This window comes from Trachurus japonicus, unplaced genomic scaffold (assembly GCF_045865225.1).
Source record: "Trachurus japonicus isolate A0001 unplaced genomic scaffold, Traja_1.0 AP030204.1".
NCBI classification, from domain to species: Eukaryota; Metazoa; Chordata; class Actinopteri; order Carangiformes; family Carangidae; genus Trachurus; species Trachurus japonicus.
Window position 1 is genome coordinate 1 of NW_028220337.1, and position 54,118 is coordinate 54,118.

A 54,118-nucleotide genomic window follows, 5' to 3' on the forward strand; every position below is an offset into this window, starting at 1 on the left:
AATTATCAAAAATCTATATTTTCATAAATGTGTCCTCAATCATGTATAGTGACCTCCACTAATGAACCGACAAGTAGGGATGCAAATTATCGATAAATTCATTAACTGTTAGTTGATAGACCTTAACAATAGACACAAGCAGTAACTTGTTCTTGACCAACACAATATTTGATACATACAGATTAAATGGTCTTTCCTGCCACTACACTATGATGATTACTGTATTTAACTACTTAAATCACAGTAGCATAAACTGATTGGTTGAACTCAGCCTGATGTAAACATCAATAAAACTCAGTAACATATCACACAGGCAGCCCCATGTTGTCCCTGTGTGATGTTCAGGGACAGGTCAGGACAGTCTGAGGACAGATCTTTGAGGTTGAAATTTAATGAAATACACCGTGAGACAGTGACAGGTCTGTATGTCTTGACAACATGTCAGCTGCTGTAGTAGTGGAAACTCTGCTGATCTCAGCGTGTTTTTGGGAGGACACGTGCAGAGCCTGTGTGTTTATCAAAGCTTTTTTTTTCTAGTCAAGTTTTAGTTGATAAATCAATAAATGGGGTTACGGCGTGTGCGTTTGTGTAGTCTTAACCGTCGTGGCCGTTAGCCAGTAAAATTCTATAAATTAGCCGCATCATTGTATAGGCTGCAGGGTTCAAAGCGTGTGAAAAAAGTAGCGGCTTATAGTCCGGAATTTACGGTACATTCCAAGAAGCAGTAAGTGCTGTTGCTTTGTATGTTTGTATACAGGTGCTGTATGCAAAAACCATGTGGCAAAGGGAGCAACAGACATCGACATTGACAAACATATCATGAAGTGGTTCCATCTGGGCTCAGACAACACCCGCAGGGGAAGTCGCCAGAGTCGCGCACAGGTAACATACTGGAAGCAGCTGATGTTTAAATGAACATTTTCTGCGAGGGCTGCAACGATTAATCGACTATTGAATTGATCGCCAACTATTTTGATAATCGGCTATTCGCTTTGAGCCTTTTTTTTTTTTTTTTGAAGAATAAAAAGTCTTAATTCTCTGGTTATTTTCTGGTTTCTCTAGTCTATGACAGTTAAGTGAATATCTTTGGGTTGTGGACTGTTAGTTTGTACAAAATAACGTTAGGGAACAGTGAGTAACATTTTTCACCATTTTATCATTTTATAGACCAAAAGCCGAACACATTAATCCTTTTTATTTACTGAAGTCAATGTAAAGAAAGATGGGGTGGGGTGAGTGCTTTTTAACTTAATTTTGTATTTACTTTTTGTATCAGTAGCAGCCAAATCAGCATTCTCAATAAAATGTCATGAATGAGTCTATTTTTCACCACAGAATAATATCCCTCACCCAGCGGCTGACCTGACACGTCTAGGAGTAGGTGACGGCTCTCTTTTTTTTTTTTTTTCACTTTTAGAGGCCGTCCATACGAACGCGGGTATTTTTTAAATCGTGTGTTTCTCTGCACGGTTTCGTGTTTCATCCACACATAACCGCAGTTGGGGGCTCCTGAAACCGGAGTTTTTTGTAACCGGAGTCCAGGGTGAACTTTTTCGAAAAGTCTGGTTTCAGCAGTCATGTGTGGACAGGAAAACTGTGAAACCGTGCTTTGGGACGGGTCCGGGGCTCACGGCAGCACCCGCTAATCTTTGAAAACAGCAGTGATACGTGCTTTCACGTCGTGGATGGGAATTTTTTGTCTCATAATCAGCTTTCATACAACATCATAATGTACTACACACTACAGTAATCACTAATCAGTAATTCACTGCCGTAGAATTTTACTATTTACACCAAACACGCAGGGAAGGATTAAGGGTATAAAATGATTTCAGCACAAACCATGAAAACTGGAAAACGTGTTTTGAAACAATCAAGTTTAGAAAAGTGACAAGATTTTTCTTTTCCAGGTCCAAGACTCCGAACGAGAGGCTGAGGATGACTGATGATGACCGATGATGATGATGATGACGACGACGACGATGATGGTGACGACGGCGACGACGACGACGACGACGACGACGACTTTTTTTTACTTTAAATGTGCATACTGTTGAAAATGTTTAACTATCCCTTAAGTACTCTGGCTTTAATCCTGTAAAAAATACAGTTTGTAACTTTGACTTTAAATGCGTTGTGCATACTGTTCTGGAAATGCATAAAATAGTAAGAGAAATATTTCCTTTAAAAAAAATACAGTTTGTAACTTTGACTTTAAATGCGTTGTGCATACTGTTCTGGAAATGCATAAAATAGTAAATCAAATCAAATCAAATCAATTTATTTATAAAGCACATTTAAAAACAACCAAAGTTGACCAAAGTGCTGTACAGTTCAGTGAACACAAAATTACAAACAAGGTACAAAATACAGAATAGCCATGGCTGGGACAGCCAGAATGAAAAATGACACACACTTGAGACCATCAGGGACATTTAAAGGCCTGGGAAAACAAAAAGGTTTTTAGATTTGCCTTAAAGGCAGCTGCAGAGGAGGAACATCTGATTGAAATGGGTAGGCTGTTCCATAGCCTTGGGGCTGCAACGGCAAAGGCACGATCACCCTTTCCTCGTAGCCTAGACCGGGGAACGGTCAGGAGCAGTTGGTTCGAGGATCTAAGAGTCCTTGGGTTGGAAAGGGGGGAGAGTAGGTCACAGATGTATTGGGGGGCCAGGCCATGTAGTGCTTGAAAAACAAATAAAAGAACTTTAAACTCTGTCCTGTACTTGATGGGGAGCCAATGAAGGGATGCTAGTATGGGTGTTATGTGTTCTTGCCTCCTAGTTCCTGTTAGCAATCTGGCAGCAGAATTCTGAACCAATTGTAAGCGGGATAGAGATGACTGGCTAATACCTAAATAAAGTGAGTTGCAATAATCTAGCCTAGAGGTAATCAAGGCATTGGTAACTGTATTAAGGTCAGAGAGGGAGAGAATTGATTTAAGTTTTGCAATGTTTCGTAGTTGGAAAAAACAACTTTTCACCACAGAGTTTATTTGTTTATCAAATTTTAAATCTTGATCGAAGATCACCCCGAGATTTCTGGCATGGGTATGAAGATTGGGCGCCAGGGGACCTAAGTGATTTATTATACCTATGGAGGAGTTTGGGGGGCCAAAAAGGACCACTTCTGTCTTCCCATCATTTAATTGGAGATAGTTATTCGCCAACCATAGTTTGACGTCTTGGAGGCAGTCAAGAATGGACTCCAAGGTGGAGTTGTTGCTATGACCAGGTTCGAGTGGAAGATATAACTGTGTATCATCGGCGTAACAATGATATGAGATATTATGCTTTTGGAAAATGGAGCCTAAAGGGAGCAGGTATAGGGCGAATAGGATGGGGCCTAAGATGGAACCCTGGGGTACGCCGCATGTGATTGGAGCAGATGAAGAGTAGAGATTACCGATGTTAACAGAAAAGGATCTGTTAGAAAGGTAGGAGGCAAACCACTGGAGAGCGCTGCCTTGGATACCGACCTGGTGCTCAAGCCGGGTTAGCAAGAGGGAGTGGTCAACAGTGTCGAAGGCAGAATTGAGATCTAAGAGTATTAATAAGGCGGGTTTACCAGAGTCGAGGGAGAGCAGCAGGTCGTTCGTGACTTTTAGCAGTGCTGACTCTGTACTATGCCGTGCCCTGAAACCTGACTGAAATTTGTCCATGATGTTATTTTTATCTAAGAAGGACAGAAGCTGGGAGTAAACAATTTTTTCCATGACCTTGGATAGAAACGGGAGTTTTGAGATTGGTCGAAAATTATTTAGAACAGCAGGATCTAGGTTTGGTTTTTTGATAATTGGCTGAACAACTGCGTGTTTAAAGCATGATGGAACAGAACCATTTGCCAGGCTACTATTGAGGAGGAGTGACACTGTGGGACCTAGAGTGTTAAAAGTTTCCCTCAGCAGTTGGGTGGGAACAATGTCTGTAGTGCAGGTAGTCGGCCTAGTATGGGAGACAAAGTCGACAATCTGAGAGAGGGACACAGGCTCAAACCTGGTGAGAACAGCAGGGCAAGGCAGGAAGGAGGAAGGGTCAAAAGTTGAGGTTGCGATTGCAGATCGGATGTTCTCAATTTTATTTATGAAGAAATGTAGAAAGTCTTCACAACTAACAGTGGGAGGGGCAGGGCAGGGGCTAGCGACAGGATTTAGAATAGTGTTAATTGCTTTGAATAATGATTTAGAGGAGTGGGAGTTTCTGGAGATGATGTTGGCAAAATATGTTGCCCTTGCTGCCTTAACAGCTTGCTGGTATGTGTCAAGACAGCCCCTCATGATGTCGTATGAGATTTGTAACCTGTCACTTTTCCACTTTCTTTCAGCTTTCCTACATGACTGTCTCAGTGCGCGGGTGTTGGCATTAAGCCAGGGCTGGGTTTTAGTTTTAGGTTTCCTAGGCTTGAGGGGAGCAACAGAGTCTAGAATAAGAGCACAAGTAGAGTTGAACTGGGTTAAAAGCTCTTCAGTATTGGTGTAAGGGGAACAAGCCTGGACACTCTGGGGTAAGGATGAGGCTGCAAAGGCCTCAGAAAATTTCCTAGCTGAAGAGGTGTTTATTGTGCGAGAGTATGAGACAGATGACTGAGGCTTGGGAATAGAATGAAGCAGGGTGGAAAATCTAATGCACAGGTGGTCTGAGATCCCCATGTTTTCCACAGTCAGAGAGGGAATATTCAGACCAAGCGTGAACACTAGGTCTAGCGTGTGACCGTGATTATGGGTTGGGCCAGAGACAAACTGTACAAAATTGAGGGAATCCATAATGGCGAGGAATTCAGTGGCTTTACTATTAGATTTAACATCGATGTGAAAGTTAAAATCACCGGAGATCAGAATTTTGTCATAGTTCATCACAAGAGAGGTCAGAAACTCAGGAAACTCAGTGAGAAAAGTAGCCTCCGGCCTGGGGGGTCGATACACCACTACAAAGAGGGCCGGGGTTGGACCATCATATTTAAACATTAGGACCTCAAAACTGGAATAATTATCAGTGCTAATAAGAGTACACTTGTGGGACTTTCTATAGACAACAGCTAGACCTCCCCCACGGCCGCAAAGCCGAGGGGAGCTATAAAAATTATATTGAGGGGGACACATTTCTAGAAGCTGACTGTGTTCACCAGGCTTCAACCAGGTCTCTGTCAGAAACAGGAAGTCTAGCTGGGAGGATGAAATGAAATCATTAAGAATGAAGGTCTTGTTTGAAAGAGACCTTATGTTTAGCAGGGCCAGATTACACAGGATACCAAGTGGTGAAGGAGCAGTGGCACTATATTTAATATAGGAGATGTTATTAATATTTGCAGCTTTAAGAACACCATATGGGTGATAGCGTCTGGCTGTGATAATTGTTTGAATTGGTACTGCAGCAGTGGGAGAGGTTAATGACGGCTGGGGCCAGCAGGGGGCGGTGTTACCCATAGAGGTGCCGGGGGGAACTGTCGTAGTGGTGGTAGAGGAAGAGGCTACGGAGGTGTGTCGCGTACACAGTCAATCAGTGAATGTGGTGGGCTGGACGGTTTGTAGCAACCAATAACGTAATAACAGCCAATAACGTAATAACAGCCAATAATGTAATAACGTTCCAATAATGTAATAAAACTTTTGAGCTAATAACGTAATAACTTTTTGCCAATAATGTAATAAGTTATTACATTATTGGCTGGTAATAACTGGTGCCGATAATGTTTTTTTTTTATTTAACCTTTATTTAACCAGATAAAAGCCCATTGAGATCAGGATCTCTTTCGCAAGGGTGACCTTGTAATAATACATAATTATGTTGATAGCCTACAATGCTTCTTCCATTTGCAAACATATCATTAAGCATGGTAGAAGTGAGAGAGAGAGAGAGAGGTGAAGGATAGTACATATCTTGGATGACACGACTATGTCATCTGCTATACCTATTTATGATTGGAAAACTGCATAAAAGCCTTTAATTTTCAAGAACTGCAGTCATATTTATGTATTACATTATCGGCACCAGTTATTACATTTTCAAAGGTTTTTTTAATACTAGGCCAATAATGTAATAACTTATTACATTATTGGCAAAAAAGTTATTACAATATTGGCTCAAAAATGTAATTACATTATTGGCTTTATTACATTTAAAATGGCCAAAATTATTACGTTATTGGCTGTTATTACGTTATTGGCCGTTATTGCGTTTTTGGTTGCTACAGGGTTCAAAAGAGAAATATTTTAATTTAATTTAAAAATACAATTTGTAACTTTGACTTTAAATGTGCATACTGTTAAACAGTAAGGTTCAAAAGAGGAATCATTTCTTGATATTTATCTTGAGGTAAATACAGAGACTGCTTGTTGAAAAACTGTCCTTGAAGGCAACGTGCATCAGCGGTTTTACATGAATTTCCCTCTAAAACAACTCTGTGTGGTAACGTTGTGTTATTATCTCATAGCATGGTGAATGTGCAGCTCGCGGCTCTGCTCCGCCGTTCTAAGAATAGCTTGCACCGACAATTAAAGGTAACGAACCTACTGCTATGACTATAGGGATTATGGCAATGGGCCAATTTACCAAAATGTTGAACTATCCCTTTAAGTACTACTGTGGCTTTAATCCTGTAAAAAACAGTACAGTTTGTAACTTTGACTTTGTGCATACTGTGCATACTGTTGTGGAAATGCATAAAACATTAAGGTTCAAACGTCCTTCAAATATAATATTGTTAATAAAGCCTGCTTGTTGAAAGCAAAACATTGTGATTGTTTTATTACTCATAGACTTTTTAACCTAGATTTTTAACCTTACAAGAGCTTTTGTTCAAATATGGATCACATCCGCCCTGGATCCGGACCACATCTGTCCCAGATCCGTGCCAGATACGGGCTGTAAACGGTTGGCCACTTGCGGATCCGGTCCAGATCTGGTCCGGACCTGTTCCAGATACTGTAAAGCGGATCCGTGCCAGATCTGCGCCAGGTTGCAAATATTATCTGGAGCGGATCCATTTTCAGGATTAGAACCGGATGTTGGACTACATCTGGCGCGGATCCGGCCCAGATCCATTTGCTGTCTGGGAGAGATCTTGTCCTCAATGTCGAGTGTAGTCTGAGAAAGCTTATTAATTCCACTCTTATGTCTGCACATATCGCTCTGCGAGACCATTAGAAGCCGGATGGCCTGGGGTGCTTGTAGAGTGCAGAATTCCATTTTGATGCATGAAGTTCTTGAACTCTGCAGACGTGAACTGCGTTCCGTTGTCAGTTGCAACATGCTCCGGATGACCGTATGCTGCAAACAGTCTCTTTAGTCTTGTGATGGGGTGCTGGGCATTCTGAATACTTCTAGCCACTTGGAGTAGGCATCTACGACAATCATTAAGGTGTGACCTACAGTAAGAAGGGGCCTGCAAAGTCCACGTGTAATCTTTTCCAGCTCTGGCCTGGAAACTCCCAAGGATGTAAAGGCACCTGCAGAGGCATCCGTTGTTCCATCTGGCAAGATTCACAGGCCTTGCAGACCTGCTCTACATCCGTGTCAATCTTAGGCCACCATACATATTTGCGTGCCAGAGCTTTTCACAACCCCTTGATGACCAGAATGCAACTCTTTCAACACAACTTTTCTGAGCTTCTCAGACAAAACCACCCTGGTGCACCAGAGTACACATCCATGTTCAGCTGACAGTTCATATCTGCGTGTGTGGAAGGGTTTCAGACTATTGTCCACATCATCAGGCCAACCATTCGTAATGTGTTTCAGAACCTTGGCTAGCACACTGTCTGTGCATGTGGCACGTGCAACTTGATCAGCATCCACTGGCACTTGCATCAAATGTTCAGTTCATAGAACATGCATGAATGTTCTGCGCTATGGCTTCAGTCCCTACATCGCTTGTGTCAGGTAAAGGAACCCTTTACAGTCCGTGTGCATTGCTGTGTTTTCCTGAAGCACAGTACTCAATGCAATAGTCATAAGCAGAGAGGATGATTGCCCATCTTTGAATCCAGGCAGCAGCCATGGTGGGCAGGCTTTTGTGTTCTCCAAAAAGAGTCAGCAAAAGCTTATGATCAGTGGCAAGCTTGAATTTCCTTCCCCATAAATGTTGATGGAACTTTTTCAGACTGTCCTCCTTCACCAAACGACCACAGTTGTCGTGTGGCATGCACACGAATTACGACTCATTGTTACGTTTATCCGACAGCCAGCGACCTCTAGTGGCAACGGCAGCCCACAATCCACGCCTTCGGTCTAGGTTGATTCCACGTTTCGTTTTACGGCCGTTAATATGTCACTTTATCAAGTTTTGAAAACATTTCATGCGCAAAAGTAACAACGTAGATCCCATATATGTGGTCAATTTGTCCAAATATAGCCTTTTTAAAAATTTGTTTACGACGTTGCTATACAATTTGCAAGCTAGCGATGGTCCGAAGTAAAGTAATTGCCGGTTTTTTACAAAATAAAAGCTCAGCGACAGTGACAATGTGACAATGCTTTTGTTTTGAAGACAGGATATGAAAACCTCTACTTCTAGCTAACTTTACCATCATTTAACCTTTGACCTTAATGACCAATGAAATTACGATGCACGGGCGTGTTCTTGGCATATCGCTGAACGTCGTGGCTCTGGTAGGTCACTCACTCTGTGTATGGTTTTATTTGTTTATTATCTTCCTTTTTAACAAATAGCCACGTTTATCGGCAATTAATATGTACCCTACTTAATTCAGTTTACACTTAGGTACGCTTTAGTTAGTCACCCATGCTTCTGAAAGTATGCGATTTTACCTGAAAGGTGCGGCTGTTTACAAACAGTTCAGCTACAGTAAGTTAGCTTATTAGCTCTAGGACAACATGGCACTCTGCATCTGAAACCTAATTCTATTCTTATACTGCAGAGACTTTCATAATTGGTTATGCTAGTTTCAGAAGCAGGCTAACAAATAACGACACACAAATGATCAGGGACCATACTGTAAACACTAGCCTAGTGATATACATTCTTGGTAGTTTTGATTAGTGTAGCCTATTGTCAGAGATATAATAAGAAGACACAGCTAATTCCTTTTGAACTTTATCATAACTTACTTGTTATGTAAATAAATATTTATTTTAGTTGTAACAAGAAAATGATTTAATCCCAGGTCCTTTTGGTCTGTTTGTTTGCTTGCAGGTCTTTGAACGTCATTCCAACATCACCATCATTGCTTGCAGCATTTTTAAAACCAACTGTTCTTTTAAGAACTAATATCTCATTCCTTTACCTTTCTACCACTTATTTCTTCTTACTTTTTCCTTTGTCTCTCGTTGTTTCACTTTATCCCTCTCTGTCTTTACTTTGACTTCCTTCCTTCCTTCCTTCCTTCCTTCCTTCCGTACTCCCTCCCTCCCTCTCTCTCCCACCCTCCCTCCCTCCCTCTCTCTCTCCCTCCCTCTCTCTCTCCCACCCTCCCTCTCTCTCCCCCACCTTCACTTGTCATGGAGGCATTGAAAGAGGCATTGGAGGAGGGGAAAGCCTTGGCGGACGAGTTAGAAGCAATTGCCCCAACAGTAAAGTTTTCCTACATTGTTTCTCTTTTATTATAAGAGTCACATGTGTGTTGCTGTGTTTCAATTCAAATACTTCCTTAATCAAAGTAAGTTTTTTTTTTTTCTTTTTTTGAGTCTGCAGTGCATCTCAATTTTCAAGTAGGTCAAAATGCTGTGTACTTTAAGAACCCAGATGATGTACTCAAAATGTATTTGATTTGAGACACAGCATGTGTGTGTGCGCATGTAGGTTAGGGCTGAACATGTGAGAGTGCATGGGGGTGTGTGCCACAATAAAGGCAAATTTATTAACACAGTTTTTTAAACTTTTAGCCCCCAAAGAAAAGGAGGCGTAAGAAGGGTGAAGGCTCCAATTTTACTTGGAGGAGGTGGGACCAAGATGGTAAAATAATACCACAACGTGTGAGGCAGAATCGATCTCGATCGGGTGAGTAAAGTAACATAGTAATGCTATTATGCACAGTTTTTAATGCTCTTACATTGCACATTACATTTTGTGTTTACAGTTCAACCTTCCAGCTCTCGGGAGGTCCCAAGAGTTGAGGAACTTGAAATTCCTCAAGAGGTCCCAAATCTTGGTATGCATATTGAATTATGACATCTTACAACATTACTCTTTTAGTTTTAAAAATGTAAAATGTAGTCATCGGAATATTGTATTACTACTGTACTGTAGTGCCCATACGTCTGATGCCTATGCAGTGACCAAGCAATGCAGAAAATCACTTTTTTATTTTATTGATCATGTATGTTTTGTTCATTTAGACCAACGTATTGAGATGTTGAGAGACTTACTCTCATCCGGCACTCTACCCACCTCAACTGAAGCAGAAGCAGAGGCACCCACCACGTCTGCATGGGCCCAGAGACAGGCCAATGCACAAAAAAGGTTCAGAGCTGCAATGCCAGAGCTCTTGAACTGCAGAATGGCAGCAGAGACTGTTGAAGTGCACTCCTGTCAACAATGTAAAAGTGCAGACGCTGTGGTCCGTTGCCTGGACTGTGTTCCCTCGGGAACTCAGTTTCTTTGTCCTGGTTGTGATGTCAATGTCCACCAAAGTCATGTTTTACATGACAGGGAGGTCATGATTCATGGTTTTTACAAACCCATTCCTCCCACATCCTCAGTGGTAATGGACCAGAGTGGCAACTTTGAACTTGCTGAACAAGGTATGTTAAAATATTTTAGTAGATAAGATAATAAGCCACATCTAATGTTTGCTTAAACTTTTTTTTTTTTTGCTTTTTCATTTGACTGTGTTGACTATATTTGACTAATACAGACATTATTTTTAATTCCGGTCATTTTCTTTACTGCAGTTTGCATGCTTCCAATGCCTCCACCACTGCAAGTCTGCTCCTGTGGCACAGACTTCACCATTGCCCCTGGCAAACAGACAGTCCTGGTGACTATCAATGGTGCGTCGTCACTTCCTCTACATATCTTACTATTATCCGTTTGTCCTGTGTTGTACAGATACTGTTCAAATAGTAAGTATAATTTTGTTTTCAGGCCCATACAACTTGTGCCTGCCAGTTGTGTGTTGCCCTGTTTGCCACAAAAACTGGACCCCAGGTTTAAACGACCTGCTTCGATGTCGATACTGGCCGGCAACAACCAGCTGCCAACTCCTCTTTAAGTTCGATGTCTTCACGTCGTTTGAAGAGATTAAGTTGGCGAGCCCAGCACTGTCGCAACAGGCATTCCTTCGAATGCTTGAACATAGAGCCCAAAGCACAGGACGGGTAAGACCTCTGTTTTTTTTAAAGTATTTTTGGGGTGGCTTTTGCCTTAAATGTACAGGATAGTTGAGAGAGAGACATGAAATGGGAGGCAGAGCAGGGGGAATGACAGGATAGGGCCGCTCTGCGCTGGATTCAAAACGCACAGATCTGCAGTGTGCTGTTGATCCTTGAATCTTATTGTTCTACACTGACTATGTAATCGTCTGTGTTGTTGCTCAGGTGTCAGTGCATCTGTTTTTCTTTCCAATATTTCTTTACATTCCAAATATCAAAGTCTTGTATTGTATCCTTCTCTCCAGATGGGTAGTATTTCTTGCGATTCCTTCCACCGAGCCTTCAAGGAATTTTCATTCTGTGACTTCAAGAAAGACGACTTGTGCCAGGTGGAGCCATTCGTCTGCCCAGCGTGCACACCAGATATGCTGGCAATATCAGTGGATGGGAATAGGAAGCATTATCGGTACAAGAAGTCCAAAGGGTTAGTAGAATCACTTTCTCATTTCAGTAATTGATCTATACTGGACCTCACTGCCAATACATTTAACTCATGATAGGCATTTTCACAAATTCTAGAGACAATATTTAATGTTTGTGGATGTGTGACTATGTTGTCAAACACTTTGTTTTTTTAATGTACCAGAACAGATGAACCATCCCTATTTGATGGAGTCTTCATTGCAGAGGATTGTAAGGTGTCAGCATTTGTTGACACAATCCGGAGCATGATGACAGTTGTAAGGATGTTTTTAACCATCTAATTCTTCTTTACTTTTTGCCCCAGTATTACGTGTAACACATTGTATATAATTTCAGAGCACCGGTCGTGATGTTTGTGGGCCGGCAACTTTCACAGCAGCCAGAGCTGAGTCCCACAAATCACTAGCAAAGGTGGATGAGGAGGGGCTCCAAATTGCTGTCTGTCGCCATGGAACACTGCTTCAAGGCCTCAACCACTACCGGGGAGAAATATATGCCTATCCGCTATTCTTGCAGAAAGAATTGTGTGAAAAGGCAAACGCGACGTTCTTTTGTATGGACATCACATGCAGGTAGTCACAACCGTTTACTCATCATAAATCTGTATTTTCCGCAGGTGTGGCCGTTAGTACTGAGTTCTTGCATGAGTTATCAGAGCTTTGTTACACTGGTCAGACCACACTCATTTTGTGGTGGAAAAAAAAAAACATCAGACGTATGAACACACAGACTCAACACTACCAATACCAACCTTTTCACTCCAAGTCCTCCTTTGTGTCCTTACCATTATGAACCTCAAATGCTGTGGTGTTTTTTCTATTACAGATATTGGCCATACCTGAAAAAAATGGCAGAGAAGTTGCCAGAGCTGGAGCCTCTTGTAGACATGAAGCCATTTCTCTCAGTTATGCATGCTAAAGTTCACACCGGAAAATGTGAGGTACAGTGGCAAGTTAAATGTTTGTATCACACTGATTTCAAGTCTCTTACCTCTTCTCTTCCACTATAAATATACTGTAGCTTTATTTTTTATCTCTTCAAGCTCAGATATGTTAGTTCACATCCATGAAATGATTTTGATTATTATATGTAATTGTGCTATGCATTTATTATGTTTCCTGTAGGATCAGAGATGTACATTACATGCTTTTAAAGTGCTGTTCTGTGTGCACATCATGCCCGTGTGTAGGTCAGGTGTGTCCAGGAGCAAGAAAGTAAACACAGGAACAAGGCCTTGTCTTCACGACTAGTGTATACATCTCTGACAAAGACGTAACCTATGTCAAAAGCACAGTTTTCATTTTCTCATAACCATCATGATTATCTGAACAGTATAGCATCATAATGCTGAATGTACAGGAAACAGCTTGGAAATCCTACACTGTTTTATGCCTTGTAAAGGAAGGCATGCTGCCCCCAAATGACTGAGCAAAAGAAATGTTAAGCATGTACAATAGCACTAACATGCTCACATGTTCTTGGAAGTCTGAAGAGGTGCGTTTGCAATGTGAACCAGATAAGAGTCAAATTGGTATAGGACCAAGATAACCATCTCATATCGATGTGGGTCGTTTAATCTGTACTAGAGCTCAGTCGGCATCTCCAATGAACCACATTAACCAAGCAAACATACAAGGAGCTTAACCAAATAGGTTGGATGTGAAAGCATGACTCTAATTCAAATGTCTTAATCTTATTGTCTGTTTTTGGAATAGGTGACTTGGGGGGGGAGAAACCAGGAGGGTGCAGGAAACACAATTGGTGAGGAGGTCGAACAAGTTAACAGCTTCCTGTCAAGAGCTGCTCTCACAACAAAATATATGACCAAGTCAGGTTGGTAAAAGCAAAATATGTGCTTGGAAATGGCATCAAATGATAAATTGTATTTTAGTTTTGTGTTTGCATAATTTCTGTGAGGTTTCTTGTTTGTTGGTTTATTGCAGGCAGAGCTGACATGATTACGGTCCTTGCCATGGCATGGAACAATCGGAAACAGGAGAGTCTCCACAAGACACTGACAAAGAGATTTGTCAAAGTAAGAAGTCTGTGGGTCTATGCTGTATGTTGAAATCGAGCACCATTTATGCAGAGTGTGAAACCCAATTACTGAGACTGAATCCTCAGAAACAGCCCTTGGTCTGATTTCCACCTGTGGCTCTTTGTTGCATTCTAATTTTCCTCTCTTTCCCTTTATTCCTGATGCCGCTAATGTGTTCCCTTAGGTGATAGGCCTGTTTAATTGATTTTAAATCATAATCACAATTATTTTGTTAGGACCATGTTAGAAAAGTAATCAAAAATTATTATTTTTTAAAAAATCTAACTAGGGTATACAGTACAGCCCCCATTCATCTATCTGGGCTGCGCTTGGGTAGTGACTTCCGCCTCCTTCTGCCCATAATGCTCTCACCACACATTCTAAACAAACATGTCAACATTTGCTAAGGCACCGTGAGGACTTTGTTGCCACAAAGACTAGTGACCCTTTTCCACTACACAGTTACAGCTCTGTTCTGCTCGACTTGGTTTAGGTCTTTTCCCATTACAGCTGAGATCTTCAGCTTGGGTGGGTGGGTTCGTCATATCAAAAGACACAGCACACATAAATTAGTTTGTCATTTCCCCAAAAAATCGTTATCAGAAATCGTTTTTTGAGAGAAGAAAATTGAGATTTTATTTTTGGGAAAAATCTAACAGCCCTGATATATCTAACCAAAAATAATAAAGGAGGCGGTGGGTAGATCACCAATGACCATATGGGAATAAGTTATTTTTTTCAAGGAACCTTTATTTATTTGATGTATTGTCAATTAATTGTTAACAGCTGTATATTGAGAGATTACACCCTGGGCTCTTGTATTCATCTCTCTTTTTCAAACCTTCAAAATAGGCCACACAGAGAGCAGATGTGGAAGGTGCCAACCTCCAACATCTCAAACAGGAGCTGAACATATCTCTGGAGGACACAGAGCAGTGGGTGGAGGATGTGAAGCAGTGGGCGGCCTCTGGTGTGTAATGGGGTTGGTGTTTGTGTGTGTCAACATAATAGGTCTTGTTATATGTGACTGCATGACGTTTTACATTTTGCCTTGTTTCTGTTTTTCAAGAGAGACCTACATGTAGTGCTGACAGTAGCCAGGAGGAGCTCCAGAGGGAGATAGAGGACATGATTTATTCCATAAGAAAGAAGAAAAATGATCTCTATCGACAAAATGGTATGAAGTATTACATCACTCAACAGCCTATGCTTTTTAGTTCTTTTCCTAATATTTCTTTTAATTAAACAGACAGCAACAAAACGAGGCAGCGAAAAAGGAGGAGACTAGCTGAGGTCAAGAAAAAACTGAAAGACGCAATCATGCACTACAATGCTGAACCTGCATTTGAGCCAAAAATTGACACTGAAGCAGTGTGCAGTCTCTCTGACAATGTCATTCTGCCTTGGGATGCACAAGGAGATGGTAAGCAAGTGTTTTTTGTGATTTTGAAATTCATAGAATTCAAATAATGTGAAGCTAGTTCAGGCAGACGAGTCAAGCTGCGCCCATCCTGATCAGCTGATCAGTCACCTGCTCTCCTCATCCAAATGGAAGTGGGTTATTTAAACCCCCCAGCTTACCTGCTCATCCCTGGCTATGCTCTGCAGCTACTGCTTACATCTGGCTGCTGCCTAGCATCCACCAGTGGGCTCTGTCTCTTGATCCCCGGTGGGGGTCTGCTTCATTACCTGTAATGTCTGGCAAACCAGGTCATTCAGGTAACGAATTACTGACCCACAAATTCCACTGGATCCCTCTCCGCACCATTCCGAGTAGTTCTCCTGTGATCTCGCGACTCCAGCTCTTCTGGTCTCCGCTAAGCATTGCAATGGATCAGAGACGGACCAGGAACGGATCCGGTGGACGAGGATTTGCTGCGTCTGTCGGAGCTAAAACGTACCGGAGCTGGAACGGAGCTGACTCGGATCCAGTGGAACTCAGGCGTGAGACAGAGCCTGACACCAAACCTGCTGCAGCCATGCTCAAGGATACCTATGCTGTGCTTACACTCAATAAATGATTTGTTCTCATTACAGAGTTGTCTGACTGAACTGCTGTATGTAGTAAAATGCTTTGATGGTTTCATATCTGTTCTCTTTTCCAAAACAGTGGTGAGTCTACGCTTGAAGAGGCGACTGTTTGACCAGGTCATGCTGGTTAGGCGAATGGAAGAGGAGAGGCTCATCGTTGTGAAAGAGATGACCCAGCATTGTCAATATTTGAGAAAGGCTTTGGGCAAACTTGATAACCTCCTTCGCCAGGTTGACCAGGACATCAAGAACCACGGTAGGTTCCACACAATCTCCCCTTACTGAAAGGAGGATGCATTCTCAGTGACTTTGACATCTCTCTAAAACCAATGACCAGGTTTAAATTGCACTTAAGTCGCACACACAGTGACTTCAGACTTGAGTTGGACTTGTGTTTTTGGACTCGTGAGCAATCATTATTTTCTTGGCTTGTTTGTCGTTATAAAATACACTGCTACAGCTGAGCAGCGCCACATGATCTGATGATTCAGATTGAGGTTAGATCTTCATATATTGAACTCCTTTTATACAAAGTACAGCCAAACACAGGCTATAGAGAGAGGAACAGCGGAGTGACAGCTCTGTCAGTGACAGGTGTGATAGGTGAACTGTCTTTTTGTTTTTTCCCCAGAGCATTGTGTGCTTTCATTATATTTACTTTCCATTTACTACTTTGCAATACCCTGTTGAAGTGATCATATGCAAAACAACTAATCTATACTGTATGCTAATGAATAAAGGGGTGGTGATAATAATGATGATGATGATGATGATGATGATGATGATGATGATGATGATGATAATACAGTAAATGCTTTGAATTTTTTACATGTTGCTGTACAGTATTCTTACCAAATCGGATAGCAGCAGATGATAGAAGGGTCATTACAACCAGAACAGACAGGAGACTTTTATTTTTTAGAGACTTGAGGACTTCGGACTTCCCAAATGCCAATGACACAATACTATGTAATGATAAATCAGTGCCACTGAGCAGTAAAATGGCATGTAGTGACATGTAATGAAAGTACCACACTAGTGTCATGTAATTACTGCAGTTTCATCAAATCTAGACACCCTTTTTTGTCACAAATCGATTAACATGTTCAAAATGCATGATCCAGACTTCATTATCAATATAAGCTGCCTTAGTTATCAAAATTTTCTTTTCATTTTAGTGTCATCTCCAGATATGACTGAAGAGGGATACAGGGGACTACACTGCTGTCTACTTCACAAGCGGCACCTTCTTAACTCTTTCACTGCCAAAGACGAGTTATCTCGTCTTAGCGAATCCAAGCGTAGTCTGCCAAAGACGAGATAACTCGTCTTAGCGTTTTTTTTAATGGCAACGCCATGTTGAATGTCTTGCCCTACTCCTCTGTGAAGATCAGACTTGTATCATCAAAATAAAGTGCAGAAAAACACATTTGGATTGAGAGATGTAAAAAATATAGCGTATTCCCCCCCCCCTCACGGAGCGGTGCGGGTGTCTGACTGCAGCGGCGCCGCTCCGTGACACTCTGGCCGCCGGTGAGAGCTTAGGGGGCGGCGGCGGGGCTCATGGCGGCTCGGCAGCTCGTCGAAGCTCCGTGCAACTCCGTGATACAAAGCACAAACGTTAGTAACAACAACCCCGTCGATCGCTCGTCGTTAGTCGTCAAGAGCGTTTGGAAAGTCGCCAGATTTTGCGAGAAATCACTCGGATAGCAGCTTGAAAACCCCGCGATCTACAGTAGTGTGGATGAGGAACGGACGGCGCCGGCGAACGTGACGAGAGGTAAACGTGGTGGGAGTGTCTGTACTCTGTTGTGAGCGCACATGTCTGTGGCTGTGAGTTCAGGGGGCGTCAGCTAGAGCTGTCGGCTGTGTGTGTGTAGATGTGTGTGAGACAGAGAGAGTGAGTGACCGCTGCCTGCTGACCAGAGGAAGCTGGATCTGATCTAAAGCGCCGTGTTTCGGCTACAAAAACCTGTCGAACTGATCCGCGCGCGCGCGCGCGCACACACACACACACACACACACACAGACACACACGCAGACACACACGCACGCACACACACACACACACACACGTATGCACACGCACACGTCACGTACGCACACACACTAAAAAAAAGGAAAGAAAAAGTTGTAACTCAAAGAAAAGAAGGAAAAAAGGCTGCAGTAGTGTGTGTCAGTAGCTAAATATTTTGTCTTTTGTCATCAAAAGTCATTTGTCAGTGTTGATTTAGTTGTTGTTTACAAGAGAACAACTGTACAGATGTTGAGGCGTCACTAAAGCAAAATATAAAGGAGCCAATTGTACTGGTACACCTGAAAATGACAGCCGACACAAAAACCTCTTTTTCTCAAGATTTTGGTGCCAAAATGGCATTTTGGGCTAAACTAACCTATATTCAACCGTCAATTTCACAAGACTGGAACAAGATAGAAACAAACAGGTTTTTTTGCTGGAAACTAGAGACCCTCTTCTTTCCTTTGATGGGTTGAATGTGTATGTAGTAACAGTACATAATATTATGGTGGGTCTACGGAAATCAGTCAAAAAGCTGGAAAATGCCTGGCAAGCTGGAGGAAGCTGCTGTGAGAATGGCTGGCAGTCAAAGAGTTAATGAGAAACTGAACAGTGTCACCAGCACATATGCCCTTGTGGATGCAAGCTCCTCTTTCAGTCCATTTGAGGAAGACAAAGAGGACACAGAAGAAGAAGAAGACGAAGAAGAAGAAGAAGAAGAAGAAGAGGGAGAGGGAGAAGAACATAGATATATATAAGAACTAGATGACTCACCCGCAGCTGTTTCCCAATGACAAAGCGTAGCCAGTACGGCGGCCATCTTGGGAAGGGCAACTCTCTCCCTCAGAGCATTAAGCCTATGGTGCATGTTCTGCTATAATGACCATAACTTGCTCAGTTTTTGTCCGATTTCAAAACGGTTTGATTTTTATGAACGTTTATGCAGTTATGGTGCAGCATATTTAGAATCACAGATAATTTTAATAATGTATTTTTTTTGGTAAAAGTAACATTATAGTGACATTATGCAAATAGTTAAAGAAATAGCTACATACTGATTTATTTTTCACAGAGTTATGAATCGTTTTTTTAGTGCAGATGACTGGATCACCTATCTACTGCACTGTAACTGCAGCCAGAGTCAGAGCAAGTTGCCCGTCCTCATATGGCCGACTGTGAGCTACGCCTGCGTGTAGTCAGATCCACCCCCTTGGAGAAGAAGATCGGGAAGAAGAAGAGGAAGAGGAGAGTGAACAGCACAATAGCAGTTCAGAAGAAGAATTGTAGACAGATGACAATGGATTAAAACAGACAGGATTCTGTAGGAGACATTACTGCATAAAGCCCTTGCCTGTCATGACAGTTCATCACTGCATCCACTAATGTCAGCTGAAAAAAATAGTAATGGTTAACTCCACTTTTAGTATAGTGAAATGTACACATTTGTCCATGTTGGGGAAAGTGAAAGTATAGGTTTCATGGAAGTAACTCTAAATTGTTGTAAGTGAATGTAGTTTACTTCATCAATATCTGTGTCTGGAGATCTGAGAGTAGTTTGGGGGTGAGGTTCTGCTGACATGCATTTTTCATCTACACTATGTAAACATAAACCATGACATCAAGATTTCAGCTTCATAAAAAAAATTGGCTAACCCACTGCTACTGTGTCTGTTGTGTCTTAAGTCCACTTGTGGTAATGATAGATGATAGAATATAGTGTAGATTTTATTATTGTGGTTGTATTATTGTTATTGATAATAATAATTACAATAATAACAAGATGATGATGATGATGATAATAATAAAAACAATGGTGATACTTGTATTAAATTATTATTCGTGATAATGATAATAATAATCATCATCATCATCCCCGCCGGGAGATCCCGGGGAAGACCTAGGACATGCCCCTTGGGATCCTCCCGGAAGCGCCAGGGGAAGTTTGGGTGTCCCTGTGCAGACTGGATGGATGGATTAGTGTGAAAATAAAACTCCCATCATCAAATCATTTAAATCAAAGAATGCTACTAATGCCATATTATTAAATGCATTCGTTAAACCTCGTACACACGTGCATTTTGAGCTGTATTAATAAAAGAAATCTTATGAGATCGGCAGAAAGGCTAGTGACGCAGTTGTTGGACGCATTCGATTATTGCTATGACCTGTCCCCCGTAGATTGGCTGCGTTCGGTTTCGGTCAACCAAGCTGCAGCGAAACTAGCCAGACATATTTTCAAATAAATGACTCAAATGCAGTGCTGTGTGTCATTTCTTAACTTAACCCAACTACAATCACTGCCATTACAAGTTCGGCTAAAGTAAATATTTAATGTATTCATTATATAAAGCAATCCTAACCCTAGATGTTCGGTTCTACATAGCGGAAGAACCAGCCTCCATTGCTATTTGGCGTAAATCTGCATTGAGCGGTTCTAAACACATCTTAAATTAAGGCTATTCACCTTTTTCTTAACATATATCAACTTAATGCACTGTCGTCGCTAGTTCGGCTTTACTTTAGATATTTGATGCCATCAATATGTGTATTTTCACAACCCTAGTTTTACATACGTCTGAAAACCGGATAAAACTACAAATATCAGGTGACTTTGTATCAAGCCACACGTCGCAGCTCATGGGATCTGTAGTTTCTACAACGATTACTGATTTCCTAAAATAGGTGCTTATAAATAATAAAATAAATCCATTAGGGGGTTTTAGGGGAGTGGAAAACACATTTTTTGTGACCAGAATAGCCTATGTGTAGGCCTATATAATAAAAATGGGTGAAAATATATGTTTCCCATTTTGGGCAATACTTCCACTTGCTGACTATATCCACTACACAGTCACACAGCTGAGTTCATAAGCTTTCTAGAACACTTTGTCCCATTTCTGTACCCCCTTTTGTTGCTGAATTACATCCCTTCAAAAATTCTCAGAAGTCAGGGTTAAAGATCAATAGTTCAAAGAAGGAGCCATTTACAACCCCTAAACCCACATATTTTATTCTCCAGGTGGAGACCTTTCCAATTATGTCTTTATTGTAGTCCTATGACAAAGTATGTGTGTGGAGATTTCCTATTTTCAGACATGTTATTTGTCTCCTGCTATTTTACGTTGTTAGGAGTTAATAGAGCCCTCTAGCGGCGGCATTACACCTAGTGTTTCTTCTTCGGTGGTTATCATTACTGTGACTCGGTTTGACCGGTGAAGCTGAGCTGGTGAGTTGATGTGTATAAAGTAATGTAACTTGTGTTAAATATCCTAAATATGGCCATTAAGGTAGTAATGTTTATATATTTGTGTTTTCCAGTTGATTACCTGCTGCTACTGCTGCTGATACAGTTGCTACTGACGGCATGATCACTGTTTAAGTGCAAAAAGAAAAGCATGTGTGGAGTTGCTAATGAAGAAATAAACAAGTGAAAAGACAGAGATTGTGTCGGAGCTGAGTGTGACACTGTTTCGCCGGTCAAGCACACCCCGTGCGGTGGGATTTATTAGGTTAACACAGTTAGGTTAATAAAAAACCGTACAGTAATCAACACTAAGCCAACCCCGTGACGGAGAAGCGGAGGTCGGACAGTGTCAACAACAGCAAGCTACAGGAGGCTAGCGTGCGGACGAGACCCGGCGGAGCTTCGCGGCCGATCGACGGAGCTTCGGACCCGGTCCCGGCCCTCAGGAGAGGAGTTCGTATGTTCTGTGACTGTGCTTGAGTGACTTTCATTGTGACTGTTTAGCGCGACGGCATAGGATAAGCCGATCGCCGCGAATTAGCTGTTAGCACGCTAGTTAGCCGCTACGCTAACGGCTAAGCTAACGGAAGTGGATCGGCGCCATCTTGGTCCAGGTACGGCCGGCCGGAAGTGCGTCATCAAAACAAACAAAGAGTGAAAGAGAGAGGGACAATTAAAGCATGGCGGACTGTGGGGAATTAAAGAAGAAGCGTTCCTATGCACAAGGGGCTTTTACTAGGAAGGCAAATGCCATTGAGTTTAACATGGAACTTTTGAATGAGCATGACCTCAAACTTGAACTGAAAGCGCTCAAGGGAAGTTATGAAGAGATCTGTAATAGCAGTTTTGATTACATTGCTGTTATGGAAGAAGAGGATGCAAGTGGATTCGACATGGATGTAGCTGATGTGAAGAAAAGGCTGCATGAATGCCGCGCAAAGTATCAAGACACAGAGATGAAGGTAAAAAGGACATTGTGGTCCCGCTGTGCATCGGGTCAATTTGGCAGTTTAAAGGCGGACCTCAAAGAAGTGTTTGGCCAAGCCGAAGCGCTCCTTTCAGGCCACTTGACCCATGACCAGTATGAGCTGATGCACACAGCATTAGAGAGCAGAGTCGAAGCACTGGAGGAGTTTGTGCGAGAATGGGACCGCTTCGTCCCAAACAAGGAGGTAGATGACATGCGGGTCTGCCTCAAAGACTATAAGGAGAGGAGAAAAATGACTATAGTTGCACTGATTAACTACATGCACCAAGGCAAAAGGTCAGCGCATGGCGACCTTGGTGTCCTGGCAAGCGGTCAAGAGGACGTGGGGGACGTTGACGTCGGAGACGATGGTCAAGACGGTGTGGACAGCGGAGGAACGTCCACCGCTGACAAACCGAGTGCGCCTCCGGACGGTGGCGGAGACAGCGGCACAGCGCAGGATGATGGAGTGCAAAGTGCACGTGCAGGCCCAGCCACCAATCCAACCGCTGCTGTGACTGGCAGTGCACTAGATGGTAATGTGGATCTTCTTGATGGGGCACAAGGCACGGGCCCCCCGTCGGGGTCTCCCCAAGCGCCACCACAGAGACATCCACCACAGTGGTCCTTGAACCCAACATTTAACCCCGGCTTCTCTAGCACACCGCGACAGCAGCGAGGAGCGCATGCTGTGCTACCGGACAGTGTTGGGACAGGACGGAGCACGTCTGCTACCTCTCAGGGGTTAATCGGGCCCAGGATTGCGCTCGCACCCCTAAGCCTACCGAAGTTCTCTGGAGATAGGAGAAGCTATTGGAGATGGAAGAGTAACTGGGGGACTCTTCAGGCGTTAGCTGAACCCACAGGTTCCCCTGAGTGTAGGCTCTTCCACCTGCTGGACAGTATTGCTGATGCAGTAAAGCGCGAACTCAGGCTGTCTCATTGCCGTACCGCGGAGGAGGTCTTCCGGGTTTTGGAGGACTGTTACGGGGACATGTCGCAAATAGCGGACGACATCGTACTGGAGCTGCAGGACTTACCAGCTGTGCGCAACAACCAACCAAGGGAGGCATTGCAGTTGATCCAAGCGGTGGAAAGAGCGCTGTTGGACCTTATAGACTTGGGTTGTGAGGACGCCATAAAAAACCAGTTGGTGATCCGGTCACTTGAAAGTAAGCTGCCGGAAAGTATGAAGGAAAGGTGGCTTTTGTACCGATGCGACGCGGCCAGCAACGTCAACCCACGTAACCGGTTCGACAAACTATGGCAGTTCCTGAGAGATCAGAAGACAGTTCTGGTGCAACTGGAGCAGTTACAGATCACCAGACGACCAAACTCTGCCAGAGCAGGTGAACCAAGCCCCCGTGAGAAGCCAAAGGAAAGACCGGGGGACCGAAGGCAGGAAAGGCGTTCATTTACCAAGGCCACGGCAAGCGAGGCGAGAGAAGAATCATCGCGAGATCCTTGTGGTATGTGTGGCGAAGAGGGGCATACTGGACGTCTATACCGCTGTAAGACATTTAAGAAAGCTAATCCAGCAGAGCGCAGGGCTCAAGTAAAAAAGATCAAAGCCTGCCCCAAATGCCTGGATCTTCATGGGAGGGACAGTCCCTGCAATAAAAACTTTCTGTGTCGCAATGACGAATGTAAAAGAGGCGACGCCCCTCCAGATCACCACTTCTTCCTTTGCCTCAAATCACCAGCCAGAAAGGACACTGCTAGGGCGGAGACCAAGGGGGAAAGGAGGAGAGAACCCCGTGGTCCGACCGAAGAACAAGAGACTTTGTTTGCTAGCCTAGGTCTGACTCCGGAGCAGCTGGAGGCTGTTCGTAAGGCCTGCACAAATAAAGTGTCCTCAACAATATGTGCTGGCAAAGATTTCGTGGACGAGAGGGGACCCAAAGAACACCCAGTCCTCATGATGTTGGTGGAGGTCACGACCAAGAGAGGAGACTGGGTCGGAGCCCTCATCGACCTGGCCTCCGATACTAACTATATCACTCACCAAGCAGCGGAGAGGCTTGGATTGGCAGGTGAGCCAATCACACTGGTCGTGTATGGTGTGGGTGGTATGGAGGCTAGGGTTGAGACAAAGAGGTACTGTGTGAGCATAAAAGTAGCCTCAAAGAAGGGGACATGGCGGCTCCATGAGATGCTCTGCTATGGTCTAGAGGAGATCGCCAGAGTGGACCATGCAATGGACTCGGAGCGCTTGGAGAAATTCTTCCCTGGTGTCATCAAACCAGGGGAGCTAACCCGCCCCGAGAAAGTTGAGTTACTTATCAGTACCCGGGAAGGTCGCCTTGCCCCCCAGCGGATGATGAGGTGCGGCGATCTGGTGTTGTGGGACGGCCCTCTTGGAAAGACCGTCAGTGGCGTGCACCCGGACCTTTTTGAGGACATTGAGGTGACTGCGCACCACTCATCGACTCACTTTGCATGTTCCATGAGAGCGGAGTCCAGGAGAGTCGAGGTTCACCATGACTACCACCCCGATCTAAAGAGCAGCGTGGAAGTCGGAACCACGGCTGCGTCCAACGCTGAGATCGTTAAGTGGCTGCAGTGGGACAGCATTGGGGCCGCCTGTGACCCTATGTGCGGTGGTTGTCGGTGTGGAAAGTGCGCCCCTGGGGGGAAGGAGATGTCTCTCGCTGACGAGCGCGAGTTAGAGATCATCAGGGGAGGTCTGACCTTCAAGTTATGCGACAACCACAGCGACAAGCCCCACTGGGACGCCAGGTACCCCTGGAAAGAGAACCCTGCTACCCTGCCGAACAACCGCGAAGCTGTCAAGGCGGCTTTCCTGAAGTCGGAGAAGCGCCTCGAGAGGGATCCAAAGTGGAAGGAGGCTTACGCGAGGCAGGTGCACGACATGGTAGCCAGGGGGGCTGCAATCAAACTTTCCAGGGCTGAGATTGACAGTTGGAACGGAGCTGTGTGGTGGGTGAACCACCTGACAGCACCCAACCCACACTCCGTCTCCACTCCGGTAAGACTAGTCTGGGACAGCAGCCGGGAGTTCAGGGGTGTTAGTCTGAATAGCATCCTGCTGAAGGGTCCAGACGTCTTGAACCCCATCCGCGCGGTTCTGCTCCGTTTCCGGGAGGGGGAGCACGCGGCGGTTGGAGATGTATCCAAGATGTACAACTCGGTGTGGTTGGAGGATCAGGAGGTGCATGTCCATCGCTTCCTGTGGAGGGACTCTCCGGCGTATGACATTGAGGACTACGCCGTGGTACGGGTGAACATGGGCGATAAGCCGGCTGGCTGTATTGCCCAAGTGGCCATGAGGGAGACCGCCCATCTGCCCCAGTTTGCCGACAAAGTGGATGAGAGACATGTCATTGTGGACAACGCCTACGTGGATGACATTCTGGTGTCCCACAATGACCCCCAGAGACTGAGCGAGATCCTTCAGGGGGTTGAGGCCATCCTTGCAACCGGGGGATTTTACCTGAAGCCATGGGTGCGGTCTGGCCACAGTGGGAGGAAAGGTGGTGTTCCCACCAAGACTGAAACTATCGTGTTGCCCAACCAGTTGCGCGACGAGGACAACAAGGCCCTGGGAGTGGGTTACCACGTGGGGGAGGACAAACTTTTCCTCATGGTGGCCGTCAATTTCTCCACAAGGAAGAAAAAGATGCGCACCGAGCTCGACCTCACCGTGGAGGACATAGAGGAGAAGACACCGGATCCTCTTACCCGTCGTATGTTGCTGAGCCAGGTAGCCGGGCTTTACGACCCCCTTGGTCTGGCGACGCCCCTGAAACAGAAGGGCGTCATTCTCGTCAGGAGGGCCTTTCAAGAGGCCGGGACATTGACTAAGGATACGTGGGATAAGCCACTGTCAGATGAGCTACGCGGGAAGGCGATCGAGCTCTTCAAAGAGTTTGCCCAGCTGAGCACCATCACATTCCCCAGGAGTATTACCCCTACCGGCTGGCTGGGTAAACCCTGGGGGATTACATTCTCCGATGGGAGCTGTGACTCTTATGGGGCGGTTCTCTACCTGCGCTGGGAGACTTCAGGAGGTGTTGTGACTCGGCTCGTGGAGTCAAAGGCTAAATTGACCCCCCTCGACCAGAAGGGCGACGCTGTGAAAGCGGAGATCTGCGGAGCCGTCTTTGCCGCCCGCCTGAAAGGTTACATACTGAAGCACGGGCGGTTGGAAGTGAGCAGGTGGTACCACTTCGTCGACAGCCAGACTGTATTGGGGGCCATCCAGCGGGAAAGTTATGGGTTCCAAACTTTCTTCGCTAACCGTGTTGGTGAAATCCAAAAGGCCGGACCTGTGACAGATTGGTGGTGGGTCCCTGGTCAGTACAACGTGGCTGATCTTGTCACGAGAGGGTGTTCCCCTGAGCAGCTTGATGGTGACTCCCTGTGGCAGAGAGGTCCCGAGTTCCTGACCAGAGCAGTGGAGAAGTGGCCCATGAAGTCTGCTGCAGAGGTGGCCTCCGGTACCAGGGAGGTTGTGAGTAAGCTCCAAAGGAAAGCTTTCTCTGCCATCATTACAAGGGCTCAGGCAAAGAAGTTGTCTGCTTCAGACGGTCCTACCGGTGTGGACGCCGTGGTCGAGGACGGGGCGATCACATGGCCTCCTTCGGTTGATGATAAGGGATCCTCGCCAGGTGCTGCCACAGGATCTTCTTCAACAGCGTCTAGAGCCTGCGATATGAAGAGGTTCTGGGGTTTGGCTCTTGTAGGACAGATGGATCTCTCAAGGTTTGATACACTAAACAAGCTCTGTGGTGCTGTCGGATACATCCGCAGAGCTATTCACTCCTGGTTACTCAGCAGGAATCGAACCGGCGAGCGAGAACAGTGGGAGGCAGTCCTCTCAGTCCAGGAGCGAGAAGAGGCATTCAAGGACTTATGTCTCGCTGCCCAGACAGGTGTGACCTTCCCCACGACTACACTCAACCGTCTGGTTGTGAACAAGGACTGTGCAACAGGCCTCTTGCTGTGCCACGGCCGGATTCAGTCCGTTGATAAGGAGGGACCTGGGGTCCCACTGATCCCCTACAAGGAGCGGATCAGCACCCTCCTTGCTGAAGAAACCCACCGTGTCAACCATGAAGGCGTTGCCGGTACCCTCCTTCGGATGAGGAAAAGAGCCTGGGTGGTGCAAGGCCCTAGAGTTGCTCGCAAAGTAATTGACTCGTGTCTTCATTGTCGGAAGTGCAGAGCCAAGTTATGCTCTCAAGTAATGAGTGATCTTCCTTCTGTACGCACCGGGCCAGCAGCTCCTTTCGAGTACACAACGCTGGACCTGTTCGGTCCATACACAGTCAGGGATGGTGTGAGGCGGCGCACGAAGAAGAAGGTCTGGGGCGTTGTCTTCAGTTGTATGGCCTCAAGAGCGATCCATGCGGATTTGGTTGAAGACCTATCAACTGTAGGCTTTCTCAAGACTTATCAGCGTTTCACCGCCCTAAGAGGTCATCCCCGAAAGCTCTGGTCCGACCAGGGCACCAACTTCGTGGGGGCCAAACCTGCGCTGGAGGACCTCTACAGCTTCCTGGCAGGTATCGACAAGGAGGAAGTCCAAAGGAGAGCAGTTGTGGCTGGAACTGATTGGGTGTGGGAGTTTAGCCCAGCGGACTCACCGCATCGGAACGGGGCAGCGGAGGCAGCTGTCCGCGTGTTGAAGAGGTCGTTGAGCAGTGTTGGTGAGGAGGGCGATTTAACCATCCTGGAGTTCCAAACCCTCCTCTACCTGGCTGCCAACCTTTCCAATGAGAGGCCGATCGGAGCCAGAGCACAGGTTCAGGAAGAGACTGTGGACGTTGTGACACCAAACTCGTTGCTGTTGGGTCGAGCGGGGCCCAGAGGTGACACTCAGGGTTTTGAATTCCCTACCTACCCGTTCAGTCGTCTGCGAGCAGTCCAGGTGGAGGTGGACAAGTTTTGGAGACGTTGGAGCCAGTTGGCAGGACCTCACCTGTTCGTACGACAAAAGTGGCATGCCCCAGCCAGGAACGTCACCGTTGGAGACCTGGTATGGGTTGCAGACCAAAACGCCCTCCGGGGTCGATTCAGGCTGGGTCGTGTTGAGGAGGCACGTCCAGATGATAAAGGTGTGGTCCGAGATGTCAAAGTGAGGATTTGTCATAGTCTCCCCATCAGCCTGTCCCAAGCCAGGAAGGACAAGGAGCCGTGTCCTTCCACGATACTACACAGGGATGTCAGAAGACTGGTGGTGTTGCTACCAGTCGAGGAGCAAGGGGAGACTTAACATACTCCTAAGTACTTGAAATTGTGGACACTTGAATCAGGGCTCAGACCAAATCTGTGTCATTGGACAGTTATGTTTCTTTATTTGTCAATTGAAAGGTTTCACATATTCTGTGTAATTACATTGTTGTATTGATAATAGTTATTGTGGCCTACTTGGTCAGAGACAAGTAGCCCAAGTGGGAGGTGTGTGGAGATTTCCTATTTTCAGACATGTTATTTGTCTCCTGCTATTTTACGTTGTTAGGAGTTAATAGAGCCCTCTAGCGGCGGCATTACACCTAGTGTTTCTTCTTCGGTGGTTATCATTACTGTGACTCGGTTTGACCGGTGAAGCTGAGCTGGTGAGTTGATGTGTATAAAGTAATGTAACTTGTGTTAAATATCATAAATATGGCCATTAAGGTAGTAATGTTTATATATTTGTGTTTTCCAGTTGATTACCTGCTGCTACTGCTGCTGATACAGTTGCTACTGACGGCATGATCACTGTTTAAGTGCAAAAAGAAAAGCATGTGTGGAGTTGCTAATGAAGAAATAAACAAGTGAAAAGACAGAGATTGTGTCGGAGCTGAGTGTGACACTGTTTCGCCGGTCAAGCACACCCCGTGCGGTGGGATTTATTAGGTTAACACAGTTAGGTTAATAAAAAACCGTACAGTATGTATTTTCATATTTCATGGACACAGCTGTGCCTGGGCTTAGATTCAGAGAGCCTTTTGAGGGCTCAGCCCATGAAATAAAAAGAAGAAGAAGAAGAAGAAAAAACATGTAAGATAATCATATCTGACAGATTTACAACTGAATTAGTAATTTATATTGTATCTGACACCCTGCTGAGCTCTTCTGGAGCAAAGGGGGAAGGGAGGTGTCTCACTCTTCCCCCAGGAGGTTTGCTGAGTTTGGGAGGAAATCTAGACTGCATGCACAAGGACCCGAATGTGATAGAAGTCTGCCCTGCATGATGTTTGACCAGGTGACTTTGCGCTGCAATGTGCTCTCCCATCTTGTCCATGCTGCCTTCTGCCTGAGTCCCACTGCCCTTCTCACTCTGTCTTCCTCCAGGCCTTCTTGAACCTGTTCCTGGAGTAGTTGGTGTCTCTCCTTGCTGACCTGGGTCTTTGAGAGTTAGCCCAAGCCCGCTCTTACTGATGCCAAGGCCTCCACCAGAGCCTTTTGCCTTGGATGTGACTCTGCCTCCTCCACTGCCTTCCATTTACTTCCTGTCCTCACCACCAGACATCTTGAACCAAACATAATGCAAAAACTAAAATCACAACAGCTATTTGTCAGTGGATTTAGAGTAGGCCTAAATCAAACCCCATTTTTATTTTGTCTGATAATGTTCACTGTCACTGGACAACACTAGTTTGTGTGAATCCTTATCTTCATGTTAATGCACTATAGCCAATGTTGACACATCTCCCCTTTGATGTCTTAGTGCACCTTAGTGTAAGAATCTGAGCTTTACTGTTTGACCCTTAAGGTGGCCTCACTCACGCAAAGTCTTGTAGCCCACAATCATGTTCAAACTGGCTGGACAAGTTTGTTTGTTTTATTCTTGCTCTATGAACAAACTAATTTACAAGTGAGTACAATCCAGCTATGTTAGCTTTCCTCCCAAGACATCCCATTCAAAACACATACAGGTTTTACGCCAGTTAGTTTGCACACCATCTGTAGTCGAAAAAAACAGAGCCGTGGAAGGAGAAAAAATAACATTTATTAAATGGATTCACATTCATCAATAGAACAGGGAAAATAGGTCTACTAATATAAGTTGACATTATGAAAATTAATGAAGAGGTTAGACAACACATTCATGAACATAAAAAGCGTAGGACAACTGGGGAAAAGGTATGAAAAGATCCAATGTTATTTTCCACATACCCCATCAAATTTCCTTGTTTGGCAAACAAAGCAACACAGGAATTGAGTAGTAAACAAAGTAAAAACTCTTCTCTCCCTGGATCCACTTCAAAGTTCCCTTCAGTCCTATAACCTCTGCGGTTCTACTTGGAACAAATACAAAGCCTTTCTCTCTTTCCCTACAACAGGAACATACGACAAACTGAATGAAGATTTTTTAAAATATAGTGGCAACCTCAACACAGCCACCAATCTTCCCACAAACGCAAACAATGGAGATGAACAACAGCCTCAGGCCACCGTGGTTCCATGGGTGAGCGAGGGCCGATCACAGCTGCTTGTAGCTTTAATTTTGAATGTTGTCTTTTGGTTCCCAGGAGTTTTTCCACTTTGTCCCACTGTAAGACAGATAGAGAGACAGCATTACATTAGATTGCAAATATTACAAAGGCTTGGGCAATGAGTCAAAGAGCGATATATAGGGGTGGTGCGTGGCGTAGTAGTGAAAGCGGCTGCCCCATATAGAGGCTACAGTCCCCAACGCAGGCGTCTCCGGTTCGAGTCCCGTGCCGGTCAGACCTTTCCTGCATGTCATTCCCCCTATCTCTGCCTCCCGCTTGCTATCTATCTCCCTATGAGATGTCAAATAAAGGAGAAAAAGTGTGAAAGTAATCTTACATTATTTATTTGTCACACCTGTGTGGCAGGTAACACTAACAGGAAGGACTGTCCAGTCTTTTTTTTTGTATTTGTCTGAAATGCGTCTTGTAATCCCTTATGGGATGGACCACAGTGGTGACATTACACGAAAGTAAAAAAAATCATTAATTAATTCATTCATTATTACTGTTATATTGTTTGAAATTGACCGGAAAATGTACTATCCTGACACTAAAATATCAAATGACACATTGAGTCCTCTGATGTGTAGGCATTTGTAATCAGAGTACCTGGTAAAAAGAGCCACATTCTTATGTATACAACAGCCTAAAATTGAAGATGACACGAAAAATTTGTGTAGCCAGGTTAGATAAAATAGTCCATTATGTAACACAGTATGCATGTAGGACACAATGTACATAGTATGTACTATGTAGCGAGGCACCTACAAGGTGTAGACATTAAAGCAGATATCAGTGGCACGGCCGTTTCGGCTAATGCTGTGTTCAAGGCAGGCTTTTGAAACCGTAAGTTACAGCTTCAAGTCACAACTACGACTTGGTAGCGTTCCAGGTAACCCGTAGCTCGTGTTTTTACCGTCCTGTTGTCTGTGAAAGTTCCCTATAACGGCCACTCGTAACTTCCGACCCGTGAACTCGTACCAGATCGAACTGGTATGACTTCACAGGAAGGAAAAACACAAAGTACGAGTTTCCTTGAACGCACCATGAGTTAGCAGCCCCCGCCCTTGTCAGGCATCAATTGGTCCTCGTGCTACGTCACCACATTCACACGCATCCCTTGGCTGCACACACAGCCCTTCATGCCGTTCTCTCCCCTCATTGGATAACACTTGTATCCCACAAGGAAAATTTTCTCCTCGGGTTACAGCAGAGCAGAGTGACGGAGAGACTCGTGTTTAGGCTGAAATACTTCATGTAAGTGATTGCTGACGGAAAATAGGACTATTTAGGACTTATATTAACAAAAACATTCCACTGATATCTGCTTTAAGTGCTAATGAAACTTAAATAAATCACTACAGTGGTTTGCTAACCCCAACAGTCACAATGTCAAGCACACCAGATTGCTTATTAAATATTACATAGCACTTAAGACCAACTGCAGCGTTGCTAGTTATTTGGTGTAAGGGCTACTCAGTTAATCTGCTGTCATGTAAAGAACCTTATTGAGTGTAGTGAGGTTTTAATGGTAAACATCTCCACTGTCTTCAGAGCGTTGAGCCAGAAAGAACTGAAGCTCAATGCTCTGAGGATGGTGGGGATGGATCTGGACATTAGAGAGAGTGCAGAGAGTGCACCCACCCATGCCCCCATCACCCTGTGACTCCCCAAGTCTGCACTGAGTCTTTCTGTTTCCTGTGCACCATCATCACCCAGGACCTCCAGTGGGATCTTAACATCAGGTCCTTTACATAAAAGGCCCATCAGAGGATGTACTTCCTGAGGCATCTGAGGAAGCTCAACCTGCCAAAGGCAATGATGATGATCCCCTATACCGCCATCAATGAGTCCATCCTCTGCTGCTCCATCACCATCAGATGTTTCTTGTCTCTCTCTCCACTTAACTATATGGGCAGTGATGCCAAATAAATATACTTAAAAGAACAAAAATAAACAATAGTCAACTTTGAATAAGATACATACCATCCAGAGCAAGGATGCCACTGCACCAACACCTCCACACGGCCCTTAAAATATAAAGAAAAAGAGAATTTTTCTTTACGATGTCAAAGCACATTGGCTAATATAGGCTACATGCTGTTGTAAATGCAAACCTATGTCTAAGTGAAATCAGATAGTAAAGTGTAATAGTAGTCAGTGAGAATAACAGAGGAGTGTTGTGATTTGATATTTGTTTGTGCAGTCTGCTGTCCAGGGACACACAGGAGACAAGAGCTGCAGTGAAGCACAATAGGACAGCTCACACAAGCAGCAGCCTGGCTGTCCACCTCTGAAACTTATTTCTCTACACCGACCAGTCTTTCCAATCACACATAATTCATATAATATCATTATGTTCTTGCAGTTTCTATGTGTACATATTCCCCATATCTTCTGCAGCACTTAAGTCATAATAACTTTCCTCTGTATGATCGTTTTGTTTATTGTTTATTGTTTATTCAGGATCCCCCAAGTAAAATAATAATACACAGATCCAATTTCAATAAAAGAAAAAGAAAAAGTGAAAGAAAAAGAAAGTTCTCGTGTGTAGGGAGATGCCCTGTCTAAAGCAACTAGTCTGAGTGGTTATTTGCTATCACAGAATAACAGCTGGGAAACAGAAAGGAAAGTCAAAAATCAACAAGAATGATATACTGTATGTATTTCATTATAATAAGACATATAATACATTATTTCTTGTTATTGTTTATCATACATGCACTGTCTTGCCAGATACACTCGTAACACAACACCAATTAAAGGGTAACTATGCAAGTCTGCTCGCTTTTCCACTGTTTTGGTTACACTCCTCTCGCCCATGTGCATCTTTTTACAACGAAGCCGCCAAAAAATCAATAAATGGAGCGGTGAATAACGTTACATAACATATACGATGTTACGTAACGTGTGTTTGTATAGTCTTAACCGTCTTAAAGAAAAGATTACGGGTTACGGAGTGCGTTTGTGTCACGGTGCCACAGAGACGAGAGTGGGACATTGGGGCGGCGAGTGAGAAACTACACTTGGTTTTCAGCCGTGAGATGACAGGTGAAGACAGACAGCCTACGTTGTCACTTGTAATAAGTCACAAGTCATGTAGTTAACTATCAAAATTACTCTGGAGCTTTTTAATTAAGGCAAAAATGTAGCATAGCTACGGGAGAAATCCTGCTTAGTTCCTCTTTAACATAGGTATTGAAAGGAAATGGAAACCCCTAAATTGATGGTGCCACAGAGATATTTTCGTTATCAGTCGTTTCAAATCTGCCTTGAAACATACCTCCCTGATTCTTTGTCTCAGTATTTTTTTGTAGGGGAAACTGCTTGAGCCTTGATGAACGGGACATTCTGAAATGAATAAAAAAAGGCAATGGTTTATTGACAGACATCTAAACAGACATTTTCTCTGACAAAGAGTTCAAAATCAAAACTGGATTGAGAAAAATGTCATTGATTTTATGGATTTGATTTTGGGCTATATAACTACATTTAGATTTGACTTTAAGTCCTTATGATGCTGGATGACATCAGCAGAACTGTCCCATCAAGGAGTTACAGGTGTTTAACTTCATGTTTACCCCTTAGTTTCCACTAAATAGTTTGCTATCATATGTTATGTTCCTTTGAAGAAATAATGGCCAATCAAACAATGATGCAAGTTATGGGCTGAGAAAAAGCTAGAATGAGACTCTTTTCACTGAAACAGTTTGACAAATATTCATATTGTGATAATAAGACTACTGATTACCCCAAACACATACATACCACTCATCTGCTTCATCCCTCTCTTTCTTCTGTTTTTCTGTGGATGCGTTTGACAAGAGGGGACAGGGGGAGTTGGGGAGGGAGACACAGGACAGGAGGAGACAGGAGGAGTTGGGGAGAGAGACACAGGACAGGAGGAGACAGGAGGAGTTGGGGAGAGAGACACAGGACAGGAGGAGACAGGAGGAGTTGGGGAGGGAGACACAGGACAGGAGGAGACAGGAGGAGTTGGGGAGAGAGACACAGGACAGGAGGAGACAGGAGGAGTTGGGGAGAGAGACACAGGACAGGAGGAGACAGGAGGAGTTGGGGAGGGAGACACAGGACAGGAGGAGACAGGAGGAGTCTCGGAGGTGGACATGGGAGGATCCTCTGAATTTGCTGCTGTACTCTCGCCCTCTGCAGTGTCTGGTACAGGTGCCGTTATCACTGTGGGGAAGAGGAAACTGTGATGTAGACTTTGGTATAAGCATTTTAATTTGCATAGGAAAATGCAACAAGTATTTGATTAGGGGTGTCCTCAACAACAGATTTGCCCATAGTCAACTAACTGTGGAATCATGTTATTTTTTCCCTCATAGATTCATGACCTCATTTGTGTCTTTTTATGCGCTGAAGAAACGAAACACTTGAATAAACAACTTCTTCAGTTGTCATAAGATTTGGTTATTCTCCATCCATCCTTTTTCCTGATCCCACTTATTAGACTGCATGCACAACATCACTGTCCATTTGACAGTGTAGCAATGACAAGTTAGAGTTTGTGCCATTAATTATGCCGCATAAAATGTCCCATTGTTGTGTGGCCATGATACATGTATCAGTGCTTGTATAGACGGTTCAGGGGTTGTGTGTCACAGCACCATGGACAGCTGTGTTTTTTTGTTGTTGCTGTTTGTGTGTGTGTGTGTGTGTGTGTGTGTGTGCACTTGTAAATACCACTTCAGGGGGTCTGAGCGGTGGGAGCCCACCAACAGTGGGGGGCCCAAGACCGACGCGGGGCCCTAAAACGCGGGCCCCAGATCGATTTCAATCAAAAGGGCCTCAGGAGCTCCCCCTGATGCCCCTCTTGCTTTTTTATTGCATGTCCCACATGGTCACAAAAACTTGAAATGTGTGTCCAAGTGTGTGCGAGCTTTTTGCTCACTAGCGCCCCTGGAGCCCGTAAGGTGGCGTAGCACCCCCACACACACCGGAAGTGTGTGCACACACTTAAGTACTTTGGTGGTGACGTACTTCCGGTTTGGGGCCGGGAGTAGGATTTGCCGCGAATCCAAGAGAAGAAGAGGAAGAAGAAGAAGAAAAAGACTTATATGTGATGGTAAGCTGAGTGTTAAGTTGAATCTGTAAATATTGAACCACATTTACCGTGACAAAATGATATATGCATGGTTTTTTGGTTTATAGTTTGTATCGTTTATATTAGAGACGTAAATTAGGCTACTTTATTACAATAACGATTAGCTACTAACTTTAGCTAGGCTACTTAGCTACTTGTGGTTAGCTCTAATGCTACCTGCGGGCTAAAAGGCCATTACTTTAACCTAGACCTACGTTACCGCAGCTGCTCTGCTGGCAGTACGTCACCTGGATGAGAGAGAGGGGGTAACGGGGGAGTGATGCAGCTAATTGTTTGTGAAGCCGGGTCATTAAAACTGGAGTCGGCAGTGTTGGAGAGCTGTCAATATTCAAAGTTTGGGATTTCATAGCACAAAGTGTACTGAATTAATGAACTTCTTCCCGGATATCCTCCAAATTAAAACCCCCACTATACGGAGATTACCATTAACCTTAGTTTGAAACAGGATGTTGATTTTAAAGCCTGCAGGTAACTTGATCTCCCTTTCCGGTCGCGACCTTCCACTCTATTCAATTAACAAGCTTCAATAACACTTTAACGGCATTCCGTGTAACGTAAGCAAGATACTCTTTATTTAAAACCACCCTAGAAAGTGAATGTGGCAGCGAGACAGTGCAGAAAAGGCAGGTAGGGTTAATTAACCCAGTAGCTGCTAACGCCAAACAACCGTATGGGGAGAGGAGGAGGCGGCGGCCGGTCTGGCTCTTTAACCAAAGGTAGGTGTTTTCACAGGCTGGCCAGGTTAGCCGTCCGGGGTGTGGGGTGTGTGGGGGGGTGAAAGTCAGTGGAGCTGGGTCTTAGCGGAGCGTTTGTACGGGGGATTGTTGTTGTTGATCCGACTCGCGTCAGGAGGAAATAAACCGAGTCGACAACCAGCGTCGTAGTGTTAACTCGGACCGGGGCTTCAGGTTTTGTTGACATGAATGAAACAACGCTGGCTCTAGCCTCCTTCGCAGTACAGGTGTGATCACTGCTAGTCTGGCAGGCCGGGTTAGCCGGGCTGGGGTGTGTGCATGTGGGGGTGAAAGTCAGTGGAGTTGGATCAGAGCGCAGCGTTTATACGGAGGGATCACGCTGAGCAGCTTACTTTTCTCTCTCTCTCTCTCTCTCTCTCTCTCTCTCTCTGAGCATCTTCACCTGACGGAATCAGCTGTTGATGTTGCTGCTGTTGTTGTTGTTATTGCTGCATTCGCCTCGTCAGGAGGAAACCGGACCGGGGCTTCAGGTTTTGTTGACATGAACACAACGCTGGCTCTAGCCTCCTTCGCAGTACAGGTGTGATCACTGCTAGTCTGGCAGGCCGGGTTAGCCGGGCTGGGGTGTGTGCATGTGGGGGTGAAAGTCCAGTGGAGTTGGATCAGAGCGCAGCGTTTACGGAGGGATCACGCTGAGCAGCTTACTTTTCTCTCTCTCTCTCTCTGAGCATCTTCACCTGACGGAATCAGCTGTTGATGTTGCTGCTGTTGTTGTTGTTATTGCTGCATTCGCCTCGTCAGGAGGAAACCGGACCGGGGCTTCAGGTTTTGTTGACATGAACACAAAGCTGGCTCGAGCCGCCTCATCTCGTCTCCCGCACGAGACACGGTGATAAAAGAATGATAGCAAACTACAGGTACTGCGGATTTCTCAGGTCCCCCACCTGTTTGATTCAGAGGATGATGAATGAACGGGCTATATGTGGGGAAAAAAAATCTCCACTTGAAGCGGCAGCTTTATATCACGTACTGGGCCGATTTTATATCAGGCTTTTATTTTATTAGACTACATAAACTGCAAACTGTCTCAGTGGCTGCTTAGTTTAGTCTGACCTGCTGTTGCTGGTAGTATTTTGCAGCTGGTCTTGAACTAGTCTGAACATGCACAATATTAACTTATCTCTGATCATTTTGTGCAGATGTATTTTTTTTGTCTGTCAACAATAGCTTACTGAACAATTCTCTTATGGTGAATGTGGAGTAACGATTAAAAAATGTTTTCCCAGGGCCATCATGTCCAGGAGAAGAAGGATCAGGCCTGCAGATGATGCAAAAACACATATCCTGTCTGGCACTGACAAGCCTGGCCTTTTAGCAAGACATGGCCTATCAACAGTGACAAAGGTAAGTGGCAGTAGTTTCCTTGACACAACTTATGCATTTCAAAAGCAAACCCATAAAGTGCATACAAAGGACAGTTTAGGGTTCAGGTTATACATATGTGGCTTTTTTGCTTTTGACAGAGAATTTCAATCAGACAGACTGATAGAAATTAGTGTGATATTTTACAGTCCAGGCAAGACAGTGTGCTTTGTTAAAATATTCTACTGAAGTGTCCTGTGAAGTAAACATTAAACATTCGCCGGCCGGCTCTAGATACTTTGAGACATTGCCTGAATTGTTGTTTACCAAGTTGAAAAACCACAACCTGAACTTCTATATCTGAACGTCTCTGAGCTTACCCAACTGTGTAACGGCTCTGACCGGAAGTGACATTTCCTTGGTTGCCAACTCAGTGTAGGTTATATGTGACTGACTGTGATATTCACTGTACTTGCATATCAATGCATACAATAGGGACCTCTTTTAAGAAACTAAAATAACTCTTATTGCTGTCGCCATCAAACTGGGGAAGTGCTGAGCATTGTCTGCAGGCACATTGACTACACAGCACACAAACCCACTTCACAACAAACTGTAACATGCCTTTACTTTATTATATTCTTGTAGGAAGAGGAGTGTTTGCCACGAACCCCATTGAACCAGGGGACTTTGTCTTGGAGTACAGGGGAAAACTCCTCACACAGGAAGAATGCCAGTCACGATGTTACTCGGACATTGAAAGCACATTCCTCTTTGACTTTGAGTGGCAGAACTGTCACTTTTGGTAAGCATGTAAAGATAGATGTTTTGTATAGATGTATAGCCGCTAGATAAATGAACCCTAGAACAAACTTTTAATAGATGATGAATGAACTAAAGTGCAAATACTCTTGGAAAATTCATTAAAACATATTTCTTCCAATGAAACTATTTAAGATTAAAACACTACTATGATCTTTCTTATACTTTTCAGCCTTGATGCATCTGAAGAAGATGAATCTCTTGGAAGATTAGTCAATGACAGTCACAAAAATCCAAACTGTGTCATGAAAAAAATCATAGTTAACAACAAGCCACATTTGTGCCTATTCGCGATGAAGAAAATAGAAATAGGATCTGAAATTGAGTACAACTATGGTGATTCAAAATGGCCATGGCGCAGCAAGGTGAGTTGGTTGGATTAAGCATGGAGCTTTTTTTTTAAATATTTAAGTGTAAAAAATGTGTGTATTTCTCCGATATTAATCATGTTTTCAGTATTATTCTGAGTATATAAGGAAATGCATGTGATGTTTGACCTGTGTGATGTAATTTAACATCACTAATTGTTAAATTGAATTTCAGGTGGCGGACCCTCAGACTCCTGCAGCAGCAGTAGAGACAGAGACCTGTCCTGTAACCCAGATGTTCCACGAGGAATCAAAGCCAGATGAGACTAACACAAAGGTAAAAAATACATTGTAGACAGTCATCACAACTACTCTGTGGTGACTAGCATGTGATGCTGTTCTGTCACAAAAATTGGCCAGATGTGAGTGATTCAGGTTCACGTACTGTGCTGAATGTGGCGCTGTGTCCCTCACTGCCTAGCAAGCTGCATGCACAGACCAGAAGACTTGATTCACGTTCAGTAACCGTACTGCTAAACTTATCACATCTGTGTAGCATCATGTTAAGTGAATGTACTGTGCACACAAGACTCATGTTCACCATGTAGTAATATTTGCTGGTTCTCCCACAAATGTCTGTGTACTGATATGTGGACGCACCGTCCCTCTTTTTTTTTTTTAAAGACATATTTAAGTGTCAAAAATGAAAAAGAGACTCTCCACACACTTAGATCGATGCAGTTTCACTTTATTAAAAGCTAAGCTTTCGGTCTCACATGACCTTCATCAGAGCATACACTGAGACAATGGGCAGGCAGGTAGAAAAAGACACACACTCCTAATTTCATCAGTGATACACCTGTGTGCACCCTGGTGGTGGAAGCTCCACCTCTTGGGAAATGTAGTTCTGGGGCATACAAATGGCAGCCATCTCATAGGGTCAAAGCACAGGGTGAAGCACAGTCAATTTGTTACTTTGAACAATCAAAGAGAAACACAAATACAATCATGAAACATCTCCTAATTAAATAACACACTCAAAACAGGAAAAATTGGCTCTGGGAGGTGTTGACCTTCATCAACAGAGATACCCAAATAGAAAAGAAGAGAGAAAACCAGTACATTAAATTGAATGAAGAGCTATGAATGGGTATCAGGCAAAAAACCATCATAAACCATAGTCTCTATATTCTAAATGAATGTCTAGGATTATAACAAAACATGCATATCGAAATCCTCATTCAGGCCCATTGGTTGAAGTGTGTCTAGAGTATCTATCAGAATAGCTCCCGTTGGCATAATCTTCTGTCAACATCTCCTCCTATTGACAATACAATGTACTCAATGCCCTGAAATTGCAGAGAGGAGATAGGATGTAAGAATTCACTAATGTGGCGAGCTACAGGGTAGTTCACATCATTGCGTCTGATGGAGCTCTTGTGCTCGCTGATCCTCTGTTTTAGACTGCGTGTAGTTTTACCTATGTAGGTCTTATCACAGGGGCATTTTAATAAATAGATCACAAAAGTTTTCCTGTAAGAGGCTTTATCACATGCTGTACAGAAAATGTGATCTATTTATTAAAATGCCCATTGCACATTGTATTATCAAGAGGAGGAGATGTGGACAGAAGATTATGCCAACGGGAGCTATTCTGATAGATACTCTAGACACACTTCAACCAATGGGCCTGAATGAGGATTTCGATATGCATGTTTTGTTATAATCCTAGACATTCATTTAGAATATAGAGACTATGGTTTATGATGGTTTTTTGCCTGATACCCATTCATAGCTCTTCATTCAATTTAATGTACTGGTTTTCTCTCTTCTTTTCTATTTGGGTATCTCTGTTGATGAAGGTCAACACCTCCCAGAGCCAATTTTTCCTGTTTTGAGTGTGTTATTTAATCAGGAGATGTTTCATGATTGTATTTGTGTTTCTCTTTGATTGTTCAAAGTAACAAATTGACTGTGCTTCACCCTGTGCTTTGACCCTATGAGATGGCTGCCATTTGTATGCCCCAGAACTACATTTCCCAAGAGGTGGAGCTTCCACCACCAGGGTGCACGCAGGTGTATCACTGATGAAATTAGGAGTGTGTGTCTTTTTCTACCTGCCTGCCCATTGTCTCAGTGTATGCTCTGATGAAGGTCATGTGAGACCGAAAGCTTAGCTTTTAATAAAGTGAAACTGCATCGATCTAAGTGTGTGGAGAGTCTCTTTTTCATTTTTGACATTGTTTATGTCTCCAGCACCTTAGCTAAGAACCAGCCGGGTGAAGCGGCAGCCCTCTTTTTGCAGACATATTTAAGTGTAAAAAATGTTCGTATTTCTCCAATATTAATCATGTTTCCAGTATTATTCTGAGTGTATCTAAGGAAATGCATGTGATGTTTGATATGTGTGATGTGGTTTAACATGACTAATTGTTTAATTGAATTTTAGGTGGCCGACCCTCAGACTCCTGCAGCAGCAGTAGAGACAGAGACCTGTCCTGTAACCCAGATGTTCCACGAGGAATCAAAGCCAGATGAGACTAACACACAGGTAAAAAATACACTGTAGACAGTCATTACAACTAATCTGTGGTGACTAGCATGTGATGCTGTTCTGTCACCAAAATGGGCCAATGTCCACTTTGCTTTGATGCAGTCATTATTACTTGTTAGGTGGTATGATAACAGCCAGCTAATGTCACACATTTCAAGTCATGTCCTTGTGGGGTCATTTCATGTCACAAACACTCTTGATGGGCGAGGGGAACTTAACACACTTGTATGTTTCTAGTCTCACCCATATGGGGCCCCTCCGTTTGGTTCTCACTGTTGGTGTTTTTATGTTCCTGTGACAACACCTGGCATTATCTTAAGTTTGATTTTAACAGTCATAATTGTACACTGTGTGAGCTGTTGCGTGTCTTAAAGTTATATTTCAAATGTGAGGCACTGCAAATCTTTGTAATGGCTCATAAGAGTTGCTGATACCTCAGAAAAACGATGCTGTAGTCAGAAAGACTAAGCCAAAATGGGCCATCAATGTTCATATTGCTTTAAAGTAGTCGTTATTACTCATTGGATGGTATGATAACAGCCAGCTAATGTCACACATTTCAAGTCATGTCCTTGTGGGGTCATTTCATGTCACAAACACTCTTGATGGGCGAGAGGAACTTAACACACTTGTATGTTTCTAGTCTCACCCATATGGGGCCCCTCCGTTTGGTTCTCACTGTTGGTGTTTTTATGTTCCTGTGACAACAACTGGCATTATCTTAAGTTTGATTTTAACAGTCATAATTGTACACTGTGTGAGCTCTTGCGTGTTTTAAAGTGATATTTCAAATGTGAGGCACTGCAAATCTTTGTAATGGCTCATAAGAGTTGCTGATATCTCAGAAAAACGATGCTGTGACCTCAGTCTTATAGTTCTGTGCTGTTTGAGAATCTGTTTTACTTTTAGGTAACATTGTTAGCTGTGAATGTCTCCACATACAGCTATGACTTCATTCAGCTCTAAGTGTCTTCTTGTCTGGCATCTAAATTTCAGGTGGTGGACCCTCAGACTCCTGCAGCAGCAGTAGAGACAGAGACCTGTCCTGTAACCCAGATGTTCCACGAGGAATCAAAGCCAGATGAGACTAACACACAGGTAAAAAAAAAAGACATTGTAGACAGTCATCACAACTAATCTGTGGTGACTAGCATGTGATGCTGTTCTGTCACCAAAATGGGCCAATGTCCACTTTGCTTTGATGCAGTCATTATTACTTGTTAGGTGCAGGTCATACACGCTGTCTGTGTATGTTTGTAGGTCTGATCTTCCACCATGAACTGAACTGCGCTGCAACGATCACCTACTTCTTTTAGGCCTACCTAACAGTCTATGGCTCTAGTCTGGCGAAGTTCAGCATCACATCACTGGACTTTCAAAGTAAACGTGATGCCAGCTGTAAATGAGTTAAATAGTGGAACAGCTGCACTTTTACAGCCGATTTTAGGATGAAACTCTAGACATAACCTAAGCATAAATTACCATGGTGATCTAGCCAGGGTAAAGGATCATGAGGCAAGATTTATGAAAAAATAGAAATGCATTTTAAGTTTTCTAATAATAATGGGACATGAAGCATTCAAAACCAAAAAGAATGAGCCATCTAGCATATCTCTCTGTTGCCTTGAACAGGCTGTGTGCTGCAAAATGCGCTGCAATTCTGGGTCCAAATTTCGTCAAAGACGTCAAATTACACTGCATGCATGACACGTCCTCGACGGCTTGGCTTTCCACCGCTTGCTACCAGCGGCTGTGGGTGGATGTCTTGCAGCGAATACTACTTGGTTATATGAGCAGCGAGTAGAGAAATAACATCACTTTCTTACATTTTAATATTTTTTCATACGTACTGTGGTCCATGAATGCACCATTCTCCAGTAATTACAGAATGAATGTGAAGCTCAGGGTTGAATCATGAACTTAATGATGGATCGATTATCTGTTTATCAGTTCAGGGAGTCCTGTAATGTGCTATGCAGTCAGGGCTCCTGCTATGAAATTGTCAGTTTAATCAAAATGTAATCTTTTTCTGCCTTCTTAGGTAAAAAAGCTGCTGTAAAACGTTGGACACCCGAGGAAATTTCTGCTGTAGAAAAACACCTGAAGAGGTTTTTGGTGAGGCAAGAAGTTCCAGGTAAAGCCGACTGTGAGCGCTGCATTTCTGCAGAACCTAAAGCGCTGCAACAAAGAGACTGGAAAGCAGTCAAATATTTCCTCAAAAATAGAATAACTGCCATGAGAAGAAAATTAGAATGAAAGCAGTGGACTGATCAGAAGTATGGACACCTCCGTTTCCCTCTCTGTCTGTCTTCTATGGAGGAGTCTTCATACAAGCCCAATTCAAAACAGAGTTGTACAGTAATATCAACTCATGTCACATAAATATGACTTGTCAGCCTGTTTACAAAGTCTTGGCTAAATCACTCAAAATGAAAAATTCAATTCAATGAAAAATTGATTCATTAGTTTTATTGTAAGTTGGCTGACTTTCCTTTTCTTTTGGCATAAGTTTAATGCCAACACTTCTTTGTTCAAAGCGGAAATAGGCTGTAAGTTGAAGTAGCTGCTGTGGTTCTAGCAGTTGACAACACATTAAACAAATACATGCTTTACCTCAGTTATACTGTTGTCAGATAAAAGTTGATATTCCTAATGCAAATTATGTTGCAAATTAAACATTTCCAGTAAGGGATTAGGTAACCAACTATTCACCTTAAGGGATAGTTCACCCAAAATTCAAATTGCACTCATCTACTCACTCTCATGTCCACTAAGAGATGGGAGAAGTTTCAGAGTTATCCGTGGCTTCTCTGAGTTACAGGGGGTCTCGGTGTAGCAGTGCATGTCCATCCAAATACCTCCATGTTACTCGTATGTAATGTCCGTCTTATTGAAGCCCCAAAATGAGATTTTTTCTAGTCTATATTTCAAGCTTGTTTGTAGTGGAAGTTCCCAGCACTTCCTGGTCTGTCCAAATCTTTCGAGATGTGCGCATAATTTGCACTGATGTCGGTTCACGAGATTTGGACGGACCAGGAAGAGAAGTGCTGGGAGCTTCCACTACAAACGAGCTTGAAATATAGACCTATTAATTTTTTTACATAATTTTTTTAACGGAATTTCTCGTTTCAGGGTTTCAATACAAGACGGACATTACATATGAGCTGTATGGAGGTATTTGGATGTTTTTTCGTGTGTCTTTTTGTTATGAAAAAAGTGGGATCCATTTGCAATTGTTATATGGACATACACTGCTGCACTGAGACCACCTTTAACTCAGAGAAGCCACAGATAACTCTGACATTTCTGCCAGCCCTTAGTTGACATGAGGGTGAGCAGATAATGAGTGCAATTTGAATTTTGGGTGAACTATCCCTTTAAAATAGCAGCTGTAAAATGATTGGGTATACCCAATGGTATACTGACTGTACCGACAGACTGGCAACTTCAGCCATTGCACAGAGCTGCCATGGTTAACATGAAGCCAGCTAGATACTGTAGCTACATGACAAAGATCCAAATTGCTAGTACAGTCAGGATTATTCAATTAGATTCAAAATTGTGATTCAAGTGAATGGGTTTTAACATAAGTTTATAAACTTATGTTAAAACTATAGTTTCCAAATAACACACTATAAGTTATCTTTAATGTAGTACACTGTGTGTCATGTACTCGCATTATCAACGTGTAATATGTAGTCTGTTCACTGACATGTTTTGATAAATAAATACATGGGCCTTCAGGATATCTTCTTGTTGTTTGTTTATTTGCATTGTAATGCACGGTGAATCAGCACTGATTTGATTTCACAATTTTGCCAAAATAAGACATAGACAATTATGCTAGTGTAGTGGGTCTGGAATAGCCACATATAGTGATGTTAACAGACACCCCCTCTTTTTCATTTTAACGTGAACTTTTAACACCAGTACCATTAAACACCATTTAACACCATTTAACACCATAAACATTACTGAGAGTTGTTGTTTATCAAGACTTTTCTGGAAGTAACTGGTACGGTATTTACTGTGTTCTGTATTCTGAAATGTGAATATTACGAGCATGTGCAGAGAATAAACCTGCTGAGCAGCAGTAGCATGAGCTAACAACAGTCATGTTTGTGTTTGGATCCACAGTTGTTAGCCACACCGTAGCTCAGCCGCTCAGTGCCCGCCGCCTGAGTGGCTCATGCTGCCGGACCAGAGACCCCTAGCTCTGGCGCCGGTAACACTATTCAGCTAACTTTATGCAACGTGAAGAGTGCTTACAGTTAACTCCAGGGTGGAATAAAAAGAAGAAAAAAAAACAGTGTTGACTCAAAATTAGATCTTGGGTTCATTCATTTTAAATGGTCAATTGCTGGTTCTGAGGATCATTATTTGATTATCATGCTACTACCCTGTCTTCCTATTGATGATCTTTTGTCAAGATGATAGCAGATAGACTAGTTAATGAGCTAACAAGGCATGTGGATTTGCAGGTGTAAAGGATAAAGTGATGGAATGAAGGAAGTAGTGAACTCAACCAAAGTCCAGCGTGTGTCCTATTTGTGTCTAGCCTTCTCATATGTTTACATGTTTACATTTTCATATGTTTTTAATGATATTTATTGTTGGTGCAGGAAACATTTAACAGTGGTTAGCAAGTGGTCAATGGGCCCCAGATAGTAACCTAATACCCTGCAAAGATACAAAAACAAGAGAAGTGTGTGTGTGTAACACTGGACCTCACAAGTAGACGGAAGTTAGAAACGGACCCCACAAGTGACCAAAAAACTTTTTTGACAAAACTTTAGAATTTTGTTAAATTGAAGTGATTATTGTGATTGAGAATTTTTTTTTAGCTTACCTGATTTTTTACAGCATTGTAGAACCACTGGAAAGGGTGGACCCCATAAAGGAGCAAAAAGTTGGTGGACCTCCTGAAGGGCAAAAACCAGTATGTGTGTGTGTGTGTGTGTGTGTGTGTGTGTGTGTGTGTGTGTGTGTGTGTGTGTGTGTGTGTGTGTGTGTGTGTGTGTGCGCTGCAATAGATGAAGAATGCATCTCGTAGTTATTGTAAATAAAACTTTAGGCCCAAATTTAGAGTGTGGGAGCAAGCAAGAGAGAGAGAGTGAGAAAGACGGGTGTGTGAGCTCGAGAGAGAGACAGGTGGTATCAGTGTTCGAGCACTCAATGTGATGTTTCCATCCGAACAGTCTTGCCTATATTATAAGAAAACAAAGAAATGATGTGTAAAATCAGATGTTCAGCTTCAGTTTCAACTTCTGATATGTTACCTTAGTGATATTTCCCATTACATATGACAATTCTATGATTTGAAAATCATACCAGTCTGTTTGTGTTCACATGATTGTACACAGTGCATCTACTGTTTTGTAAACATGGTTGTAGTCCTAATATTTTTGAAATTTATCTGGACATACATAATGGTTGCGGTTGGAAATGTGCAAAGAGGAAGGGACACTTGGCCTTGACAGAGTTCTACATTCTTCAATTCAATTTTTACATGGCAGTTAGTGTGCTTATGTTGGTTAGCGCAGCCCTCAGTGACCAGACACATCAGCATACATGCATGACACTGTCAGGGGGTAGGAGATAGAAAACATCTCTACAAAACAGAAAATGCCTATTTTTTGTCATTCTTTTAACAGTAGATCTGTTTAAACATTGCAGAGTAATGCAACAGTCAGGAACAGCCACAGTGACCTGTTAAATGGCTGCACACCTCCAACCTCTAAGTAAGGTAGCAAACCTTATTGATTGTTGTTTATTAATGATTTTAGCTTGATGTTCTTTTCTAAAAAGTGTCCTTGAGTGGCTTGAAAGGAGCTTTTCAAGAAAATATTTTACTATTATTATTGTTATTTACTCTTTTCCCATCCCTTCTGATTAGCAAATGTTGCCAAATTCATGATTTAGCAAATTACTCCAAGACCATATTGTCAATCAACTATTCTTATTCTCACCACTAAATAACATTTGATTCCTATGACTATTGATGCCATTCTGTTGCTGCTGTTTGGGCCACACACTTTCAGTTTACAATTGTAACATCAAACTAATCATTTAAAAGGACACAAAAAACAACTGATGGGGCAGTGGAGAAGTAATGTAATCAGTGTCTCCCTGAACACTTTCATGTGTTTGAGTTATTGCACATTTATATACATTACCATTGAGAAGTCTCTCATAAATACGTTCCATGGCTTGGATGGAAGCTTTCACAATCTCATTCTCACTGTACCATGGACACAGCCACTCTGACACAAAGCCCCTTCCTTTTTTTTTTCCTAGGAAGAGGATGGGGTGCCTCTCCAAAAGTTCCCACTTGTGGAGCTGGAAGACACAAGACACAAAATCATGCAATTAATTGGATTACATAAATATACATATATATGCAGAAAAGTTGATGTTTTATGCATTGTTATTTTGACAGATCCACGATTCTTTAAAGGTTAGAGTTAAAGCAGAAGTCAGTGATCCGGTCGTTTTAGCTAATGCTGCCTTCAAGGCAGGCTTTTGAAACCGTAAGTTACAGCTTCAAGTCACAACTTACGACTTTGTAGCGTTCCAGGCAACCCGCAACTCCTGGTTTTCCGACCTGTTGCCTGTGAAAGTCACTATAACGGCCACTCGTAACTTCCGACCCGTGAACTCGTACCAGATCGAACTGGTATGACTTCACAGGTCAGAAAATCACGAGTTATGGGTTGCCTTGAACGCACCATAACTTCTTGTCAGCCGATGGATTTAGCAGCCCCCGCCCTCGTCAGACATCTATTGGTCCTCGTGCTACGTCACCACATTCAGGCGCATCACTTGGCTGCACACACAGCCCTTCATGCCGTTCTCTCTCCTTATTGGATAACACTTGTATCCCACAAGGAAAGTTTTCTCCTGGTTTACAGCAGAGCAGTGACTGACAGACCCGTGTTTTGGCCCAAACCCTCTATGTAAGTGATTGCTGACGGAAAATAGGACTATTTAGGACTTATATTAACAAAAACATTCTGCTGACTTACGCTATAAGTAGCTACTGCTACAAATGAACTGTTTCTGAATACAGTAGCAATGTCCGAAATGGCAAATGGCAGCTCCCTAGCTCTTTTTGAACTGCACGCAGACATAACAATGCAAAGATTTGTATGTGTCCCTGGATAGTAGTCTAAAGTCTGACCAAATATTATGCAACGCAACAAAGCAGTTTAAGAACGGTGCACAGGGGCGTTGCAGCAGTGTGAATGATCCTGTTGCATCTCGACTCATGCCGGCTCACGTTTTAAACCTGTTCAATTGCAGGTAGAGTGTGCAGACTGTCTCAAACTTTGTAACTGCACACCAAAGCAGCTCCCGTAGAAAAATATTTTTGCATAAATAAACATTATGTCTGCTTGAGCTACTGTGGTGTGCTTGATGTGACGTCACATAAACTAGTCTCAACTCTGTGCCACAGTGAACTGTACAGTTGCAAGGCTTTGTAAGGGCATTGAGTTGCAAGAGGGTGCACATAGTTGAAGTTGTTGTCTTGTGAATCTATGGTCTGAACTGGCCTTAAAGCAGCTATATAGTTTTTCAACCTTAAACAATGTGAATGTTTCTAAACTCAATGAAGTGGTAGAAAATTGTTAATAACAATGGTGCAGTCGCTACAGCCTGAGCGGGGTCGCATCAGCTGAAACTGCACTCTGTAACTTCCCTGCACAGGTCGGAAACCGTGGTGAGCTCCAGAGACTGAGCTCAAGCCCGGTCCCCCCTGCTCCTCTCAGTCACAGACCAGCGCCCTGTGCTGGGCTGCACGGCAAAGGTGGCAGCACCAGTAACAAATTCACATAATGTGCTTCTCTGGGAATGACACAGTAGCAGACAGATGCTCCTCTCAACCAGTGCCAGTGGCTACCGCGAATCCGACGTACGTGTCTCTCTTGTTCAGTGTACTCTGCCTCTTACACAATATTCTTGAATTGAACTGTCCACATAAAAGATTGTGGTCAGGTTTATGTTGATTTAGTTGAAAAATAAAATGCCCAAAAGAAAATATAAACCAGGGGGTGGAGTAGATGAAACTGACATGGAATAACAAACATTTAAAAGCATTTGAAAGAAAAACTTACCAGTAAATGTGATGAATCATATGTTTTATTTAAGCTGCAGTTTTTCTTCTGCCGCTCTTTCCACCCAGTTGTAATTTTTTCTTTTTTCTTTTGCAGCTTCTCTTTCAGGGGCTGCTTTGCACCACAGTGGTGGCAAGTCTTGCTTGCCACGCCAATTGTCTCCTCACACAACACACATTTTTTTTGAGTTGGCATCTGGAGAAGAAACATAAATTAATAATTGGAACACTGCAGGGAGTGTCATCAACCTTATAAAACTGGTCAACACAGCAACCCAATGTGCTGGTTTTCAATGCGTTTAGTAGGCTAATATTAAGGACCTGGTCCTCCCTATTCATTTTATGAACTCAATAAATTAAAAGTTGTGGTAGCCCTAAGAAACTGAGCTCTAGTGGACATAATAAATCAAATGTCAGAATAATCATATAACCAACCAATATGCAACAGATAGCCTACCATTATCTGAAAAGAATGCACACATAGTCACAAGAAGCTGAATGGTGTCAGATGTTGCAAAAACTCCTTTGATTCTCCATCAGATTTAAGCTATTGTGATTATGGAAAATCATTTATTAATTACTGTTGTTGTTTTGTTTTTAACATATGTGACTAAACGTGATGCCTAGACATCATCACAGAGGTTGATATTATGCACAGTCACAGTCAGTCTGTTTAACTACCATCTTTACCTCTCATAGGCCTGAAATTTTCCACCTTAATTTTTTACAGGCATGGTGCCGATTTAGATTCATGTAACAATAATTAGCTGCCTCTTCACTGCTGTCAATATAGCGATCAAGTCGACATTTATGCTCCAGCTTCACATAATCATCGCCAAAATAAATAAAACAATAATTAAGTGTCCATTTAAACATAATAATACGTTTGTAAAATAAATAACATGGTAGGCTATATTATAATATTGTGTCAGAAAATCGACAGTTATCTACTCCTCGTCCCTTACCGTCACACGCACCGTCGTCTATAAAACATTTGTCGAAAAATATTTCGTCTAATACGAGGGATTAACGCACACATTTATAGTTTTGCACACAGTTGTGTAGTTTCATGAAAAGTCACGGTGTCCGTGCTAACTATTAGCCGGACTCAGTCGGTAAACAAATTACTTAATTAAGTATAGGCTACTAATCTCAGTTGAAACATCATTAAAAAACAATAACAATGACAACCCGCAAGGACTAGTCGCACTCACAACATAGTCTTTTGTTATAAAATTAATTAATTAATAATTACTGACTACTTACCTTGGTTAGCTCATTAAGGTCGGCTACCAAATAAATCATCTGCTTTCGGTTCTGCTCGGTAAAAGTATCTGTCCGCATGTCACCGATAGGGGGTGCTTTTTGGAAACGCCAGGGCGGTGGTAAAACGCTCCACTGGGTCGTATTCGAGTGTATGGACAAACGGCATTATGGGGCGTATGAGTTGGAGGACTTGTTGAACTTTTTGACTCCAAAAATCAATGCCAGTCCTTCTATTTCAATCTGAGAATATTTGTTCTGAGCAGGGGATAGCGTCCGTGACCCCTAAGCAATGGGACGGGTTTCTCCTGTTGGCCTCTCATGCTGAATGACAGCTCCTATACCATAAGCTGAGGAGTCAGAAGCCAGAGTGAGGGGTAGGTTAGAATCATAGTGCAGGAAAATCTTGTCACTTGTTAGCAACTTCTTGCACTAAAAAAAGCCTTTTGCTCTGGTTTCTTCCACACCCATGCCCCGTCATACTTTAACAGCCTATGGAGTGGAGCTAGTACAGTGCTTTGGTTATTCATAAATCGTCATATTAATTCACTAACCCCAAAAATGCTCTCAGCTCTTTCACACAGGATGGTGCTGGTGCGTCCTTGATTGCTTTTATCTTGTCTGAAGATGGATGAATGCCATGGCTGTTCAAAACATGTCCCAAGTATTCAATCTGCATTTACCAAACTCGCATTTGGTTTTCTTGACTCTCAAGCCTCTCTCTTGGAGTCTCTGTAGCACCTTTTGCAGCTTTTTCAGATGATCTTGTTCAGTTTTTCCTGTAACTAACAAATCATCCCAATAGACAACAACATCCAGATCTTTCATTAGATTTTCCATAATCCTTTGGAAAATGGAAGGTGCTGAACCAACACCAAAAGCCAGTCTATTGTACACAAATAACCCTCGATGTGTATTGATGGTCAGTAGTTTCTTTGTCTCATCCTCTAGAAGGACCTGCTGATATGGTGAGGCAAGTTCGATCTTTGAAAACACAGTCCTGCCATCAGCTCCTCAATTCGGGGCAAGGGATAGGTTTCTGTGGTGGCAGCCTGATTTACTGTCAATTTATAATCGGCACACAGCCGAATTATGTTGTCTCTTTTCACTACAGGCACCACTGGCGCAGCCCACTCACCGTACCAGCCTTCTCGAGTCGATCGAATTCAGCATCCACTCTTGACTTCATGGCAAATGGCAATGGGCGGCTCTTACAAAATTTAGGGTCAACATCAGAATTATTTTCCATTATGCAGTAATGACTTGACTAAAAATAAATTCAAGTGGGCTTATTTTTGAGGTGTTCTATTTCAATTTAAACTGATTCTACTGGATATTTGTTTCCATATGAACTATATAAGGTGTCATCATGAAATATGCTATTATTTAATGTATTATAAAAAAGAGTCACACTTACCCAAAGTTACTTACTTAGGTTGTAGTAAGACTGAACTGGTCAACATTCTTGTCACCATTGATAATGGGCTGTGGAGACTTGATTATGTTAATGTTTCACTTTCTTTCATTTGGGACACCTCATACATTTGGTGATGTATTATGCTGACTATGCATGCTATATTCACATATTTGGTATCACTGGATTCTGCACAACTCCATCTTTCAAACAAGCCATCATATATGTTTCTATGACAATCCCTGGCTGAGCAACTACAAAGTAAATGAGAATATTCTGCATAGATATTATTTTTTTGTATGTCCGCTTATTTAAGGCAAGTGTTTATAGGTCTCTATATGTTACACACATCAAGATATTCACATCCAGTTTTTTCTAATAGGTAAAGGAACTTCCTGGCCACAATTATGTCAAGTTTCAAAGCTGTCAGAGCTTGTGTTATTAATCTGCATGAGTTTATGTGACTTAACCCCCATACGGCCAGGCTGTATTTTTGTTCTTTTTTAAGTTTGGGGTGTATGACAATATGTATCAATTTAACAATGTTTGCAGTAAAATATTTTAACCTAAGAATCCATTTCATATATGGGAGACCTTGGAGATGAGGAAAAACATTGTTAGGTTTTGTTCTACCTCCGGTAGGGGTATCTCAATTTTTGGGGGGCATTGTCACTGGACTATATTTCTTACATGTACATGTATTCTAGCCCCAGTGAACCAGGGACAAACTAACATTGGGAAATGACAAAAAAGATTATGTATGTAAGGCAAGAAAGAACATAAAAAAGTAAGTAGGAAAAAGCAGCTGAACATAAAGACTAGGGAGTAAGACAAGGAAAATAATTCTGATAAAATACAGCGCTATAGTATAGTGTGTTCTGGGAAGGAAGAGCAAGAGTCATCATCTCATTTCCCATATTGAAAAAAATATTTTTGTTTTCATAAATGACTTGAGTGCCTCCGGTGCACATGTACTGTAGGATGTCTGTGTGTGTGTATGAATGTGCCTGTCTGTGGTTTTAGTCAAAAGCACAAAGAGAAAATGCTTCCTTCTTTCCTCATCTTTGAGCTCATTCCCTGGCTCCTCTTCCATGACCATTTTTTAATATTATCTTTTATTGCATTTCTGCTTTATTGGACATTATAACTGCATATAATAAGCAAAGGGAGTGATAGAATAGAAACAGGCTGGGAGGGAGGACAAGGGGAAAGAGCAAAGAGGTAACAAGACAAAACTACATCCAGCAATGAACCAAAACGTGATGAAATTTGATTTGTTCTTCTTTAGCAGTCAAATTATGTTCCTCTCTTGCCCTCACACAAGTTGAGTTCAGCTAGAGAGCACTAACCCCAGGGAATCTGTGCCTTGGACAGCTCAGGATTTAACAGCAACACTTCAAGTATTTTCTCCCTTAACCATGAACCTGTGCTTAAGGCAGAGGAGTCTGAGAGCTCCCACCAAGCTCTCAAGTTTGGAGACTCTCCATAAAACATGACCTATTGAAAGTCAGTCCAGTGTTACAAATGTAGTTCTAACAAAGTAAACATTTCTTGACAACCTAGGTTCAGAAGAACACAAGCTAGCACATCTCACTTTATTGCCATATGTCGGCATCCAAAGTTTATTATGGGGCAGGCGCCAGTGTGGGACAATCGGAGTGCTAGGTTTTCACCAATCACCAATCGACAATGACAGTGCCAACCACTGAACCACCATGCAGCCCATTGTTTAACACCTTATTCCAACAAACTCCATTGTTCTGGCAAAGCTTTCCTCAAGATTTAGGAACCTGACAGTAGGGATTTGCTCCTATTCAGACTGTGTGAAGAAAGAGAGTGTGAAGGAAGTTGGGTACTGATGTTGGACAAGAATATCAGGCTTAAGTGGTGCCAAAGGAGTTGGATAGGTTTGAGTTCAGTCAGTTTTTTCTACATCAAACTCCACAACAAAGGTTCTTCATGGAT

At 43.1% G+C, this 54,118-nt stretch overlaps 2 protein-coding genes and 1 long non-coding RNA gene across 3 annotated transcripts; 2 read left to right on the forward strand and 1 right to left on the reverse strand.

The window, feature by feature from the left end:
- Positions 1-13,471: 13,471 nt before the first annotated feature.
- On the forward strand, positions 13,472-16,104 carry LOC146960589 (uncharacterized). Its single transcript, XM_085772250.1, has 6 exons — positions 13,472-13,583; positions 13,694-13,785; positions 14,641-14,758; positions 14,858-14,965; positions 15,038-15,211; positions 15,899-16,104. The coding sequence occupies exons 1-6, from the start codon at positions 13,571-13,573 to the stop codon at positions 16,102-16,104; spliced, it is 711 nt and encodes a 236-aa protein (XP_085628376.1). The 5' UTR covers positions 13,472-13,570.
- A 14,397-nt stretch (positions 16,105-30,501) lies between these two features.
- LOC146960590 (uncharacterized) lies at positions 30,502-33,851 on the reverse strand. Its single transcript, XR_015035410.1, has 3 exons — positions 33,778-33,851; positions 32,481-32,524; positions 30,502-30,551 (listed from the first exon to the last, which is right to left on the reverse strand). It is a non-coding gene; the product is annotated as an uncharacterized LOC146960590 (long non-coding RNA).
- A 3,302-nt stretch (positions 33,852-37,153) lies between these two features.
- On the forward strand, positions 37,154-42,461 carry LOC146960591 (histone-lysine N-methyltransferase set-1-like; the record flags this gene model as incomplete). Its single annotated transcript, XM_085772248.1, has 6 exons — positions 37,154-37,206; positions 37,604-37,698; positions 38,310-38,484; positions 38,674-38,866; positions 41,259-41,360; positions 42,360-42,461. Coding segments are annotated over exons 1-6 (720 nt in total), but the record flags the coding sequence as incomplete, so codon positions are not given.
- Positions 42,462-54,118: the final 11,657 nt, after the last annotated feature.

Bases quoted from the DNA above. Each gene is read 5' to 3' on its own strand.
- LOC146960589 (XM_085772250.1), top strand. The intron at 14,759-14,857 runs GTGTGTAATGGG...CTGTTTTTCAAG, and splicing joins GAAGCAGTGGGCGGCCTCTG to AGAGACCTACATGTAGTGCT. The intron at 15,212-15,898 runs GTAAGCAAGTGT...TTTCCAAAACAG, and splicing joins TTGGGATGCACAAGGAGATG to TGGTGAGTCTACGCTTGAAG.